Source organism: Myxocyprinus asiaticus, chromosome 28 (assembly GCF_019703515.2).
Source record: "Myxocyprinus asiaticus isolate MX2 ecotype Aquarium Trade chromosome 28, UBuf_Myxa_2, whole genome shotgun sequence".
NCBI classification, from domain to species: domain Eukaryota; kingdom Metazoa; phylum Chordata; class Actinopteri; order Cypriniformes; family Catostomidae; genus Myxocyprinus; species Myxocyprinus asiaticus.
The window spans coordinates 8,095,693-8,167,781 of record NC_059371.1 but is presented as its reverse complement, the minus strand read 5'-3'; the positions used below and the strand labels follow the sequence as shown (position 1 = coordinate 8,167,781).

The window sequence follows — 72,089 nt, the reverse complement described above, 5'->3', positions numbered from 1 at the left end:
GATTGTTGAGGAAGAGGTGCTTGCATTTAAGGCAGTGGACTGTATTAATCTGGATGCTGATCCACGTCAGTAGTTGAATAATCACAAGCAAACATTTCCTCACATCAGCAAGTTTGCTCAGCGTTACCTTGCTGTGCCTGGAACCTCTGTGCCCAGCGAGAGGGTCTTCTCCACTGCTGGTGACATTGTCACAGCAAGCCAGTCTGAGCTCACAGCTGATAATGTTGACAATTTTTTCTCAAGAAAACATAAAAATTGTTAGTTTGTGATCTAACAAATTTTTTAGAAATGTGGTGCTGTGGTTAAATATATTTTATTATAGAGCTCTGCTTTTTGTTGCCAGTGTCAGATACTGTTGTGTCATCTAAGATTTTTCTCAAGACAAAAATGAAAATTATGTGAGTTTAGTTTATGTGAGTTTTTGACATTGCAATGTGTTGAGAAATGCAGTGCTGTGGTTAAAGTTACTTGGAGCTCTGCTTTTTGTTGCCAGTGTCAGACACTGTTTTGTCATTTCAGGTTTAAATTGCATTTATGTTGATATTTTTCAATAAAGCTCAAGTGGAACATTTGTATCTTGTTTGAAATGTGTGTATTGTTACATGCTTAATAGAAGTGTAAATACATTTTGCATTGCTTTTACATACTTCTGCTGATTAAAGATCTTATACACTTTTGGTAATTAAATTTTTTTTTTTGCAATTTTGGAATTTTTATTGTTACACGATTTATAAGATAATGGTTGAGGAATACTAAAGAAGTGTGGGCAAACCTCCAACAAATGGATGTGGTAAGGAGATGGATTGAGGTACTGCCCGGGGCATGCATTTAAGGATTAAATATCTACCTGGCAGAAGAAAATGAGCGGAAAATATTATAGACTTCCGTTGAAAAGTTCCCCAAACATATATATGTATTAGAATATCAGACTTGGGCATGGTCTCTTTTGACTTGGACCAGTAAGCAACTATCTTGCAACTAGTTAGTAATGCCCTAGCAACCACCTAAAACACTCAAGCAACACTCACGTAACCACCCAAACACCATGACAGTAAGGATCCAACAACTGTTTTCTTGTCTGTCTTTGTCTATTCCCTGACCTTGTGTGTTTGTTTTGTTTTGACAGTTGCCACTGTAGGGGGTAACAGCTGGGTCCTCAATATGGATATTGAAGAATAAAACTCAGAGTCAGGTTTTGCAATAATCAAATGAGAGAGAGTTTACTGATTGTTCTCTGCAGGTTCAGTAGGCATCACGCGTCAATGAGATATAACAGTTAGAAAGATAGGAAGTCGAAGTGAAATTTTACAAACTTTCCATAGTAATTATAGTCCTATGCAAATTACATTAAGGGTGTCATCGTACCACAATTTCTATCATTCTGGTAAGTCAATTACTTTAATTATTTTAACATATTACAAATATGGATGGTTTCCATCTTCGTGCAAACAATAATGAATCTAGGTCCCATCTAGGTCCCATCCTTGGTTGAATCAAACTTATGGTCATATATCAAAGTTTAGCTATCAGTTATGGCTACTCCTTATTTCTTTATGTCAAAGGGGCACCAAGGAGAGCAATTAAAATCCTTGGAAGTTGGTTTCAACTATGGCAAAGTCACATTTGAGAGGGCACAATAACCGTAAATAATTCAGAGACATGAGTTATTTAGACATGCAATGTGTAGGTCTTATCTTCTTCTCAGGAAAAGAGACCTTCTCCCCAACCCAGATGGAATGCTGACCTTACCATCTGTGGAACATTAGGACAGAGCACAGAGAGAAACAAAAGGGCACAAAAGAGCACAAGAGAGCACACCATTGCTGATCTCTCTCTCTTACATTACTACTTGTGATTAATCAATCCTCAATATAATCAAATAGTTAAATAGGATATATGACTCATTATATAATAAAAATATGAATATAAATGGAATAAATGCAATACAACATAAAATGCACATTCTCCAGAGGCCGGGCTAAATGAGTAAACACTGTTACTGCACTCCTGACATGGGCCAGACACTCAGTCACCCCTCAAATCTCATACATATTACTTGTACCTTCTAGGAAAAGAGAACAGAACATTGATTAATATAATAAGAATAAGTGGGGATTATGAAATATAAGATAAAACTTTCAAAAGCAGAGGGATTAGAATTTTTCCTCTTCACCACATGGTGGTGGCGCCCTCGATGCTGATTCACTCCGGCTTTATCATTGCGGCTGCTCATTATTAGCTGCTCCTGTCTCTCCTTATCCCTCTTAATTTCTCTCCCTATTTATTTCTCCTGTGTTTGCTGTCTCGTGACAGACTGACTTGTGCCGTTTGCCCTGTGCAGTCAGTCTGTTGATCTCTTTCGGTTTTGTTTGCTGTCAGTCTGTGTTCTTTGGATTCAGAGTTTTTCGATGGTGTGCTTTGGAACTCACCCTTGGGATTGCTCACCTGATCAGACCACATCTCCGGTTATTGGATTACAACTCTTGGACTATTCTGATTGTGCTGGATATCATTCCCTACTGCCAACAATCTGCTCTGCTCTGTAGCAGTTTTGATATTCTGATTTTAATTATTTTTCCCTGTATCCCTGTTTGTTAATGAGACTTTATTATTAACTTACCTCTGCTCTTAAGTCTTCCAAACCTGACACTGACATTGCATTAATAAAGTAGGCTTATTGACAAAGAATTTAGATTATTTTTTCTCTGTTATTAAGTCTTAAATGGTTCAGAAATTGCCAAAATATATCAGGAGCATTAAAGAGTCACAACACCCCCTGTTTTAGCCCAGTCGAGCTCTCACCACATTTTTAAATGATGCACTCAAAGTGGGCATGATCAGCAGCAGATTGAGAAGGGGGAGTGAACCCAACAACTGTCTGAACCAGTCACCCAGCTTTGTTTCACTAATGCAATTAACAGCATCAAAGATTCCCACAGTTTATCGTAACAAAATGCACAAATAAAGTATACACTGTTTTGCAAGCTCACAGTACATTACACAGTATCACACTGGTCATTTTGTATCTGTATTTCAATACGCAAATAAATTCCAAGCCATGTAATCTGTATTGAAAATATGTGAATGTTTTTTACCCTTTAATAACTTTTGAGACTTATTCCAAAACATTTATTTACAAATATACGTAAGTGCTTAGATTGGTTTAAGCACTCACATTAAGGATGGATGGATGGATCGATAGCGTTTGTTTCTGGGACAATCACTGTAAACCACGTCTCAAATGAGCCCCAGTCAGAGACAGTCCTCCTCACCGCATATCTCCTAACACTCATGTTAATAAATGCATTCTGTGTGAACATTTAAAAGGTGTTGCCAAGGTGTCCCTCTGTCAGCAGCATGGGGGGCATTTCAGTACTACAACCGAGGCGCTTGAGAGTTTGAAACACTGGTCATATGCATTTCAATGACACTGACAAACCTGCGGCGCTCACTTGTAAAAGGGTAAAGGCCATGCCTTTTCATGAATAATATAGAGAACACCCGTGATGTTGAGGTGCTGAAATTCAATGGAAAGCTAAACCCTCTACATCACAACGTGTGATGTTGACTCGATGTTCATTTCAAACCCAGAAGATGAAAATAGCCCGAAAAATCCCTAAATTAACCCTTTTCTTCTTGAAATCTGTGGCAGCGGGGGCGTGGTCAAGTGCCCGTCCGGAGAGAGAGAAAGCGGTAAGGGTGCTTACACCTGAGCTAAATTATGTCTAACACCTGTTTCTAATTCCAGTGAGCACGGGGAGAGCGGCATAAAAGCAGCCACACAACCAGCAGACGAGAGAGAGCCTGGGTCCAGAAAGTTATTGTTGTGAAGCTGAAGAGATTACTATTGTGAAACTAAGAATTTATTATTGTGAAGCTGAAGAGATTAATGTGTGAAGCTGTGAGCGCTGAAGTGTGGTCATTAAAATCCTTACCTGTGAGTGGAGCAACCTGCCTCCTTTGTCCTCCTTATCGACCGCCTTCACAAAATCAAAAATAACAAACGATGACATTATCTTTGCTTGTGTGCAAGACAAATATACCTGTTAACATCTAAAAAATGTGTTGTAGTGTTTCATGACCCTTTAAATGTGTGCATTAATCTTCCAACTTCTGTTGTCACTTTCAAACTGATTCACTGATCAAACAAATGTAAATATATTTTTCACCTTTTTGTGCAATACTTCATATTTCAATACTTCATAGTCCAGTTTATGTATTATTTAATGATTCACAATAGGGGCATGTGATTATGATGAATGTTGATTAGACTGATGCAGAATGTAGCCTAACAGTATTTTTAAACGAAATAAAATATTTGACATTTTAAATGTCTATATTTCTTGAGTTGCAGTTGAGATTTTCTACTCTGCAGTAGTAAATAGAATGACTGACTGCGACAACTGTTCTTTGAAAGACAAATTACAGTAGCTCTTCTATTGGATTAGGACGGCTCTTTTTATGAAATATTGGTAGTTGTTAATAGTATTATATTTTGTCTCAGACAGCAAAATAAAATACAAAAATGAAAACTGGCCATGGCATCAGTCTAAATTATCATAAGACCTGGCTTGAAATTGTAAACATGTGTAAACAAAATGGGTGAATTTGGCAGTATATTGGTGTTAATAATTACACAATAAGGTTTAGATGATAAAGCAGTTGATGTATTCACACTGAGATGTAACACTTGCTACAACTGACAGGATATGACAGAAATTGAAATGCCTTGCACAATAATAACTCTGTTGTAACTCCCATCCATTAACAGTAGTAAAGCATGCCAATTAATTTAAATACGATTTTACTTTTAAGCAGCAGAAAGTGAAAACTTTTTTTATTTTTTAATTATTAAATTTTTTAATCACTGACAGGAACCAATATAAATAATAATAATAATAATAATAATAATAAAACAAAAATAAAACAGCCATCAAATTTGTAATTTATAGAAAGCTTTAGACAGTTCACATTAGAATCAGAAGTTGTTGTTTTTTTTTTTTTTTTTTTTGATTGAGCACTGTGACAATATTTAATAACAGCTAATGCTAAACAGCTAAATTATTATAACTATTATACAGTAGTTTTAAAATATTATTATTATTATTATTATTGCAGTTATCTTATTAACATTCATATTTTTTATGTTGATAGACATTTTCAACAAAATAACTTACTCTTTGTTTATAATCATGATTTACAACATAATTTACATCATATATAAATATGAAATAAAATGATAACAAAAATTCACCGAAATAATTATAAATCTAAGTATCTTGGAGGTCCATTTAAGACTGATGATCATAGTGTGTACCACTGTGCAGTTAAGTGCTAGGTTCACCATAGTCTGTGATGTAATATTCCACTGGAGTGTGATTGACAAATTCTTATGCTGTAGGAGGTGGATATCGGGAATCAGCGCCACAATTCAGCATATCGCGGCGCCGTTTTGCGGCTCTCTTCAGCCAGTCGCGGCCCGTTGGGCATAACACGGCAAGCCGTTTCAGCTTATTACCGCCCGATCGGCACCGTTCGGCCCTTTTCGTGGCCGGCCCACCGGGAAAAGTCCCGGTTCTCCCCATGGCCAGTCCGCCCATGTCCATCTCATATTACACAAACCTTCTCGTAACAGACACGGAGCAGAGCACGCGAGATTAAAGGAAAGGAAAACACACTTTGAAATAAAGAACGTTTATGCAGCCGAGTTCGGCTTTCTGTGTCATTATTCAAAACTGTTTGCATCCATATGACCAACGTAAGTTCATTGTTGTTGCTTTCTTCCCCAATTACAATATATATTATGTTAATATTGCTTTTGAATCGCCATAAAATGTGCCATTTCTTCATAAAACAGTTTAACTTCGAATCGAACTTGGCTTAAATAAATGTGACTGGTGGGCAGACATTGGCTATGAATGAAAACACTCTCTAGTAAATTCGCTTTATAGTGAATTCTACATAATTGGGAGCGATTTCAAACTGTTCTGAAGGGAACTAACCAGTTGATTACATTCACCTTTGTTTGGGCAATGACACGTGGCAGCCATGAAAAGATATAACATCTTTATCTTTCGCAACGTGTGCTGCAAACAGTCCTGCATGAGAATACTTGAAAAGTGGAGGCGTCGCTGTTTAGACACCTGGCGCCTCTTTCACTATCCCAGAATGAATAGTGAACTCACGATTCCCTATCTGTCACTCACTCGACGTTGTGTCGATTTAGTGACACTAGGGGTCACTCTTGGGAGCCCCAAGCACCTCTGTTTTTTTTTAAAAAGGCCAATGAGAATTGGCAAGTGGAATTTGCATGCAACTCCCCCCGGACATACTGGTATAAAAGGAGCTGGTATGCAACCACTCATTCAGATTTTCTCTTCTGAGCCAAGCGGTTCTATTCATTGAAGCTGAATTCATCCGCAAAGTTCATTCACCTCATCTGCTGGATTCTACGGCGCATTTCAGCGGCTTCTCCCCCTCTGCACCCGTGGAGTGCAGAGAATGCCCCTGGGCGCTTCGGCAGAACAACTAAAAAAGTATATTCTAAAAGAGTATATTTTCTTTCTAAAAGAGCGGCACACACGGAACATCTTTTTAAAGATGCCTTTCCGTTTGTGTGTTTTTCCTGGTTGCGGCCGTTATCTCTCTGCCTCTGACAGCCACGATCACTGTCTTACATGTCTGGGTGCTGCCCACGCAGAGACATCGTTTGTGGATGGGTCTTGTCCTCATTGCGAGAACATGACCATGGCAATGTTGCGGTCGCGGCTTGCATTCGTAAGAAAGCAAGCCACCCCAGCGGCTCCTCGGTCCTTCTACCTACAGGTATGAGGCCGTGCCGGTTAGCACTGGGGGTGATTTGGATACCTCAATGGGACCACCTTCTGCCGGGTATCCCCCCACGGATCTCCCATTCCCCAGCACGCTCGCTTGCCCCAGTCGGGCTCTCGGACGAGATTGCCGGCTCGTCTCGGGGCGAGTTCGACCTCTTGTTCGGAGCCCGGGAAGAAGACGAGTTATCAAGCGCAGCATCGGAAAGCGGGCTCGTCCAGTCGGACGCAGAGGCTTCGACTGGGCTTCCTCCTTCGGGAATGGTCACCCAGTCCCAGGCCGACGCGGAAATGACGGACATGCTTTCCCAGGCGGCCGCGAGCGTCGGGCTAGAGTAGAACCCTCCACTCTCCCCTGAACCCTCGTGGCTCGACGATTGGTTCCTGGGCTCGGTGCACCGCCCACGGCCACGCCCCGCCCCCGTTCCTTTCTTCCTGGAAGTGCACGAGGAGCTGACAAGATCGTGGGAGGCACCTTTTACTGCCCGGTCCCAGTTTTTCAGCTCCCCTTCTCTCGCTACCCTCGATGGTGGAGCAGCCAGGGGGTATTCGGTGATCCCCCAGGTGGATAAGGCGCTTGTGTCCGCAGTGCGCCACCACCTAGCATGGGCACCCGAAGCTCCTGTCCAGGGCCTGTAGGTTTACGTCGTCCCTGATGGCTGAGGCCTACGGTGCCACTGGACAAGCCGCCTCCGCCCTACATGCCATGGCTCTCCTGCAATTACACCAAGGCACTAAAAGAACTGCACAAGGGTAGTTCTGACCCGAGACTGATGCAGGAACTGCGCTCGGCGACCGACCTCGCTCTCCGGGCGACGAAGGTCACGGCACGGTCTCTCGGGCAGGCGATGTCCACCCTGGTGGTCCAGGAGCGCCACCTTTGGCTCAACTTGGTTGAGATGCGAGAGGCTGACAAGGCACGGTTCCTTGACGCCCCCATCAACCAGGTTGGCCAATTCGGCGACACCATCGAGGACTTTGCCCAGCAGTTTTCGGCGGTGAAGCAGCAGACGGAGGCCATACAACACATCCTGCCCCGGCGTGTCTGCTCGTCACCAAGGGCATCCTCCTGCAACAACAACACCGGCTCCACCTCAGCCCGGCCCCATGGCCCGGCCCCGGCGTGGTGCCCAATGCAGGAAGCAGACGCCACCCGTCTCACAGCCGGCCGCTAAGAACCCAAGGAAGGATTCGTAGCGCCCCTGAGATGGGCAACCCAGGGGCAAGGAGACCCGCTTCCCTGGAGTTGGTGAGCAGACCACTCCATCCCCTGGTGGAGGTCCGGGAGGAGAATCTTTTGTTTTGTTTTCATTTAATTTTGCTGCATGTCCAAGAGGCTTCGGTACCCAAAAATTCAACAAAAGAGTGGTTTTCTTGTTCCCTGGGTCACATGTCCAGTGCGCACAGCCATCATCATGACCACTGTCCACCATCCCATCTTTGCAGGTATGGTGCTCCAGCGGCGGTCCCCCCTCCCCTGTGCGCCCAGCTGTGGCACAAACACACTCACACGGGATTGGGTCCGGTGGACTACGGGGATGAGACTCCTCCTCCCCCCTCCTCAGCCAATCTTATGGTGGGCGGCAGGAGCCAGGTAAGTGCTTCGATGTCCCTGGTCTCAGCATGGCCACGGGGCTCGAATCCCCTCGACGTGGCACCTCAAGGTCCGCCCCGCCGCGAGGCCCCACCCGCCGATATGTCCGACGTGATCATTCCCTTGGTCCTCCTTGCCCGGAGTTTGGGCGCGTGGCTCGCGCTTTCCAACCCATCGCGATGGCTGACTCGGACCATCCAACTCGGCTATGTGATTCAGTTCGCCAGGCACCCGCCCAGGTTCAGCGGTGTCCGCTTCACCTCGGTGAAGGGTGAGAATGCCGCTACCTTGCGTGCAGAGATCACTACCCTTCTGCACAGGGCACGATAGAGCCTGTCCCTCCAGCCGAGATGAAGAAAGGGTTCTACAGCCCTTACTTCATCATACCGAAGAAAGGCGGTGGGTTGCGACCAATCCTGGACCTGCGAGTACTGAACCGGGCTTTGCACAGACTCCCATTCAAGATGCTGATGCAAAAACACATTCTAGCGAGCGTCCGGCATCAAGATTGGTTTGTGGCGGTAGACCTGAAGGACATGTACTTCTATGTCTCAGTCTTACCTCGACACAGACCCTTCCTACAGTTTGCCTTCGAAGGCCAGGCGTACCAGTACAAGGTCCAGCCCTTCGGCCTGTCTTTGTCCCCCCGCATCTTCATGAAGGTCGCAGAGGCAGCCATTGCCCCGCTAAGGGAAGTGGGCATCCGCATCCTCAACTATCTCGATGACTGGATAATCCTAGCTCATTCTCGAGAGTTGCTGTGTGCACACAGGGACCTCGTGCTCCGGCACCTCAGCCGACTGGGGCTTCGGGTCAACTGGGAAAAGAGCAAGTTCTCCCCGGTTCAAAGCATGTCTCGATGACAGCGCGCTTCACGAACGAGCGTGCACAGTTGGCGCTGAACTCTCTGAAGGCATTCAGACAGAGGACAGCGGTTCCACTGAAACTTTTTCAGAGGCTCCTGGGGCATATGGCATCCTCAGCGGCGGCCACACCGCTCGGGTTGATGCATATGAGACCGCTTCAGCACTGGCTTCAGACTCGAGTCCCGAGATGGGCATGGCGCTGATCTGTCGCTGCCTCTTCAGCCCTTGGACCGACCTTGCATTTCTACGGGCAGGGGTTCCCCTAGAGCAGGTCTCCAGGCGTGTCGTGGTTACAACAGAGGCCTCCAAGACGGCTGGGACACCGTATGCAATGGGCACACAGCCAGCGGCTCCTGGACTGCCCCGCAGCTGCGTTGACACATGAACTGCCTAGAGTTGTTGGCAGTACTGCTTTCCCTGCGGAGGTTTCGGCCATTGATCCAGGGCAAACACATGTTGGTCCGGACGGACAACACAGTGACGGTAGCATACATCAACCGTCAAGGTGGTCTATGCTCCCGTTGCATGTCACAACTTGCCCGCCATCTCCTCCTCTGGAGTCAGCAGTATCTCAAGTTGCTACAAGCCACTCACATCCCAGGCGACCTCAACACCGCAGCGGACGCGGTGTCATGTCAGGTTACCCTCAGGGGAGAGTGGAGACTCAACCCTCAGGTGGTCCAGCTGATTTGGAGTCGATTCAGTCAAGCACAGGTAGACCTGTTTGCTTCCTGGGAATCCTCTCACTGCCCGCTTTGGTACGCCCTGACCGAGGCATCCCTCGGTATTGATGCGCTGGCACACAGCTGGCCCCCTGGACTACGCAAATATGCATTTCCCTCAGTGAGCCTACTTGCACAGACCCTGTGCAAGGTCAGGGAGGACGAGGAGCAGATCATCCTAGTAGCACCCTACTGGCCCACCCAGATGTGGTTCTTGGATCTCACGCTCCTCGCAATGCACGACTTGATCATCAGGTTCCTGAGAGGCGCTAGAACGCTGAATCCCTCGTCCCCTTGTGGGACCTCTCTGTAGTCCTTCGGGGTCTACAGGGAGCTCCCTTTGAGCCCTTGGAGTCAGCTGAGCTTAAGGCACTCTCTTTGAAGACTGCCCTCCTGACTGCGCTCACTTCCATCAAAAGGGTGGGGGACCTGCAGGCATTCTCTGTTAGCGAATCGTGCCTGGAGTTCGGTCCAGGTTACTCTCACGTGGTCCTGAGACCCCGACCGGGCTATGTGCCCAAGGTTCCCACGACCATTTTTAGGGATCAGGTGGTGAACCTGCAAGCGCTGCCCCAGGAGGAGGCAAACCCAGCCTCGGGGTTGCTTTGTCCAGTGCGAGCTTTACGCATCTATTTGGATCGCATGCAGAGCCTTAGAAGCTCCGACCAGCTCTTTGTCTGCTTTGGTGGACAGCGGAAAGGAAGTGCTGTCTCCAAACAGAGGATCGCCCACTGGGTCATTGACACTGGGCATATCAGGCTCAGGACTTGCCACCCCCTGCGGGGTTACGAGCCCACTCTACCAGGAGTGTGGCGGCCTCCTGGGCTCTGGCCAGTGGCGCCTCTTTGGCAGACATCTGCAGAGCAGCGGGCTGGGCAACACCCAACACCTTTGCAAGATTCTACAATCTCCGGGTTGAGCCAGTCTCGTCCCGTGTATTGGCAGGCACGAGCAGGTAAGTTCCGGGACAACTGGCTGGGTGTACCGCTTGCGCATAGCGCCTTTCCCCTCCCTTGAGGTGAAGACGTGCGCTCTTGACTCCCAGTCGGGTTCACAGACTGTGTTCCCTGGATGTCTTTCCTCCTTAGCCCTCTGGCAGTTGAATTTTCAGAGAAACTCGCTGACCAGTCCAGTACGTGCACTAATGAGCCCCTGTACTGAAGTAGGTGCTCCACATGTGCTGGTTCCCTGAAGGCGACCCCATGTGATATCTTCCGCAAAATCGTTTCCCTGTCTGCAAACTGCGTCTTCCTTGGGCAGAGGCCCCTCTGCCCCCGGTCGCCATGCTCTGTAGAAACTCCCATGAGACCTATCCACATGACATACTTCCGACAAGACTTGGTAAGACCATGTGACGTATTCCACTCAAAATACCCCCCCCCCCCCCTTTTGGGTGGGGTGTGGTCTCCACGGTGTCTTCCCCTTGGGAGGGACACCCCCCGACACAGACACTCTATGGCTCCCAGTCAGTTAACAAATTCCACTCTTTTTGGGGAGAAAAGAGAGGGAAAGAGGCCTCGGCTGGGCTAGCCTGTCCCTATAGTTGGGCAGTCGACTTGTTCCTGATGGACCATTCGATGCTCATAAGAGCATTGGGGGAGGTTATGTGATGGCCTGGTGTGCTGGCTACGAGGCACACAGCGGTCTGCCCGTCACACACCAGTTCACGTAACACAGTTCAGATAATTGTGGCATTTTGTATAGGGACCCCTAGTGTCACTTCATCGACACAACGTCGAGTGAGTGACAGACAGGGAAAGTCCTGGTTGCTTTCGTAACCTCCGTTCCCTGATGGAGGGAACGAGACGTTGTGTCCCTCTTGCCACAATGCTGAACTACCCACTGAAATGGCCGGGACCTGGTCTCGGCTCCTCAGCACAAACCCTGAATGAGTGGTTGCATACCAGCTCCTTTTATACCAATATGTCCGGGGGAGTGGCATGCAAATTCCACTCGCCAATTCTCATTTGCCTTTTTTCAAAAAAGCAGAGGTGTTTGTTGCTCCCAAGAGTGACCCCTAGTGTCACTATATCGACACAACGTCTTGTTCCATCCATCAGGGAACGGAGGTTACGAAAGTAACCAGGATGTTACCCCATCCCGTGTTACTGCCTTTACATGCTACTAATAGACATTTTTTTTAATTCTATGACCCTGCTGAGCCTGCTCGATTAAAACCTGGATCATATCTGCCTACACATGACATTTTGTCTGTAATTACTGGTTTCAGATTTCAGATATTATGATGTATCACTCTTGTTAGGTAAATAATTGTAATCGAATTGAATCGTTGTCAGAGCGAATCATCACACCCCTATTATTTATTTATTTATTCATTTATTCCAAGATTCATTTCAGTTTATAAATGTTTATTTGTATTAAATAAAAAGATTTAATGCATTTATTATTTATTTCTTTTTCTTTATTATTTATTATTTGTTTTATTTTGAACATTATTTAAAGAGATCACTAAACCATTTGTTTATTTGCCTATGCTCAGTAGTTCTCCATCAAACAAAAAATCTTTTAAATGTTTTGTTTGCTTTGCCTGGGATGGCACATTGCTCTGAAAGAAGCCACTGTTGCGCGAATGGACTGTTGACCATGATGAACCCCCCTTGAGTTCCCCCTGACACTTTATTCAGATGGGCGGGACAGTGACGCTGTAGAAATCATCCGGTGCTAGTAGTACAGATGTTGACAGAGCTCGTCCAGTGCAACACAGCATCTCTGCGTTTTGCACCAGAACCTGGACATTCATCATGGGGAAAGTTGAAGGCGGAATGAAGTGCGTGAAATATCTCCTCTTCGTATTTAACTTTATATTTTGGGTAAGTGAAGTAATAATTTATTTACATACCATCAAGTGTGCTCTTTTACCATACTGTGCTATGTATCATCTTATTTTAAATGCTTAGCTAAAATAAATTCACGTGCACTTTGCAAGCGCCAAGCCAGCATGTGTATCAGCGCAGTTGTTTGTTAATCCACTATAACACTCGCGCATCACTCAAGTTGAGCAAATCATATTTTCGTTATTCTGTCTATCGTGTTTACGCACTTTATGCTGGATTTGGAAAGACTCTGGCGGAGGCAGAGAGTCACTGCTTTTACGACTCAAATCAGATTTTCCACTGGGGAAAAACCGCCCCTTTTTCCTTCATACAGCGTGTTTGTTTTGAGAGGAGCAGCCGGACAATCTGGCGCACTGGAGCAGCTTATGGACGTTTAATTACGCAGCAGAGACTACCGTTTAATGACGGGCGGGCTTCCCCCACTAACACTCTCTCACCATTGAGCTGACGCTTTTATCCAAGCGGATTCAACATAAACTTATTTAAGAGACACATTGCATCTACAACATTTTGGTTACCAGACTAGATCTTTAACACTTAAGATTTACACCACCTCTAACTAGTTATATTACGACCAGGTTCCCATGGTCCTGAAAACCTTTAAATATTAGAGAATTTTAAAATTGTGATTTCCAGGTCTTGAAAAATCATGGAAATTCATCATGAAAATTAAAAAGCCATGAAAAAATTATACTGAATAATAGATTGTTTTTTTTACTTTTGCTCAGCTCAATAATTATTTCCTAAAGCCTTTATGAGCAGTGTTGGGTAAGTTACTCAAAAAGTAACTTTCTACAAATTACAAATTACTTCTCTAAAATTGTATTCAGATTACCTATTACTCCATTGAAAACAAAATCACATAACTTATAACTTTTAAGTTACTTTCTAAAACACTTCCTCTCAACAAATTCAAAACAATGTCTGTATTTCCTCCTTGTTAATTGTCGCACACCCTTCATTGTCACAGAATATTCATATTTTAAATATATTGTTCATAAAAAATATTATTTTAGAAAAATGTGTAGCACAATTAATGTACTTAAAATTACCTTAATTGAAAGTCAGTGTAGTTACAAAGATATATAGTAAAATGTAATGTGTTACACTACTTTTTGTCTAAAGAGTAATTCGATTACAGGAACTAATTACTTTATAATCAGATTACACCCAACACTATTTGGACGTGCAGTCTTTTTGTAAAATCCTTATCCAGTAAACACATACAACCAAGGCCATAACTGGCATAGACATTAAGTGGGACATGCTCCCCCCAATGTTCAGATTAGTGATCGATCCAAATGTTTTTTTGTTTTTTTTACAGACATTCTTAAACGTTTACATTTTACAACCACAATCTTGAATGTTGGATTGCTTCCTTGCGTATGACTGGAAATGTCATGGAAAATTACCTGTTCAAAAGGTGCAGGAACCCTGTCTTTAAAATCATACTTAATTGACTGTCATAAAGTTTGGTGTATTTTGTATTTATTTTTTTGCTTGTTACGCATATAAAATTAATTGTGAATGTGGCAGTGTTTAAGCATCCAAGCACTGTGCAGACTCTCATTAAATCAAGTTTGTGCTTTAGGAATGCTATTTATTTCCACAATAACAAAACTCTTGTAAAGCTTTATTACTTTTGTATTACATTACCATATCCCTTTATTGCATAATTTTCCCACAAAAAACTCTTTCAGTTTTGCATCAGCATATGCCAGTAACATTCTCAAGCAAGTGATGTCTTCACTTTAGCTGCAGTTAATGCACTGTAGACCTTCAGATTGACACACACACACACACTGACTCACACAGACACACACACACACACACACAAAGACACACAGATATACTTCCTTGATTGCCTCTCAGGATTTGCTGTGCTGTCAGGTGGCAGTGAGAGGTGTGTATTTAAAACAGATCATATTTGTTTTTCTTGTAAATAGTAGCAAATCTTTAACTGTAACTTCCACTCACCCCATCCTGTTCTTCAGAAAAATGAGGCAAGAAAACACATCTTAAACCATCATTAATTCTGAATGTACAAATATCTCAAGCAAGCACAGTATGCAGATTTTCTGTATGCATAGAATTAGGGTTTCCAACTGTCCCATATTAGCCAGGATGTCCTGGCCAGGGGCATAACTACAGGGAGGGCAGGGTGGGCAGCCGCCCTAGAGCCCGGGGTGAGAGGGCCCGAGGGGTGATGAAAAACGACCAAGGCCCCCCAAGGAGGGGGTCCAACAGTTTCTTTTCACTGGGGCCTGCAAGATCCAAGTTATGCCACTGGTCCTGGCCTGGGCGAACGGCGAAACACTTTTTTTTTAAGCGATCAAAATGCTCAAGCTTCCCAAATTTGCATGGTGAAAAGTTGTCAACCCTAAATATTATGCTACATTTGCCAAAAGTGCTGTATATAACAGGGCACACTGTGTTGGGTACTGTCTCCCACAATAAAATGCACTCGACTTCCAATGTAACAAATGGTATCAACCGAGATTTTTACCATTATTAAAATGATAATTTTTAACAAAATTTTAACAACATATTTTATATCATTACATCAGAGGGCTAAGGAGGAAAGACATCCACAAAAGACATTTACTGTACAGAAAGAAATGCATTAAAAAATAACTATTAATTTCCAAGATGATAACCGGATGCAACTCAATGAATTGCACATTAATGCGATGAGGTTATGTAAGGTTGCTTAATATATATTGATTCACATACTAATAAACAGCCTGTAAGCAGTATACAAACCATAAGCAGTATGGAAGTATTCCATTCTGAACATAGGTGAGCTCGGAAAACCCTCTAAACATAGTATTCCTCTTCTTTTCATGCTCTCTTTCCTCCACTGCACAAAACACAGGAAGTTTTGTTTTATCTGAGCCCGAGGTTTTCCAAAATATGACATACCTTTCTCAAAGGAAGCACCTCCTTTGCCCAGTTTAATTTTTTTTCCCACTCCAGCACCTGCATTGTGCATCAGCGTTGAGTGCGTTTTGAAAGAGGCCTTGTGAAAGAAAGGGCCGCATCATAACTTCCATCTCCTGTCTCTCCTCTGTGGCTATGGTGGCACTACAAGTCTATTCTAAGCCATCCAGATGAGCACTGTTGGGCTTTGAGTTTAATCTCCATTCATATTACATCCTGTTTACGCTCAAAATAGACCACCGTGTGGCTACTGTAAATAGGAATGAAAGTGGAAATCCAGGTTCCAAGGTTCTCGCTCTCGGTGGGGCACGTGGTGAGTTGTACGTGGATGCTGCGGAGAATAGCGTGAAGCCTCCACACGTGCTATGTCTCCACGGTAACGTGCTCAACAAGCCATGTGATAAGATGTGCGGATTGATGTCTCAGACGCGGAGGCAACTGAGATTTGTCATCCGCCATCTGGATTGAGGCACTATGCCACCACGAGGACCTAGAGCGAATTGGGCATTCCAAATTGGGGAGAAAAAAAAATTACACTTGTCCCAGACAAGCGTTAATGTCGAGCCCTGATATATATATATATATATATTATTTTTTATTTATTAATTTTTTCCTGATTTTTCCGATTGTTTTTTTTTTTTTTTTTTTTGCTGTGGAAAGTCAAATCCAATTCCTAAAAGAAATACTGTTAGTAAAAATGATTTAAAGCCAAAGACAAAGTGAGAGATACAATGTGCACCATCTTGGCTTAAAGCCTCTTATTCGATATATGCAATATCCATAAATGCAACAGAATATTATTTGTGAAATAAAATCATTGACTGTCTTTTGAGAGCAAACCTTATTCCCATGATGTGTGTTCATTAATTATTAATGTTGCTGTCCGATTGTACGTCAGTACTGTCAAGGGAGCCATGGACAGGAAGACATAAAGTGTGTGAGGTCAGAGTTAAAGTGCCCAATAAATCTACCATCCTGTTGTAAAGGCAATGCTGGTCACCAGCATATGTTGTGTTTTGGAAGCTGGTCCCTCTAGCTGGTTTGCTAGTGTCCCCAGCAGTCTTTCTAAACCAGCTTCAACAGCACGACTTCCTTGACCAGAATTTTTGACTGGTGAACAGCATGGCTATGCTGGTCCACCAGCTAGACCACCAAACCACAGCTAATCAGCATAAACCAGCCTAAACTCATAGGAAATTATTCCATGCTGGTTTAGCGACACTAAATTATTATTATTATTATTATTTTTTTTTTTTTTGTGACTTGACTAATGAAGTTAATTATTGAAGGTGTGGGCTTAGTTATGGTCTGTGTTGCTAAATGACCAGTTGTTTTACTGACTGTACTTGATTTGAACAAGAGTGGCATATTAGAAGAGGAAGAAGACACATGATGTATGATAATGCTCCTGTAATGGATGCTAACAGGCGTGGCTTTGCCGTAAACACCATTAGAGGTTTGAATGAGTTCATGTCTACAGGGGTGTTCACGACTGTGCACTTAGTGTGTTTCCAGCTCTTTTCGTTCTTTCTCCTGTTTTTACCTTACACTTATCTAACCCACACCCTGACCCTGAAAGAACATGTTTTACATTTTTAGAATTAGAAAAACAGTATTTGCTTCTTTTATGAAATGATTTTACAAATGAGGATGTCCCCAAATGTTCATTAAGGGAGGCTTTGTCATATTTAGGAACAGTTTTGTGGCAAAACTATAGCCAAGTTTACACACAATTACACAAAATGGAACAGCAGGTGGTAGGACACAGCGTATTGTGAGTGTGTGTGTGTGTGTGTGTCTATGAACACCTCTCCATACTCTTTGTCCACACCCCTCAGCATGAGACAAAAGAGCACTCTTCCTTTAATATAAAGCTCACTCTCTTTATTTATTCTCTGTAAATGTTTATTTTTTGCATCTGTTTAAGCCACTCCAGTGACGTCATGATTAGTCAAATTTGACTCGACTAATCGGCTTGACTATTCAACTATTAAAAATCAGTAGTTGTGCAACCCCTAATATAATGTATAATATATGTTTTTAGTTTTTAAATGCAAGTACATAATAGTTAAAGTAAAGCTCAATCTCTCTGTTTATTCTCTGCATCGGTTTGGGCCATCCCGGTGACGTCATGACTAGTCGAATTCGACTCGACTAATCGGCTCAACAATTCAACTATTAAAAATCAGTAATCATGCAATCCTATTGTACAGTGTATCATACTGCAACCATATTGTACAGTGTTTTTTTTTTTTGTTTGTTTTTTTTTTTTAAAGTACAAATTAAAGTGGGTCAGTTTTTATAAAAAAAAATAGTATTTGCATAGTACTTCAAGAGACTGTACTACAAACAATACCATGGTGTTACCAATGGATATGTTCAAAAAAAATATATATTTTTACCATGGTACAATGTCCAAAAATATGATGACAATACTATGTTACCTTTAGTTCTAAGCACATACTCTCCTAATAATATGCTATTACTATTGCCAGTATAGAAGGTGGTTGAGTGCACCACATAAACGCTTTTGAGAACTTTCCTGAGCTGACTGGATTCTGTTTTCCACTAGAGATCTAATCAGCTTTTTCTGAGTCTGAGTTGACCATTTTTTTCTTTCATTTTTCCTGTTTTTCTAGTTTCAAAATGTTCCTTTTACTGTATTTTTTTCAACATGCAATTGGTGTTTTTGTGTTCACTTAAAGTTCTTAATTAAAGACGATGATGCATGATACATCTCATGAGATGAGATGAGTTCATTGTGTGTTCAACTGGCCATTTGGAACCTGAAAAAATCCAATTAGTGTCTGGTACTTTAATCATCAAATGAAAACAGAATCTGTTGTCAAAATAGAATTACACATAAAAATGTGCTCTGAAATTTTCTTTTTAAGGACACCATAAAACTCCCAATAAACTTGAAAAAGCCAAATCTTTCCATACATGTAAAACAACCCAAAACGTCAAGAGCGACCCAACAGACAATTTTAAGAGTGGAAACTGGGCTCAGCTCTCAAACCTGCCTTTCATTACTTCTCTGGACTAACATACAGTTCAAGTAAATCAGTCTGTCCCAGTTTTTTTTTTTTTTTTTCTTGTGTTATAATGGCATTTATCTTTAAAACAAGCTCATTTGAATACAAAATATTATTTATAATAATAATAACAATAATAATAGTTATTATTATTATTATTATTTCATTAATGTTTTTAAAACTTAGTTATTGTATATAACTAATAAATACTAAATAATAATAAATGATACATTTAAATAAAATTACACTTAAAACTAGTTTAAAAAAATCTGTTAATGCAACAAGATAAATACACTGTATGATTTCTTAAAACAAATCTTTCGCTAAAAACAAGACATTAAAATGCTTCTTGATCTACAGATAAGGATACATTGTAACTGTAAAACAAAACATAATTAAGAAAATGATTTTTGGCAGTGCATTTCCAGGTGTAATATCTCAGTCACAATTTCACAAATTAAGAAGATGCAGGTGTCTTTCTGCATATAACATTATATGTAATCTTGTCTTGTTAATAAATCTTCACATTTAATCTTCACATGCAGTATTTTGTATTCTGGATGGACAATACTGGTAACACTTTACAGTAAGTTTCCATTTGTTAACTACATTAGTTAACATGAGCTAGCAATGAACAATACTTTTACAGCATTTTAATGGTTAATGTTAATTTCAACATATACTAACACATTTTAAAAATCTGTATATATATATATATATATATATGTATATATTTATATATATATTGTTCATTGTTATTTCATGATGCCTGTGTTAACTTATGTTAAAAAATGGAACCTTATTGTAAAGTGTTAACATATATATATATATATATATATATATAGTAATGCAACATTATAATTTGAAACATTTAGAAATCTATCATTATTTCTATAAATGTATAAATGAATACATTTTAGGGGATATTATTGTAGTATAACACTCGCTCATTGTCTTGTACAGCTGATTGTGTCACACACAGACAGTTGGTCTTTTGTTCTAGCGGGGAGATAAACCCTGATGCCCAGAGGAGATCTCTGAGGGGGAGGGGATGGGACGCAGGGTGAGGCAGTGCACTGATGTCAGGCCGGATGATGTTACAGTGCGATGGGGTTACTGAGTGTTTGAGGGGTTACGGCTCCCGTGGGGGGTTGTGTTATGTGACAGCTGTAGGAGACCAGAGAGGGTGGGGAAATTGTCACTTGTCTTGCATCATGTTCATGAATTTATTTTTAACCGATACAGTGGGGTCCAAAAGTGTGAAGTACTGCTATTTTGCATTTTTCTAATTTAATGCAAACATTATCATTACAGATTGAATTGTCAGCATTGCAATTAAGTGTAAAGTTCACCTCTTTAGTATTTCTCAATCTATCTCTTATAAGTAGTGTAACAAAAAAAAAAAAAAAAAAAAAAAAAAGGCCAAAATTGCAACTGTTTAAGTACCAAAAGTGTATAGGGTCATTAGAGACCCGAGGTAGGTAAGAGTGTTGTTTTTGCACTTCCATAAATTATAATTTTTATGATTATTTCATTCGTTTACTATCACAGGATATCTATTTCTTTGTTTATTACAAGAGAAATAAGTACTATATTCATACAAATAAATACTACAGTATATCACGTTGACTTACTGTGCATCAATGAACGATCAACTATGGTGAATTATCTGTATCCCATATTCATGTACACATACATATTATACATGTAATTTCTTACTCGAGGTGGCACTGATGTTTCAGTGATTGGCTTGATTCACATTTGACATTGCTATTTGATGAAGAAACAACATCGATGTAAACTATAGCAAGTGTAACACATGAACAGTATGAAATTAGGTATGACTGTTGTCATTTGATTGTACTACTGAAATAATGTTGTGCATCTACAATATTTAGACTCAATATGTGTTGACAGCCAGTTGCATTTCATGATATTTCAGTGTGAAAATAACGAATCCTGTTCTAGATTTGTCCTGATTTGTTGCATTATCTATTTGATTTATGAAAAATAAAACATAAAAATATATCAAAATCTATTTTATTTTATTATTTTCTAATTGTCTTGAAAGTATTTTGAAAATTGTACACTATCTGGGCATTTTGTACATCCATTTTTGACAGATATAAGTGCCGGGTCTCGAAAGACCAGAATATGTTTGGAAAAATTACCATGCATTTAAGGGTTCAATTCGTTTTCAAATCCCATTCTGTATTGTCTATGTAGCCTTGGATGTTTGGACCACACTGTATGTAATAAAAATTTTTAGGGGGGCTTTAGATGTTTTTTTGCTCTGTGGACCTGAGAGCTGTTGTCTTTACTCACACTATAAGCTGATTTTGACATGGTTTTGTTCCTCACTGACTAGAATGACCTCCAGTAAATGGAAAAATCACCTCCAATGGTGGGATGAGTCTAAGTAGGTTTGGTTAGAATCCATCCATCAGATTTTCCCACAAAATCAGCAGAGAAAATGCTGAAAGAGTCTTTTTATTGATAAGAATTATTCAGTAGTCTTGTAGTATCAACATCTACCTACATTTCTAGCAACCTCACAATAGCTAAATGTTTGCAAACTGGCTTTTACGTGCCCATTTTGTTGCAGTTACAACAACGCTACAACACCTGTGTGTTTAACTTACTTTCACACAAATCACGAGTAAAATGGCTGATTATGACTTTCTAAACTGCTCTATTGCTATGTTATGATATAGAAACACTTTTGCTCTAACGCATCATTTGAAAAGCGATACATTTTAATGCTTGTATTACAGATTCACCTACATTTACACACTTATTCCAATGTGATTATCTTCTGCGGTAGCTCACCTAATAGAGTGTTTGACTTGGGACGTGGAAGACCACGGATCAAGTCCAGCCAACATACAGGATGATACATGACACAAAATGATGGGGATGCTTCAGAAAACATGCTTTTTATTTTGCATTTTATTTTTGGACACTATCTGTTAGGTTTAGGTGTTGGTTTAGGCTAAGGATGTCTGTTTTGTTTACTGGTCTGATTACGACACCATTTCACCCTCTTTTGGCACCCCCCACTGGACATTTCAATAGGAAACTGCAGCGAAACATGTATATAATGCATGCAGTTTCGTTTTGCAAAAATGTTGCCAAGGTCACGTAATGTTCATGAGATCAGGCTGGTTTCTACTGTCCATATCCAATTCTAACGCCAGGAATCCTCCTTGTACCGCTAAACTCAGCAGCTTTGTTTAACTCAAACGAAAGGTCTTTTAAATGAGATTTGACAGATGAAGGTTTGCTTTCTTTGTCAACAGTCATTAGAGTGCATTTAAGAGTGATGAAGGCAGGTTCTAAAGTGCTAAAACCTGAATTTTACAGCCTGCTTCTCCCTTCATGGTTTGGCTTTATGCCGTTATTTCTAACGCTGACAAGCAAAGCTTTAGATTTAAGAGGCGTGCTGAAGGATCCTGCCAGAGTGGAAAAATATCTGTGCCACCTCTCCATAGCTCTATAACAGAGAAAACATAAGAGAGAGAGAGAGTTTATGAGCCTCAGACACATGTTTTATTCTTAGATTTAGTCAAATGATTTTGTCATTATGAAGTTGCCTTTACTTTACAATAGGTGATTATGTCATTTAGCACATATCGTATCATCATACATGATGGTGTGCTGTCCCAGAATATGTTGTTGTTCAGAGTTTGTTTTTCCAAAGCTCAAGAGAATTAATAGTAATTCCAAACCATAAATCGATCATAATCATATTAATTAGATAATCATTACTCACATTTAGAATAGAGTAAGTAAGACAAATGGGTTGAGTTCTGTGTTTTAACAAGCTACCAGCCAAATGCACAGCCTGGTGCACCACATAACTTTAATCATTAATGAATAAAAGTCAATCAATATTTGGTGACACTGAATGTGTTTGTTTTTCTTGACCCTCAGGGTCAGAGTTTGGAGTCAGGGTTTGGCTGGTTAGCTTCCAGTTAGCACCTGCTTGTATAGTACATGCCATAACTACACCAAAATATGGGCCAAAAGCATCTTTCTCCATTGACAGCCATTCAAAAAGTACTTGGCAATTCTGTTAAATATTTCACCTGTTGTTGATGGATGTATTTTTCTGTTTCTCTTTCTGGCAGTTGATGGGATCACTGGTACTTGCTGTGGGTCTGTGGCTGAGACTAGATCCAAATACAGTTTCTCTGCTGGGAGAAGGTGGTCCTGATACCTTCTTTATCGGTAAATGGATGGTGGATATTACTTCATTGACTAGTTCTGCATGTATATAACCTGAATGCATAACTCCTTCTTGCAGTGAAACAACCCAGGGCAGTGTCTCTCTCCAGACCTACACCTTTGAATGTGCACCTTCAAAATATTGATTTAGTCCCATTGCTTGGCTTATAAGAAAAATAATATAGTTCCAAAAAACATACATAAAGGAAAGACAGACAGACAGACAGACAGACAGTGTTTATTGGTGCTGGATGGAAACATCTGAGCCAAATGTTCCACCTCCCACTGCCCACCCCTGGTGAGACAAAGAAGCATTAATTTTATGTTCATTTCAGTGGTTGGTTATTTCTGAAAGCAGAAAGTGATATTTCAAGGCATGCATAAATGAAGGAAACCACAAGCTCCAGACTTTAACCTGGGTGGAAAATAGTTGATGAGAGAAAAATAAATAGAGACATGCAATGCTGTATGTAGATGCCGACGGTGTTTGGGAAGCTACTTTGAAACTGTAACTTGTCAAGTTACAAGATACTCATATTTTATGGTAGTTAATCCGCAGTCAAGCTGCCCTTTTGAAAAAGTAGCTAGCTACACTATAAGCGACTAATAAAAAGTATCTTACTACATTTAGGGCCCTGTTTTAAGAGTGCTAGTGTTATGCGCAGTGCTATGCCATAAATCATAAGCTCAAAGTCAGTGGGCATGGCCATGAAATTTTTTTATTTTCGTGCAAGCATGCGCTAAGTCTAGGCGCAAGAAGGTATGGCGAAATCACACACGCAACGTGCAAATAGGCTTAAGTGCAATTTAATTCTGAGGTTTTCTCATTATTATTCCACCGTCTGCATTCTATTATGTCATCCATTCCCTCAAATAATGGACGATAATAAACAAAGACAGCACATTCATAAGAAATTGGTAGTGTAAATGGACTGTATGCAATTAATGAGAAGAATTGAAAATTTTGTTCTTTTGTGCATTAAAATGTGTCCTTGATGATTGTCGGGCATATTTCTATGACAGTGACACGCTCCTTTTATACGCATGGAAAATGTGATTCTCATCAGGATTTGGATGTATGCTCCGTTAAATTATAGAGAATGTAAATATTAATAATCATTTTAATCTACTGACACACAAATCATGGCTAGCATTAACAGTGATTGTATCGGCACGCACTTCACTTCTACCGGTTGATTTTGATAAATTAATCTAATTAATTGAAATACGATAAAAAGAAACCAAAAATTTGTATCAATTGAAATTACACTTCAAACTAAACTAAAATATAATCAAAATAACGAAGTGGTCAAAAAATAATAGCCTACAATTGCAGTCATTTTATTCTCTCCAACTTTTTCCACTGGCCTGTTTTGCAGTGACTTACAAATCACTCTATGACAAGAGGTGGAAAAATGCCTTTAGACTTACAAATTAGACCATACAATTGTAAATTTAAACATAGTAATAATAATTGAAAAATATACCATGACCAATAGATAGTTTAACACAAATCTAACACTTTTTTTTTTTTTTTCCCCATATAAGACTCATACCTACTCTGATTTTCACATGAACTTTATTATCACCTGCTGGTGGAATCTCCAAACTGCAAATGCAGGAACTGAATTTAAAAAGTTAAGACATGGTTTTCAAACGTCTTAGCGCAACAACCTATTTCTCAGGAAAATAGCAAATTGCGCTTTGCACCACTTCATGAACATACAATATGCCTTACAAGTGTCTGCACAGGGACTTATATTAATCTTTTTTTAAACTGTTCATTTAAATGAACAATTAGAATGAACCAATTTACTAAACCGAATCAGGCTTCCCAATGCTCCATTGAAAGACAGTGGTGGACATTTTTAAGAGAGCTATGTTAGCATTGGAAAGGCACAACCCTCTCTGACATCTGAAAATATTCTTAACCTCAAATAACCCTCTCAAGCTTGGTTTAGTGGGTGTCATCACCCTCATCTGTGGGTTTTTAGTGCTTAAAGGCATAGTTCACCCAAAAATAAAAATTCTGTCATCATTACTTTCCCTCATGGTGTTCGAAAATCCAAATCTGTATGATGTTCTTTCTTATATGTAACACAGAAGGAAAAGTTAGGCAGTATGTTCGACTCAGTCCCCATTCACTTTCATTGCATCTCCATATAATGAAAGTTAATGGTAACTGTGTCTCAGCAATATCTCTCTGACTGAGTCACTAAGTTTTCACTAGTTTTTAGTTAGCTATTATAAAAACGTAGAGTTGTCATCTTCACTTGAGCATTCAGCCTACAGTCAAATAACAATGGGGTAATTTTAGTGCATCACAATTATAACTGCCATATTTGCCATATTTAGATATAATCCACAAACTAACCCACATGACTTCATTCTATGACCTCACTGATTCAGTATTTAGTAAATCTAAGGAAGTATGTCATAAACATATGAAAAACAAATGTGAATGAGATATTGTGTGCTCTCATTGATTAACTCACTGTATATTTTTCGGCAAAAGTCATTTTTCAGATTGTGCGCAAAGTAACGTTGACTCACTTTAGTGACTTGTTTATTGTAAAAGATGTACACTGTAAAAGTGTACCTTAAAAGGCATGTTCAGGGAGTGATGCAAGTGTTAGTTCACCTAAAAATAATTTACTCACCCTCATGTTGTTCCAAACCTGTACGACTTTCTTCCGTGAAACAATAAAATGAGATGCTAGGCAGAATGAAAGGGAGTGGCAGCCATAGTCACCATTCACTTTCAATGTATTGAAAAAAGATGCGATGAAAGTAAATGGTGGCTGAAAGTATCAGTCCCTCAATCGGTAAAAACAACCCTCAGTTTGTGAAAACCATCAAAAGCTGCCTTTACTTTAATGACTTTAGAATGGAAGTCTATGGGACAAGACATTATGCAATGTACAGTAAGTCTAAGGGCAAAATATTGCACATGAATAAATTACATATGCGAGGATACCAGAAAGGAACATGATGTAATGGAGCAAACTCCACCAACAGCAATTATGCAGGTAACGTGTAACCAGAAGTACATCCACCTAGAACTCTTTAGCAATGAATATAAATCCCTTTGGAATGCCTTGCCCCATAGACTTTCATTGTAAGTGCTTTACAGTAATTGTGATTTTTGTTTGACAGAGGTACCATTCAGTGCTCTCTATAGTACTTAACTTGTATTGAACCCAGAACATTCCTCTAATTACTGTTCAGCATAGTGTACAATATATCAGAAAGCCACCACATCACAAAGGGCAATGGTTGTTTATCATTTTACAGAGTAAGTAGAGATAAGTATGCTGACAATGACCAGCATAGGCTTCTTTAGTTACTGTATGTTCTCTGACAACAATCAGAAATTATTTCCTGCATACACAATTATTTTTAAAGATGTTTTTTTTAGATTACAGAGTCAGCAATGACAAAGGATGGCCTTCTATAGCTACTGTGGCGATGGTGTAAATATTATTAGCCTGTGGCTCAACTAGTTCCCTATCTGTCACTCACTCGACGATGTGTCGATGTAGTGACACTAGGGGTCACTCTTGGGAGCCCGAGACACCTCTGGTCTTTGATAAAAGGCCAATGAAAATTGGCGAGAGGTATTTGCATGCCACTCCCCCGGACATACGGGTATAAAAGGAGCTGGTATGCAACCACTCATTCAGATTTTCTCTTCGGAGCCGAACGGTCATGCTCACTGAGCTGAATTCCCATGACTGTTCATTCACCTCTGCTGGATCTGATGGCGCATTTCAGCGGCTTCTCCCTCCTCTGCACTGGTGCACTGCAGAGAATGCCCCTGGGCGCTTCGGCAGAATTAAGAGTATATTTCTCTAAAAGAGTATATTTCTCTAAAAGAGTTGCACACACGGAACGTCTTTTTAAAGATGCGTCTTTTTAAAGATGCCTTTCCTTTGTGTGTTATTCCTGGTTGCGCTCGTTATCTCTCGCCTTCTGACGGTCACAATCACTGTCTTTCGTGTCTGGGCACTGCTCACGCGGAGACAGCATTCGTGGATTGTCATGTACTCATTGCGAGGACATGTCCATGGCAACGATGCAGTCGCGGCTCGCCTTCGTAAGAAAGCAAGCCACCCCAGAGGCTCCCTGCCTCGGTCCTTTTACCCATGGGTATGAGGCCAGCGTGGCTAGCACTGGGGGTGATTTGGGGACCCCAATGGGACCGCCTCCACCAGGCATCCCCCCGCGGACCTCCTATTCCCCAGCATGCTTGTCTGCCCCGATCGGGCTTCCGGATGAGTCCGCCGGCTCGTCTCACAGTGAGTTCGACCTCTTATTCAGAGCCCGTGAAAGTGATGAGCTCTCAAATGCAGCATCGGAGAGCGGGCTCGTCCAGTTGGATGCGGAAGCCTCAGCTGGGCTCCTCCCTTCGGGGACGATTGCCCAGTCACAGGCTGACGCAGAGATGATGACATGCTTTCCTGGGCAGCCACGAGCGTTGGCTAGAGTGGAACCCTCCGCTCTTCCCTGAACCCTCGCGGCTCGATGATTGGTTCCTGGGCTCGTGGTGTCGCTCAAAGCCACACCCGCCCCCTTTCCTTTCTTCCCGGAAGTGCATGAAGAGCTGACAAGGTCGTGGAAGGCACTTTTTTTACTGCCCAGTCCCGATCTTTTCAGCTTCCCCGCCCTCACTACCCTCGATGGTGGGGCGGCCAAGGGCTATTCGGTAATCCCCCGGTGGATAAAGGCTCTCGCGGTGCACCTATGCCCGCAGAGCGCTGCCACCTGGCGCGGGTGCCCAAAGCCCCCGTCCAAGGCCTGTAGGTTTACGTCGTCTCTGACGGCCAAGGCCTACTGTGCCGCTGGACAAGACGCCTCCACCCTGCACGCCATGGCTCTCCTGCAAGTCCACCGAGGCGCTAAAGGAACTGCACAAGAGTTCCACCCCGGGATTGATGCAGGAACTGTGCTCGGCGACCGACCTCGCTCTCCGAGCGACAGAGGTCACGGTGCGGTCTCTTGGGTGGACGATGTCCACATTAGTGGTCCAGGAGCACCACCATTGGCTCAACCTGGTCAAGATGGGTGAGGCCGACAGGACACGGTTCCTTGCTGCCTCCATGTCCCAGGCTGGCCTATTCGGTGACACCGTAAAGGACTTTGCCCAGCAGTTCTCGACAGTGGAGCAGCAGACGGAGGCTATCCGGCATATCCTGCCCCGGCGCGGCTCAAGATCCCGCACCCTGTCTGCTCATCGCCAAGGGCGTCCCCCTGTGGTGACTGCACTGGTTCCGCCGCAGCCCGCCCCTTCGGCCCGGCCCTGGCGTGGAGCCAACCGCAGGAAGCAGACGCCACCCGTCTCACGGCCGCCAAGAACCCGTGAAAGGCTTCAAAGCGCCCTTGAGATGGGCAACCAAGGGACGATGAAACCTGCTGCTCTGGAGCTGATAAGCAGACCTCTCCATCCCCCGGTCGAATGCCGGGAGGAGAATCTTTTTATTACCTTTGTATTTAATTGCGCTGCATGCCCAAGTGGCTGCAGTACTCAGGAGTTCAGCAAGAGTGGTTTCCTTGTTCCCTGGGTCATGTATCCGGTGTGCACAGCCATCATCATGACCACCGTCCACCACTCTATTTGGCAGGTTTGGCGCTCCAGCGGCGGTCTCCCACCCCTGAACGCCCAGCTGTGGCACAAATCCGCCCCCGATGTGACAGTCTCCACGGGTCACGAGGACAGGCCTCTTTCTCCCCCGTCCCAGGCTGTTCTGGGGGTGGTCACATGGAGCCAGGTAAGTGCTTCGATGTCCCTAGACTCAGCATGGCCACACCGCGAGGCCCCACCTGCCGGTACATCCGACAATGTTGTCCCTTTGGTCCCCCGTGCGCGGAACTTGGACACGTGGCTTGCGCCTTCCAATCCGTCGCGATGGCTGGTCCGGACTGTCCGACTCGGCTACACGATTCAGGCGTCTACCCAGGTTCAGCGGTATCCACTTCACCTTGGTGAAGGACGAAAACGCTGCTACCTTGCGCGCGGAGATGTGAGACCACTTCAATACTAGCTTCAGACTCGAGTCCCAAGATGGGCATGGCACCATGGGACACATCGTGTGGTCATCACGCTGGTCTGTCACCGTCTTTTCAGCCCTTTGACCGACCTCTCATTTCTACGGGCAGGTGTTCCCCTAGAACTGGTCTCCAGGCGCGTCGTGGTCACGACAGATGCCTCCAAAACGAGCTGGGGCGCTGTTTGCAACGGGCATGCAGCCGCCGGCTTGTGGACGGGCCCGCTACTGCATTGGCACATCAACTGCCTCGAGTTGTTGGCAATTCTGCTCGCCCTGCGAAGGTTTCGGTCATTGATCCAGGGCAAGCACATGTTAGTTCAGACAGACAACACAGCAACGGTAGCATATGTCAACCGCCAAGGCGGTCAGCGCTCTCGTTGTATGTCACAACTCGCCCGCCGTCTCCTCCTCTGGAGTCAGCAGCACTTCAAGTTGCTGCGAACCACTCACATCCCGGGCAACCTCAACACTACAGCAGATGCACTGTCACGGCAGGTTACCCTCAGGGGAGAGTGGAAACTCCACCCTCAGGCGGTCCAGCTGATTTGGAGTCAAACCTGCGGTGGTAGACACAATCACTCAGGCTAGGGCCCCCTCAACGAGGCACCTGTATGCCTTTAAGTGCCGTCTGTTCGCTAAGTGGTGTTCTTCCCGATGGGAAGACCCCCAGAGATGCGCAGTCGGATCAGTGCTCTCCTTCCTGCAGGAGAAGGTTGGAAGGGAGGCTGTCCCCTTCCACCTTGAAGCAGCACACCACAACGCAGTCAACGGTAAGTCCTTAGGGAAGCACGACCTGATCGTCAGGTTCCTAAGAGGTGCCAGGAGGCTGAATCCCTCCAGACCGCACCTCGTTCCCTCATGGGACCTCTCTGTAGTTCTTCAGGGTCTACAGAGAGCCCCCTTTGAGCCTTTGTAGTCAGCTGAGCTTAAGGCACTCTCCTTGAAGACTGCCTTCTTGACTGCGCTCACTTCCATCAAGAGGGTAGGAGACCTGCAAGCGTTCTGTCAGCGAAGCGTGCCTTGAGTTCGGTCCAGGCTACTCTCACATGATCCTGAGACCCCGACCGGGCTATGTGCCCAAGGTTCCCACGACCCCTTTTAGGAACCAGGTGGTGAACCTGCAAGCGCTGCCCCAGGAGGAGGCAGACCCAGCCCTGTCGTTGCTGTGTCCGGTGTGTGCTTTACACATCTATTTGGATCGCACGCGGAGCTTTAGGATCTCTGAGCAGCTCTTTGTCTGCTTTGGTGCACAGCGGAAAGGAAGCACTGTCTCCAAGCAGAGGATTGCCCACTGGCTCATTGACGCCATAACTATGACATATCACGCCCAGGACATGCCGCCCCTGGTAGGGCTACGAGCCCATTCTACCAGGGGTGTAGAGGCCTCCTGGGCACTGGCCAGGGGTGCCTCTCTAACAGACATTTGAGACCAGCAGGCTGGGCAACACCCAACACCTTTGCGTGTTTTCGTCCCAGGTAGTGGCACGCAATACAAGCGGATAAGCCCGGGATAGCCGGCCGGGTGTATCACTTGCACATAGCGCCTTCCACCTCCTTTTGAGCTGAAGACGTGCGCCATTAATTCCCAGTAGTGTTCACAAACTTTGTTCCCTGGTTGACTTCCTCCAAGCCCTGTGGCAGTCGAGTTTTCGGAGAGACTCTCTGCCGGCCCAGTACACGTGCTAACTAAGAGTCCTGTTCCGGGGAAGGTGCTCTGTATGTGGCAGTTCTCTATAAGGCTAACCCCATGCGATATATATCTTCCGCTAATCCCTTGGGAGGGACACCCCCTGACTAGACCTGGCGGCCCAGTCGGATAATCCCCCTTCTTTTTTAGGGAGTGGAAAAAGAGAAGGGGAAAAGAGGCCACGACTGGGTTAGCCTGTCTCTATCTTTTGGGTAGTCGACTTGTCCCCAAAGGGCCGTTCAACACTCATAACTATGTTGGGGAGGTTACGTGTCGACCTGGTGTGCTGGCTACGAGGCACACAGTTGTCTGCCCGCCACACACCGCCAGTTCACGTAACACAGTTCAGCCAGTTGTGGCGTTTCGTATAGGGACCCCTAGTGTCACTACATCGACACAACTTCGGGTGAGTGACAGATAAGGAACGTCATGGTTACTTGCGTAACCTCCGTTCCCTGATGGAGGGAACGAGACGTTGTGTCCCTCCTGCCTCAAAGCTGAACTACCCGCTAAAATGACCGGACCTTGTCTCGGCTCCTCAGCATAAAACCTGAATGAGTAGTTGCATACCAGCTCCTTTTATACCCGTATGTCCGGGGGAGTGGCATGCAAATACCACTTGGCAATTTTCATAGGCCTTTTATCAAAGGACAGAGGTGTCTCGGGCTCACAAGAGTGACCCCTAGTGTCACTACATCGACACGTCTCGTTCCCTCCATCAGGGAACGGAGGTTACGCAAGTAACCATGACGTTTTGTAAAGACATGGTGAAAGGATTTTCAGATCTAGGAGTACAAAAGGGTGTTTTGTTTGTATGCTTCTATATTTAGTGGTGTTTGCTAAGGCAAGCATCACTGTTAATATTGTCCATACTGTTAAGGATTTGGACAAAGCCTAAAGATCAAACTTTGACATGTAACCAATCCTGCACCTCTTGTGCTTTGGATATGAATGCTATCTCAAATGTAGCTTGTTGAGAGGTGTGCTAAGTGTTCTTAGGGCAAATACCACTAATTCAGAAAATGTAAATATCTAGTTTGCCCAATACACTTGCACTGTATATAACGTTGGTATTCCGTGTCATCTCATCAAACACACCTGAACCAGTTAATCAAGGTCTGCAGGTTCTCTTGTAAATAACAGACAATTGTGTTGCATCCAGCTTGGAAATGGAATTCCCTGATCAATTTCAGTGAATCTGAATTGGTGGAACAGTGAAAAAAACTGTGAAAATATCCTCCAGAGGTTATGCTTCCAGTTGAAAGCTATGCTTTTTAATGCAAATTCGCCAAAACCTTGGTAGAAGCTTCTTTAGACAAACTAGGTAGATGCCAACATGGACAGGTTGTGTGACATGCTCTCATCCTTAAAATGTACCATTGAAACTACACAAAGTCAAAGAAAATATGAACCAGACTAAATTAAATACAGGTTAACTTAAGGATGATGAACTTGTGCCGACCGCAGTGTGTTTTGAGTAGTAATTGGCTGCAAAGTGTAGGAAAACCATTGAAAATCAAGAGGCAATTGAAGCATATGTTGTGTTAATAATTTTGCATATGGTTGGGCCTATGTAGTTTATGCTAATATTAATAAAAACTCATGTAATAAAAAAATAATAAATTGCATTTACATGATATTTGAAATCATTGGATTATTCTTTGCTTCTGACATCAGAACATACACTAAACATGCATGCGCACGTTGGATAAGCCGGTAAGAACGTCGGTAAACGTGTTTGCATGCAGAGCGAAATTGGGTACTGGGCAAAAATCTAAAATGTCAATTGTTATTTGTGGCAAGTTTGCAGCAAGTTTGTGGCAACTCTAGATTTCTGAAAGGGAATTAGAACTACAAATGGGACCCCTTGCAAGAATCGAGAGTTCATGGCAAATTTGCCACAAACTTGCCGCAAATTCGCCACCGCTCTTGCAAAAATTCGGGAGTTCATTGCAAATTTGCCGCAAATTCGCCAATGATCATTTTCACATGCAAATGAGCTTTGCGACAAACTCTTCATTGTCACCAGAGGTCTGCTGCACCATTATCGGTGAAGATCTGTGTAGGGCTTTACTGCTTGTTTAGATCAGTGTTACTATCAGAAATAATTGATAATTATTTCTTTAGTTATTAATTAATATTTAAATTAATTAATTTAATCTAACTCATTAAAACCTCATATGGGGCTCCAGTAAATGTAGTGCGCTACGTTTAGGAGCGGGTTTGGTTATTAGCAATAATTAATAATTATCAAAGATAATTATTAATTATTAAAATCAATAGAACATTGATGAGAATCAATGTTAGCTTTTTTTAATAACAATTGTCAAAGAAAATCACCAATCATTAACATCGATGAAACGTTAATTTAAATTAACACTAGCTTATTGATCATTCAAATTCAACAATCATCAAAAATAATTATCAATTATCAAAAATCAATAGAATATTAATAAGGATTAATATTGATGGGGCACCACCCTGGAATCAGGGACTAATAACCAGATAGTATAACAGTCTCAATATTAGATTGTTTTCTTAGGAAAATCGACATCCGAAGAATATCGATTTTCAGAGAAAAAAAAAACAATGAATGAAGGCTTGAATCCGAGCACTGACATCCCGTCAGCATGACACAGGTGTATGCAAAACAAACCAAAACACTTCTCTATGTAATATAACAAAGTTTATTTATGCAGTAATATCAATTAATAATTAATACAATGCAGTCTATAAACTTCCGACTTACAACTACAAACTAAACAGTGATATGATTAGATATGGAAACCAAAATAATCCTATAACACATGAGGGTGTGTGTGTGTGTGAGAGTGTGTGTGTGTGTGTGTGTGTGTGTGTGTGTGTGTGTGTGTATATAAGGAGGGACGCACACAAAATGGCGGACGTGACTCTCGTGGAGAGTATGTCACGTGAGACTTCTGGCCAGAGAATATGGCCGCAAATGTGGGCGGAGAGAAACCAGTCAATGGTGTCTACCAGTTTACCGCATGTATCTGCTTGTACGATAGCTTAGGGACAAAGCTGAGCTTTACCACGAAGTTAACTACTAGCCAAAAATGTGTGCGAGAATGTTTTTGAGGGGTCGCGTGTGTGTGTGTGTGTGTGTGTGTGTGTGTGTGTGTGTGGTTAGTACGAGAGAGAGAGAGAATAAAGTGACGGCCCCAAAGCTGGTTTCGCGATCGTGGGAGAGAAAGCAGCTGTTAGTTTATCACTCAGAGACGCAGTGGACGGCTCATAAACCGTCCCGCGGTCTTTGATTCTTTAATGGATAAACTCAGTTTGCCGGTCTCACCCGCGATGGCGGAAATGCACAGAAGTCCAATGTGGTTGGACTGCAATACAGCAAATCTCATTCGTGATAATTAATATCCTGAGTATTAATAATGAGTGGACACGGCGGTCCGTAAACTGTACAAGCAATAACCTTGATACACAAGAATAACACACTGTAATATTCTGTCTCTACCCAGACATAAACCTCTTACTTGAATCGCATGAGGACACAGGTAGAATGTGTGTTCATTCGTCCTTTAACTCTGACTCGGTTCCTCGAGGCTCGGGTCATGACGGGAGACCATTTCCTCGCTCTGTCGGTGGGCGGTATGGCTGCTGATTCTCGGCGGGCTGGCGGAGAAATCAGCGACGTCGACTTGATTGAAGATGGAAGAGAAATCTTTTATCTCTTCACTTCTGCAGGCAAACGGATGAAGATGCGGATTGCTCGGCGGTCTCCTTCGGATCCGTTAAGTAATCTCAACTCGTCCAGCGAGATGGAGATTGTATGGCCACAGTTTCAAGTCAGATGTTACTTCCTTGTGCCACGAGGTTACACCTGAGAGCAGCGATGAGCTGCACCTACACACGGCAAGCAAAGTTGCTGGAAGCAAATCCTGGAAGCATTTCAGAGGTATTTCTACTCCTGATGAGTCATGGTTGAGGTGCGTTCTGTCGTGTGCCTCATCCAATAGGAGTTGAGAGTTCGATCCTTTAGTGAGCAAGGCTTCATGGGATTTGTAGTCTGTTTTGGACTCCCTTTGTTCGATTTTGGCGCGGTTTGTATCAGTAAGATTTATGACTTGTTATGTGGGAGCCTGAGTTAGGTTTTACAACTGTGTTAGGCCTGCCTTTGTCTTCTATCTGAATACATGAGGCCCAACATCTGCAAACTTCTGTCAAACATTTGCGGTGAATCACAAACTCCTCTGTATGTGAAAACAATGAGTGGCAAATTTGTGACAAGTTTGAGGCTAGTTTGTCAGAAATCTAGATTTTTGTAATGGTGATCATTTTCACATTTTAAATGAGCTTTGTGGCAACCTTGTGGCAAATTGTCCATTATCATTTTATGACTGAAATGGCAAACGCCCAAAAATAGCTAAATACAGAAATCTTGCATGAGATTGCAAGTTTAATTACTCAATGTCTTTTCATCCTGCGTAAAGATGTTGAAAGATACAGGGATGCAATACAGTCTGTCTTCCTTAGTCTTTCTCTCTCTCTGTCTCTCTTTCTCTCAAGAGACTTTAGATCTCTATTCCAGACGTCCCACCTGTCGCAGGTCTCCTGTGGCATCATTACACCTGCTCAAAAAACCTCCCCATGCCAAACTGAAATGCTCATCTCTCTTTCTCTGACCTGAGCTCAGTGTTACCATCTGTAGTATAGATCGAGGATAGATGTTAATTGACAACTCTGATCCTAGATCAGTGTGTAGCCCCCTTACTATAACAGGTAACTGGCTCCCCATGCAATCATGTATCTACAAGGAATTAGACCAGTGACCTTGCTCAGTTGCTGTGACAGATAGGAGTTCATGCTCTGTCTCTCTCTGTCTCACACACACACACACACACACACACACTCTCTCTCTCTCTCTCTCTCTCTCTCGCTCTAATGAGGAGGATAATGAGGTGAGAGAAGGGCTGAAGTGAAAGCTAATGACATCATCTTTAAGGGTTGTGTGCAGTCTGATTGTTCACTAACACATGCTCTCATCTCCTTGAGTGACACATAACACTCATGCTGCACTCTGCTGGTAATTATGTCAAATTACATCTTTCTGAAACTATATCAACTTTCATGGCAGACCTGACTGCAGTCACCTGGATCATCACTGAAGTATTTCAGACATCTCCTTAACTAGTTTTTCTAGAAGCCAGCACACTCCTGCATGGAATGTGCTTAAAATGTCATGTGTAGAATATCCACGGATATTCTAAAATGTTTACACTTGGACCCTTTTCACATTTCCAGGTTTAAAGCGCAGCAGTAAACTACCTGGTAAACTTCTATAGTGGTGAATGGGTGATGACAGCAAACATTCTTTTTGCATATTAATTTGCTCCAACACCAAAATAAAAAAGTCCACTGTTACGTTGCCAACATGATCACATGGGAACGTGACATGTTGGTACCGAAAGTTCCAGTGCCCTGCATCGACCCCATTCACAAAACAAAAATTGCAAAATAACGTTGTTTTCAAACAGCTTTTTCGAACACTCCCCTCGTCTTTCATCGATCAAAAAAACAGATAGTCCCGCCCCAAACTCACACCATTGGTCAAGCCAATGTTGCTGTGCTGGAGGGATGCTCAAACAGAGCATTTCTTTAAAGTGCCATAGAAACACCGTTTTTTTACAGTTTTCAAGGAAATCAACCTACAAATGGCTAACTTATAGTTGTCGCTGCATTGTAAGTTGAGATAGGAGGTGTCAACTTTGAAAAAGTTTAGTTTTAATATCAGGGTAATATAACAAAAGTATAGTGATATAATTGTACATGAAATCATTCCAAATTTGAAAACACAAATGTTAGATATCATTTAGCTAGATTTACCCTGTGTCGCCCCTGTTTGTTTGTTGAATATTTTAAGATATAAAATGAATAAATAATGCTTTCGATAGCAGTACTCTCATACTCTCAGCTCCATATAGCATGTTTTTCCATTTTCTAAATCCATTACGCAATAGATCACAGATTTTCCATTGCTATCTGAAAATGTGGGCCTGGCCATTACATGAACCTCAACTGTGATGTGATACCGTAGGTTGACTGATGGTTGCCCGATGTGTTTTTAACAGGTGTCTATATTCTCATCGCGGCCGGTGGTTTAATGATGCTAGTGGGCTTCTTCGGATGCTGTGGTGCCGTGAGAGAGTCCCAGTGCCTTCTTGGATTGGTGAGTGAGATAGTGCCTTCAAAACAAGTTATAAAATGCAATACAAGACAATATAAGATTTAACGTCTTATTGTAGAACATTGTGAAATATAGAAGTATTGGTCACACTTTATATTAGGTGGCCTTAACTACTATGTACTAACATCAAACACATACAAGACTATGTATTTACTGTGTAACTACATGTTGTTCTGCAAAATGGCCACATTTGCTGCTACTGAGGTTGAGGTACAGGTAGGTTTAGGAGTAAGGGTTGGGTTAGGATTAGGGGTTAGAGTTAGGTTTTGGGGTAAGGGTTGGGTTAGGGGTTAGAGTTAGGTTTTGGGGTAAGGGATGGGTTAGGATTAGGGATTAGATTTAGGTTTTGGGGTAAGGGATGGGTTAGGATTAGGGGTTAGAGTTAGGTTTTGGGGTAAGGGTTGTGTTAGGGGTTGGGTTAGGGGTTAGAGTTAGGTTTTGGGGTAAGGGTTGGGTTAGGATTAGGGATTAGATTTAGGTTTTGGGGTAAGGGATGGGTTAGGATTAGGGGTTAGATTTAGGTTTTGGGGAAAGGGTTGGGTTAGGATTAGGGGTTAGAGTTAGGTTTTGGAGTAAGGGTTGAGTTAGGATTAGGGGTTAGATTTATGTTTTGGGGTAAGGGTTGGGTTAGGATTAGGGGTTAGATTTATGTTTTGGGGTAAGGGTTGGGTTAGGATTAGGGGTTAGATTTATGTTTTGGGGTAAGGGTTTGGTTAGGATTAGGGGTTAGAGTTACATTTTGGGGTAAGAATTAGGTTAGGATTAGGGGTTAGATTTAGGTTTTGGGGTAAGGGTTGGGTTAGGGGTTAGATTTAGGTTTTGGGGTAAGGGTTGGGTTAGGATTAGGGGTTAGAGTTAGGTTTTGGGGTAAGGGTTGGGTTAGGATTAGGGGTTAAATTTATGTTTTGGGGTAAGGATTGGGTTAGGATTAGGGGTTAGATTTATGTTTTGGGGTAAGTGTTGGGTTAGGATTAGGGGTTAGAGTTAGGTTTTGGGGTAAGGGTTGGGTTAGGATTAGGGGTTAAATTTATGTTTTGGGGTAAGGATTAGGTTAGGATTAGGGGTTAGATTTAGGTTTTGGGGTAAGGGTTGGGTTAGGGGTTAGAGTTAGGTTTTGGGGTAAGGGTTGGGTTAGGGGTTAGAGTTAGGTTTTGGGGTAAGGGTTGGGTTAGGATTAGGGGTTAGAGTTAGGTTTTGGGGTAAGGGTTGGATTAGGGGTTAGATTTAGGTTTTGGGGTAAGGGTTGGGTTAGGGGTTAGAGTTAGGTTTTGGGGTAAGGGTTGGGTTAGGGGTTAGAGTTAGGTTTTGGGGTAAGGGTTGGGTTAGGATTAGGGGTTAGAGTTAGGTTTTGGGGTAAGGGTTGGATTAGGGGTTAGAGTTAGGTTTTGGGGTAAGGGTTGGGTTAGTATTAGGGGTTAGAGTTAGGTTTTGGGGTAAGGGTTGGGTTAGGATTAGGGGTTAGATTTATGTTTTGGGGTAAGGATTAGGTTAGGATTAGGGGTTAGATTTAGGTTTTGGGGTAAGGGTTGGGTTAGGGGTTAGAGTTAGGTTTTGGGGTAAGGGTTGGGTTAGGATTAGGGGTTAGAGTTACATTTTGGGGTAAGGATTAGGTTAGGATTAGGGGTTAGATTTAGGTTTTGGGGTAAGGGTTGGGTTAGGGGTTAGAGTTAGGTTTTGGGGTAAGGGTTGGGTTAGGGGTTAGAGTTAGGTTTTGGGGTAAGGGTTGGGTTAGGATTAGGGGTTAGAGTTAGGTTTTGAGGTAAGAGTTGGGTTAGAATTAGGGGTTAGATTTAGGTTTTGGGGTAAGGGTTGGGTTAGGGGTTAGAGTTAGGTTTTGGGGTAAGGGTTGGGTTAGGGGTTAGAGTTAGGATTTGGGGTAAGGGTTGGGTTAGGATTAGGGGTAAAGTTAATAGTGTAACTACAAATGTAATTAAATGCAAGTACTTTAAATGTAATTACAATGCAATAACATGCATATACATATTAAGTACATTGTATCAAATAGTTAAGTATATATTAGTTAAGGCCACCTAATATAAAATGGGTCCGAAGTATCTGATCATTGCTTTACATATATGAGGCACTGAATGTAAAATAAAGTGTGCCTAATTATGTCCGATTTAGCAACAAACACTGAGTGCCCAGTTTTAGCAGATTTACCTAAATAAGCATTTTAAAAATAATACAGTTTTCAAATGTTCTATTTTTATTCATTTTGGTTTAATAAACATTTAAATGAAGTTCCAAACGTAAGTTCGGGAGGAGCTTGTTCATTGAGACCTGCCAATCATATCCCAAGGATGTATAAGCGGCTGCTTCCCTCACACCGGCGACGATTCTTAAGGCATCCCTCCCCATCTCCTCCTTTATATTTCATAATGCCTATACGAATTATTTCCAAATTGTCTTTCTATTTATTTATTTTTTATTTTTTTGGGTGGTGTTAGGGGGAGTGGCTCAAGTTCTGTGCTTTACCCCCTCCGTTATGGACAGCATGCCAAATACGTTTACCTGAATGTGCTCTACGACTATATGAACCAGTCAACTTGTGAAATAACTATAATATACAGCCAATGTACATCTTAAATATAAATGCTAAAGCTAAACAATAATAATATTTGTAAACTGTACATCTAAATTGAATGTTAAATGCTAATCTCTCCATATCACCAAATAAAGTGGACCCAAATATGCCACTGATACAGACATACATCTACGGACAAAATGTGGAAAAAAGTTTTGAATTGTTTTATTTTATTGTTTTGTTTAAAAAATATATCGTCAATTTAAAAATTGAGCTAAACATTTACACGTTCAGGCTGTTTTGTGAGATGCATTTTATTTTACATGTCTTGACTTTAGGATATTTAATGTGGTAAATACTTAGGAAACATAAAATATTTATTAAACTGGTGTTCAGTGGCAAATTTTCATCCAACAAAAAGCAATATGATGTTTCACTGACACTTGTTGAAAGTTTCCTCTCTTTCATGACAGTTTTTCACCTGTCTTCTGATCATATTTGGATCAGAAGTTGCAGCAGGAGTGTTTGGTTTCTTCAACAAAGACAAGGTATTGTTAGAACTGTATAACAAGAAATTAATTAATCTGTGTAATTTTGATTTACATGTACACTTAATTTGAAATTATTTCAGTCTGAGTGTGTGTATCCTTGCCTATCTGCTAAACTTAAAATATACACTATTGTAGAGACAGTTTTCCAGTTACTAGAAATAAATAATGCAAGACTATTTTGATATTATAATGAGATTTATTTATTTATTTATTTATTTTATTTTATTTTATTTCTATTTATTTATTTATTTATTTATTTATTTATTTATTTATTTATTTATTTTTTGTCATTTTAGATAATTGAAGAGATAAAAACTTTCTATAATGAAGAAGCAGGAAAAAACTACAACAATACAACAGTCCAATCCTACCACAGCATTGTGAGTTTTACCCTTTTTATCCATATCTGATGGAATCAGAAAGATAAAAATGCACAAAGTGTAAAATGCCAAGGAAATCATGATGCAACATCAATTTGATCTCGTAAATGCATGAAAAAGCTGAGAGAAAAAAATTGACATGTGAATTAAGTTCACATCCAGAGAAATGATAAGCTGATTCAGCCCATTTTGAGTGGACAGTGCATTTTGGTTATATATTTGATAAACCTGATGTATTATTTAATTAGAATTTATTCAAATCCATCTTGTCTGTAGCTGAACTGCTGTGGCTCACCTTCAATAATCCCCACTGTGTGCCAAGACGTCGTATCAAACCAGGTGAGATTCTCTGGTCACACAGATAATGACCATTATTTATGCAATTGGATGCATTTTATTGTAGTGACCATTGGACATGCATTGGTACAGACATGTGTATAAGGTCTTTGTGGTGCTGACATGCATATAATGAATATTTTTCACTGTCTGCAGACATGTGATGTGGCCATTGAGGAGTTTTTTAACAGTAAGCTCTTCATCGTGGGATACGTGGGAATTGGAATCGCAGGAGTCATGGTAAATATCATTAAAAGCCCTAATTTAGTTAAAGCTGCAGTGTGTAAATTTCTGCGCCACTAGGGGCACAAACAAGAAAAGTGAGAGGGCAAAGCAACCATCAGTGTTCCTAAACTGTTATCGGGCCCTTGAATAACATAGGCCAATGATGTGCGAGTATGGGCAGCCAGTGGAGTTTCAGGTGCCCCGCCTAGGGTAAGATGTTGCCGCCCTTGGGAGTTGTTGCCCTATGCAGACTGCATAATATGCGTACAGGGAGTGGCGGTACTGCTGCTTATCATTCAACGTCGGATGTGGGATATTCCAACTTGGTATCTCAGATCTCCGACAATAAAGGCATTCCAATGTCAGATGCTTGGAGGATAACATATCGGCAAACAAAACTGCAATGTTAGCTTAGCATGTGTTCAGTGGTCAGCAGAAACGTCTCCAAACAACCAAACTGATAAATGGTGCTGTAATGCTAGCATTTGTTATACAGGTGTATGATTGTAAAAGAGAGTGTAATTTACAGTGTTTTACACACCTGTCACTGCATATGTTTGCTAAACGGGTTTTATTATCGTATAATGTAGAGACTTTGTCTCATTGATGGATATTATTCAATAAAATTGAATGTTTATCATAAACTCTTGTGGTGGAGTGAGCAAGAGACAGACACAGTCGGTGTGGCGTCAGGCCTCGGAGAGACATTTATTTGAAATAATAAACAGCATAAAAAGTCTAATAGTAGAAAAATAAAGTGTCCAAAGTGCCCAAAACAAAGGGGTAAATCAGGCATTCTTGCAGTGAAAAGGAGCTTAGTGAAGGTCAAGGACTACCGATGGACTGGTCCAAGACGTGGGCGGGGTCTGGGGGTCAGAAGCAATTTGGCAGCCTGATCTTCCTGGCCCCATCAGCCGTGACGCGTGCTCTCTTCCCTGAATGAGAACATGTTACTCGCACCAGGGTTCCAGTGAGCATCTAATTCGGCCGGTACCCTCCCCGCTCTGCTCCTGGACCTGCGAGGATGCCAGCGTACATGCATGGGAGATACCGGTCCCTTGAGGATAGGCGTGCTCTGTGTTTTAAAGGCAGTGGTGATGAGGTTCTATTCACATCAGGTGCACCTCATCATCCGCTGCCAAATGAGGCTTATTAAATTGTGCCTCTCCTTCCTTCTGCCCACTCCTGTTGTGAGCCTGGCTAAAGGATGGCCTTTAGAAGAGGCGGTGCGAAGATGACATGAGGGAGGGTCGGGTTATTCTGCCACAGTCTATAAATATCTGTGGGTGCCGACATCTTTACATGATGTCAAGCACCTGGATCTCGTGAAATCAGAGTTGAAGATTTCCAAGTTTGAAGTCTGACTATCAAAAGGCATTTCATTGCACTTTCCTAGTAGTAAGTTGGAATTCCTGACTTTTGAGTTGAATGGAATGCAGCATTAGGATCCTTGAAAAAAGATAGCCGCATACAGGTCCAGGGCTGGATGTGACATCCAAACAACTGCCATTGAAATGAATGGAAATGCTCTCTATATATTTATTCTATATTAGAAGTCCTTGATTTGAACAATGGTATACGGGAGAGTGTTTGAATTTTGTTTGAAAACTGTCATTATTTATGCAATTCTGTTGGGTGCCGCTAATGGTGAAGACATTTTATACTGTAGCTTTGATTTCATTACACTGCATTAGTAACTATACTGATGATAATGGTACCAATACTCTTTTTTTATTTTCTAAGTTTAATTAGATTAATTCAGTTTGCTAAGTTTTTTAGGAAATGGGGTCAACTTAAAGAAACTTACTCATTATGCACACAATAAAATGAAAATGCTGTCATAAAAAATGGTCACCCCTGCTTAAAAGACAGGCATAATGCATGTTGTCTAGCTGGTGGTGCTATTACCCAGAAAAACTTAGGTGGTGAAGCTGATCATCCAGTATGGTTTTTTGGGTAATGCTGGTTAACCAAATAAGTCTTGCTAATTAAGTTAGTCTAAAAGCCTTGTTGGAACACCAACATCTCATGTTGTGGACCAGCATTTTTATTTTTTCAGTAGGGATCATCTACTTTCCATAATTTTGCGCAATGCGCACACACACACACTATATATATATATATATATATATATATATATATATATATATATATATATATATATATATATATATACATTTAAACAAATTATTTAGCACCTAGCAGAGTGCTAGCATGTCCAACTACCTTTTTTCCAAACAAGAAACTATTAAATTAGTCCATACAATCTATCACTTTAAAAACAGCATGAAAAAGTATTTGCAATAATTTTGATCTATTAACTTCCATTCATACTCATCAGAACACCGGAAATGCAACCTCATGTGAAGAAATGTTGTCTTCGAAAGATTAAGTTTGGTGAACTCTGACCTGTGAATTCTAATAGCCAAAAGACATTTGGCCAAAAGTGGTTCTAAATTTCACATTTGACTTTTGGCTATATGGATGGTTTGCAGTGTTGCAGGATTCGGCGTTATTTTACATGCATAATAGAGTAGTTCACCCAAAACTGAAAATTATCTCATCACTTACTCACCCTCATGCCATCTCATTTCTTCTGTGGAACACAAAAATATTTTTTTGAAGGATGAATGATGTGTTTTTGTCCATACAATGTGGTTCAAAACTTTGAAGCTCCAAAAAGGATATATAATAAAGGCAGCATAAAAGTAATCCATACTAGGACTGTCCAATTAAAATTGGAATTTCGAATATCTGTCAGCTTTAAAATAAAAATGCACATTCGAATGCAAAAACCTGATGATGATTTATAGGTGACATAGTTACATTACAATTTTTTGGTTAGCCCATCCAGTTCAACCCTTTAGAGATGGCACGGTTTTGTTGTTCTTTCGAAACATGGCAGAAAAATAGCAGAACAGTCCCGAGAAGATCATGATAACACCAAATCATCATCATGGCTTTTCTTTGCTTACTGGAGTGTGTGAGTCTAAATTGTTGTAATAAGTTGTGCCATAAACAGCTTTTATATCACTTCACAACATCCAACTTAAAGGGATAGTTCACCCAAAAATTTAAATTCTCTCATCATTCTCAATCTCATGCCATCCCTGATGTGTATGACTTTCTTTCTTCTGCTGAACACAAACAAAGATTTTTTAGAAGAATATCTCAGCTCTGTTGGTCCTCACAATGCAAGTGAACGGGTGCCAAACTTTTGAAGCTCCAAAAAGCATATAAACACAGCATAAAAGCAATCCATAAGACTCCAGTGGTTAAATCCATGACTTCATAAGTGATTTGATAGGTGTGGGTGAGAAACAGATCAATATTTAAGTCAGTTTTTACCATAAATTCTCCTCCCTGCCCAGTTGTTGGCGATATGCACGAAGAATGTGAATCACCCAAAAGAAGAATAATGTTAAAGTGGAGATTTATAATAAAAAAGGACTTAAATATTGATCTGTTTCTCACCCATACCTATCATGTCACTCTGAAGATATGGCTTTAACCACTGGAGTCTTATGGATTACTTATATGCTGTGTTTTTTGGCTTTTTGATGCTTCAAATGGCACCAATTCACTTGCATTGTATGGACCTACAGAGCTGAAATATTCTTCACAAATCTTCATTTGTGTTCTGTTGAAGAAAGAAAGTCATATACATCTGGGATGACATGAGGGTGAGCAGATGAAGAGATAATTTTCATTATTAGAGTAAACATGCAGTTTTCTCATCCCAACGGGGCCAGCATTAAAACAGTCCCGGGTAACATTTTACAACACAACTACAGCACAGCTGCTACCTGGAGCAAAACAGGAAGAAATCACCCAAAACGTAAATTACCTGCATACAAGTGCCCGATAAGTATCGTGGATGGAGAGGGCATTCATAACTTGTTTATGTACTCAACCCACAATATCATATCCCTAGCTGGGTTATTGTGAGCAAATGCATTGCTGTGCTTATTGATATCACAGCCAAGAGCGTGAAAGCATGCTTGAACAACAGAATTGTGTTCTTGACAATTGATGGCAGGACTTGTCAAGGTACTGATGCATAATATCATTCACAGTCACTGCATATTTGATCACAGATGATGGGGAAATGAAAAACTACATTGTGCATTTACTGAGGGGATTTGATGTCTAATTGGTGTCGGTGATATCGGCAGTTGAGAGCCACATGAGACAAGTGAACATTCCATGTTTGGCGCAAACACCTAATCTGGCTTTAGTCAGGGGCTTTGTGTTCGGGCCATTGAAATGGCGATCAGCAAACTAAATCAGACTGTTGAAGGACAGTTTTTTATTTATTTATTTATTTTATTTACATATCACTCTTTGTCGAAGCATTTATTTTTTTTAGTTTATCATTATACTTTAGATTTGATATACTGTGTAAGATGTCATATAATTAATTCAATTCAGTTCATAAATATTTTGTGCAGTTCATGAAATTATATTTGTTTTATGCAATTATGTGCAATATAGTTTCAAACTTAATGCACATTTGTAAACTGCCAGTTGGTTTACACAGTTTGATGCAGTGCTTGGTTTGGTTTATATTTGCATGTTGTGCCCTGTTGTGGGCTTAGGAGACAAGCCTGTATCTTTTTCCCCTAACTGAAATATTGTCTTTAAAGGTGCCCTTAGTAAGTTCTTCCACATTGGAAAAGTTTTACTCCTGAAGAAATCATTTTTAATGTTGAAATATATGAATACAATCAAGAGCACTTACATGAGATGAGGACTCATATTAGTAACCTTAGAAAAGTTTTTTATTCTACATGGAGAGGGTGGCCATATTAGGATCACTGTTAATGGCCATCTGAATATTACTCACTTAATCTCAGTAACCACCCTGTTATTGGACACTTTCACTCTTGGATTAAATTAATAATGGTTGCCTGAGAATAGTGAATTTTAACAGAGGCATCTGTAACTGAAAACTATTGATTTTGAATGATGCTTCATCCAAGTGTCACTGTAAGTCCAAAATGAAAACCAAAAAGTTAATGAGTGCAGCTTTAAAATTCCAATATAATTCGAATTTTGGTAATATTTAAGTCAAAAATTTTAACTTAGTTTTTCAGCGCAGTCAACAGCCCGCATCATACGACTCGAGTGGTTTAATCCATGTTTTCTAAAGTGATATAATAGCTTTGGGTAAAAAGAAATTAAGTCCTTATTCACCATCTTCACTTCTCCACTTCCGCCCAGCTCTCCTATGCAGGTTCATGAGAGAAGCTTGCATAAGAACTGACGTGTGCACAATACAACCAGACGTTTTCGCAAGAACATGCAAACGTGCATTCGTCAAGCGCGAGGACACGTGAACAAGCTTCTGTCTGTATGAACCTGCATGAAGAAACTGAATTTTTGCTTTGTTTGGCATGGCATTACTGTGACATAATTTCATTTTTGAATGAAATATTCCTTTATAGACTACTATGGCATAGGACCAGGAACATTTATCAAGCAAATGGGATCGATTCTAAGTTCTTTAAAAAATGTTCATCTTCTCTTTTAACAGATTATTGGCATGATCTTCAGTATGGTTCTGTGCTGTGCAATCCGGAACAGCAGGGAGGTCATCTAAAACACTCCTACTCACCTTTGACACTTAACCTCTGCTGGACTTTCATATACAACTATAACATTTCAACCATTTACAAAGTGCTCTGTTCCCACCCTGCAAACTCAGAAAACTTACTCCACTTCTCTATAACTCCCAATAGTTGGTCCAGCTCACATTTCTTTTACTTAATCACATTGCTGGATTTGTCTTTATTTAATGCCTGCTGGTTAGGTGCATAGCTGGATCTTTCAAATGCAACAAATATAAGGCACCTTTAGATATTCCTGAAATGATTAATATCATTTTGATTTAAATTTCATACACCCTGTTCACCTCTCTCTCCAAACCAAGAGCTTTGTGGTGCTATTTTTAGCTGTTGCTGCATGGCTTCACATGCTAGATAAAAATATTATGTAATGTGAAGCCAGGGTTTCTGTGGCATACCCATGGCCAGTAAGATGGTTAATAAGTAGACAGCTCTGACTCAGAGACGCCTTTCAATTAGTTTACGAAGGACTTACGAACTTACACATTAGAAGAAACTTTGTATCATTGTTATGTGAAGACCATATCATCTAGTAAGATCACCCAGAAAATGTAATTGATGACAGAATTTTCCTTTTTGGGTTAATTATCCCTTGAAGTACTGTTTCGTCTCTGAATTTATCCATAATCCGAATAAATTGAAGGAAACCGATCGCTCTAACACACATTTCCAGCTCGGCTTTGTTTTGCATTGGAATGCTAATACCTCACCGGCAAGATGATCATGTTTCTGTTATGCAACAGCTGAGCTCATCTGCAGCCAACACTGATAGTGGTGCACCAAGGGCTTGATGGAGTCAAACCTCCTCATTCACATGGTGGATCTTTGGGTGTAGAGTTGCCTGGTAATTTCACATAAAAATCTCAGTAAAGACTCAACACACGTTTCCCCGTCACCCCCCTCACAACCACCAAAACAAAAACTACGCCTCTCTTTAAAACTACACCTGCATTAAACAGCCAATTATAGTCTTTTCAGCTAAATGTAAAGAGTAAAACAATTATTGGGTGTGAAACGATTCATGACACTACAAAAATGGAAAAGGTAACATAAAAAAATCTAAACCTTTTAAACAACAAACATTGTACTGAATAAATTATATAATTTTAGGACCTTTGAAACACATGTGACAACCTGCACTGATAAAAAAAACATCATGCCCCAACCTTTAAATGTAAAATTTTCAGTAATCTGTTTTCATTATATAGTTTTAATAGGTTATGATATAGATTATGTTCACTTGTTCGCTCAAGATCTATAACAAAAACAGGATGATAGTGAAACTTTACTTTGGTGGGTAGAATTCACCAAAAATATTTGAATTTAAGAGGGTTTTGAACTACTGAAAGTGTTTGAAACCAACATACAAAACCTCTGCACAAAACACAAATTTGTGCAATTGGACCTTTGACTCCAAATCCTATTGTTACTGAGATACAGTATAACTTACCCATGTGACAACTATCCCTGGTCAGTCCTATACAGTTCCTCTAAAGTCTAAATGAAATTGTAAGAAACTGTAGTCAGTTTCAATAGTATTCCCCAAAATAATGCATAAGGACAACTACTCAAGTACTTTCCACCCCTGGTTGACATGAAATTTCAAGCTGTATCAGTAATGTCTTGCGTTTTTTTGTTTGTTAAATTATTGTGGAAAATGCATGCAGTTTTTATGATCTCCTGATTGAGATACTGCATGGAGTATTTGTGCTTTTAAAGAGTCATTTGTCACACCACAGGACTTTTTAAGTGAACTGCAAAAAAGGATGATGAAGAATGGTGAAAAACCTAAAAGAAATGGCAACCAGTTACATCACCTACTTCCTTTGAATCGTAACCAAAAGTACTGATGTTGAATTAAAGGTAATGAAAATTTCTCTCATCATTTACTCACCCTTATACCATCTCAGATGTGTATGACTTTCTTTTTTCTGCTGAACACAACCGAAGATTTTTAGAATAATTTATCAGCTCTTTGGTCCATACAATGCAAGTGAATTGGTGCCAAAATTTGCGATATGATAGGTGTGGGTGAGAAACAGATAACTTTTACATTCTACTTCTCATGTTTTTGGTGGTTCACATTCTTCATGCATATTGCCCCCCACTAGGCAGGGAGAAGAATTTCAAGTAAAATATTGATCTGTTTCTCACCCACACCTATCATATCACTTCTGATAATATCGTATGGTATGAATTACTTTTATGCTGTGTTTATGTGCTTTTTGGAGCGTCAAAATTTTGGCACCCATTCACTTGCATTGTATGGACCTACAGAGCTGAAATATTCTTCTAAAAATCATAATTTGTGTTTTTCAGAAGAAAGAAAGTCAGACACATCTGGGATGGCATGAGGGTGAGTAAATGATGAGAGAATTTTCATTTTTGGGTGAACTATCCCTTTAACTACAGATTTTAAGGGAATCAATATTGCCATGTAACTTTACTGAACTGATTTGAACTTAGCTCAGTTCTGAAGTACTTCTTTAGAAAGACTTAAAAGGTCAGTCTTTTCACAGAACACACTCTGTAAATATCTGTTAGAGTTTTTGGTTGTCATTGTAGGTTTTGTGTTCATGAAGATCTGTATTGTGCAGCATGTGGCCAGTGTAAAGTAAATGCTGTTAAATGATATTTAGCAGGGATTCTGACACTAAGGTGCCTTTTTATTATTATTTAAGATAGCGTAGAGGTATAATCCACCCACAAAAATCAAAACAAAAAAACATCTATCATCAATTACTCAACATCATGTCATCCTAAACACATTCTGACTTTTTTCAATGGAACACAAAAGGAGATGTTGGGCAGAATGACAGCCTGAGTCACATTTCACTTTTATTGCATGTAAAAAATATGCAATGACAGTGAATAGTAACTGAGTGGACATCCTGCCTACTGTAACGTCTCCCTTTGTGTCCCACTTAAAAAAGAAAGTAATGTGTGTTTGGAACGATGTGATTGGGAGTAAACAATCACAGAATGTTTTTGGGATGAAATATCACTTTAATATTTTATTTAATGATCTATTTCAAAAGGTTTTAACGAGGGACAAAATCTGATTTTTTTTTATTTTATTTTTTTTATTGTACTGCTGTCGGTTGGTTGTTCAGAAATATTTCTGCTGGTGCATCACTGCTGAAGGTCCTCGAGTTGAAGTGGCATTAGAGTAGCGATTTGAATAAACCATAGTCACTGCTAAAGAAGCGTAACACATGAAAATGTTACAACTTTCTTTAAAGTGTTTAGTTCACTTTCAATGTTGATGTAGATCTGTATTGTTTTTTTACCTAAAAGCAACCCAATTGTGGTTGATCAGATTGTAAAATAATAAGTGTGGAACGTGTAGTGTGGCTTTGGAGTAGGGGCTCTGTTGTAAAAAATGTTGTGTATTATTCCTACAGTTTGTGTAGACGATGTAGAGATGTTTTTGTACTGTAAACATAAATAACACTGCAGCTTTTTTGATGTTGTTCATAAATTGTGTTTAATTTATTTTTTGGAGTCGAGTCAAAACAGCATTCTCAGGAATATTGCTGCATGAGAACAAATAAACTTTTTTGAAGTTGCTGATTGTTGTGTTTTTCAGATATTCATTTTTATAGCAGTAAAATATGTATAAGTATGTTTTTGCACACATTCTTTTAAGTTTGCATAGACAGTGAAACGTACCGTATTGATGCACTGACAGCACAACTTCAGAGTCATACAAATGCTTACGAATCCATATGTTGAATTCATTAAGTTTACTGGTTGATTTTAATGTATTTATAGTCAATGAGATTGATTAAATGTTCAACGCCTTCATATTTATTTAACGCAATTGATGCATTTACCTAATTTATTACGGTCTTATTCTGTTCCGTGTGATTTATCATGCAGAAATGGGTATTTTTCTTTGAAAATTATCATAAAATGATCATAAAGTAATCAATTTTATTTGTACTCTATAATCCAAGTCTTCAGAAGCCAGATGATAGCTCTATGTGAGGAACAGACCCAAATTTAAGTCTTTATCCAATGATCTTCTTCTCCATCCGCCGTGGCAAACACTCAAATGTTACTCTAAATTGCCATACAATGACATGGAATGGTGACTTGGGAGTGAGGACTATCCCTTTAACTATTGCAGTTATGTTGCAATCTTTTAACTGATTGCAATGGCTAGACCCTCGCTGACAGGGCTGAAGCCCCGGATCTTTTAGGTTTAATGTTAATTACTTCAGGGTACAAAAGCAACAAGGCAGGCTTCAATTCTGGCTTCAAATATAAATAAATTCTGATCAGTGAGCCCAACTTGCATTAATTGATAGTTTGCACTTTGACTTTTACCTGCAGTTCGTGTTCAAGTTCATCAGACGAATCTTTAAGAACGCATCGTGTGGGAGCTTTCTATTTTCTCTCACAGGGGTGCAGAGGCACTGAAGTTTTATTATGCTAGCCTTATTTCTAAATATCTAATCTATAAGCCTCATTTCTAATCTTCATTTTTTTTTAACAATCCACACACCAAGTAGTTTAATGCATGCGCCAGTCATCTTGTTCGGTTATTCGGGTTTAGTTGGGAGTCGGTACGCGGGAGTAAAGAATGTTTATTGAAATGGAATTTCCTCAAATGCAACCCAAAATAGCAGCACAATGAGCAATAAGAATAAATAAATAGCACAATACATAGGTTTTAAAATGATAAATCTCACAAAAGTCGAACAAAAATGATCAAATTGATCACTGCCTGTATATGCTCTCTGCCCGTGTTGGTTCACATTTCCATGTCATGTGCGTGGAGTTAAACTGCTGCGTTTAATTTAAATGGTTTAAAATCAAATGTTACTGAACTTGTCAAATTGTTGTACTTAAGTCTGCACACCAGTTTGTCAAGCGTTGAAACTTTGTTTTGTTAAAAACAACCTGGAATCATGTTTAATAACAGTCATGAAACCCAGCGCAGGTGTTTCGAGATGCCTTTATAAAAATGTACGTTATTTTTAACTTTACTTAGTGATTGGCACATCCACACTGGACTCCCTCTCTCACTTCACACTCCGCTCTCTGTTCCTGAAGCACTAGTCACTCACACCTGAGCCCAATCCAGCGCTCAGTCACATCACCTCTATAAATCCTCACCCCGCCACTCCATCCTCATCTAGTCTCCGCAAGGAACACTCAGATTTACCTGCTCTTCCTACGTACATGAAGCTCTAGTTGTTTACCCTATAATCCTTGTCTCCGTGATCCCAAGGACTCATCTTCTTCCTCTGACTTCCTGGATTGGCTCTCCTTCAGCAAACTCCCTGCAAACACTACCTCTGTCATTAAAGTTAAGTTACCGATCTCTCTTTTAACATTTACCTAAGATCTTCTTCATCAATAAAGCTCCCACTATTGGGTTTATCCTTTCTTCTGTGTCTGTGTTGTGTCATGACAGTGATCCCACGATGGCATTTTATTGCCACGTTAAATTAAAAAAAAATGTAAAATTAAGATTTGATAATTAAGTCGTAATATTTTGCGAATAAAGTAAAAATTATGAGAATAAAGTTGTAGCATTATGATATTAAATTTTGTATGAGAAAGTCAAAATTGTTGCAATAAAGTCGTAGCATTTTGAGATTATAAGTAGTATATTGTGTGAATAAAGTCTCAATGTTAGGCTAAACAGAGCGTCATTATCACAACGATAGAACGGACGCTGAGCCAGCAGCTTCATTAATGCAAGAAATGGATGTGGAGGATTTTGCAATAAAGAAATCCGTGGTTTTTTGGCGGATCAGCAGAGTTATTAGTATCCGGACACTGCAGCGGTTATGTAGAAATGTAATTTATTGAGGAGAAAATTAGACAGATTCGAGCAGTCCTGTTCGGTATTGTTATTGGGTTTTCCTCTCTAAACAATATTGTAACTGAGGGGATGTTACCACATACAATATCTTGATATGGACTTACTTAATTCACAGCAGTTCCAATTATTTTTCGCTTCACTTGGGTGCGAGCCTATATCTCGTGCCTCCCTTGACAGGCGCCCACATGTTGAAAACTCCTGTGCCAATGCGCACCTCATTCATGAACAGAGAGCTCGCAAAATCTTCCCATAAATTCAGCTCGGTTTGATAGACAAGTTATCTCCCTGGTTAGTGATGTTGTATGTAAAGACACAGACTCTCCACTTTGCTGTTGTCCACCTCATCACTTTGATGTTACTTTCCTTTCGATTTATTCTCAAAATATTATGACTTTAATCTCATAATGCTTCGACTTCTCGTTATTTTTACTTTATTCTCAAAATATTATGATAAATGACAAATGCAAATTTAAATTGTTAAATGACTTTGATTTTGTTGTTAGCGTTAATTTCTGCACAATGAACAATGAGCCGACAAGTTGTAATTCTCGCTTTGATCCTCCGCAGTTTAAATTAAAATGTGTTTGATTTGTTTATTGTGTGCCTGACGTTTGCTTATATAAAGTTCTGAAACGGTGTCAGTCTTGCGCTTAATATAATTATTATTTGACAGGTAGGGTGGTCATTTTTTAAGTCATGTTCTTATTTTTATATTATAATATGGCCTGTGGGCTAAGCTCCGGATTACACTGATGTCTAGCGATGCCCCTGGCTGGAAGTGAAATGTTAGCAGCACAAATTGAATCCAGGTTGTGTCGCGTGACATGCGCTAATGTCTTGTATCAGGTGCATGTGTGAATCCACTCATAGTGTGAGCTTGGCAGTTTGGCAGTCTAAAGTGGCAAAGTAATGCTTCCACTATCCCAAACATTACAAATAGAGATCATTTATTAGTTTTGTCACATTATTTGGGCCAACCAGAAGTTTTCAGAAGCCTGAATGAAACTATTAACCTTTTCAAGAGTAGGGTCTGAATTCCTCTGCAGTGCACCCTGGAGTGAGTTATTTTTGCACGTGACACTGCACAGCCATTAAAGGGGGGCAGAGTGTAGATGAGAATTTTCTTTTTTCTTTTAATTTTTTATTTCTTGTCATTAAAAAATAAAAATACTCTATGTAATAAAGGAAACATGTGAACAAATGGGTTATGTCTGCTGTACTGTATTTGTTTTATTTATTTCATTTATAAATAGCTATAAAAAAAAAACAAATGAACAGATAATATCAGCAGTTCGGTTTGCCTATGCACTGTTTGACATCTCAGACGTGTGTGTGTGTGTGTGCGTGTGTGAGTGTGAGACAAGCGCTAATGTAAACAGACGTGACAGCATGCATCCGATAATCATGCTCAGCATGTGTGTGAGTATACAAGTTTTAAACTGTTATCATGGTGCTTTTGTGATATTTTGTCTGTCTGTTTTAGTAAACAAACGTTTTATATACAGTTGTGCTCAAAAGTTTGCATACCCTGGCAGAAACTGTGAAATTATGGCATTGATTTTGAAAATATGACTGATCATGCAAAAAAAAAAACCTGGAATCAGGTCTTTTATTTAAGGATAGTGATCATATGAAGCCATTTATTATCACAGAGTTGTTTGGCTCCTTTTTAAATCATAATGATTACAGAAATCACCCAAATGGCCCTGATCAAAAGTTTACATACCCTTGAATGTTTGGCCTTGATACAGACACACAAGGTGACACACACAGGTTTAAATGGCAATTAAAAGTTAATTTCCCACACCTGTGGCATTTTAAATTGCAATTAGTGTCTGTGTATAAATAGTCAATGAGTTTGTTAGCTCTCACGTGGATGCACTGAGCAGGCTAGATACTGAGCCATGGGGAGCAGAAAAGAACTGTCAAAAGACCTGCGTAACAAGGTAATGGAACTTTATAAAGATGGAAAAGGATATAAAAAGATATCCAAAGCCTTGAAAATGCTAGTCAGTACAGTTCAATCACTTATTAAGAAGTGTAAAATTCGGGGATCTCTTGATACCAAGCCAAGGTCAGGTAGACCAAGAAAGATTTCAGCCACAACTGCCAGAAGAATTGTTCGGGATACAAAGAAAAATCCACAGGTAACCTCAGGAGAAATACAGGCTGCTCTGGAAAAAGACGGTGTGGTTGTTTCAAGGAGCACAATACGACGATACTTGAACAAAAATGAGCTGCATGGTCGAGTTGCCAGAAAGAAGCCAATGCCACAAAAAAGCCTGGTTACAATATGCCCTACAACACCTTGACACGCCTCACAGCTTCTGGCACACTATAATTTGGAGTGACGAGACCAAAGTAGAGCTTTATGGTCACAACCATAAGCGCTATGTTTGGTGAGGGGTCAACAAGTATTGTGCTCCTTGAAACAACCAGCTGTAATCTTTTTATCATGGTACTTTGATGACGAGTTGGATATATGTATATAAAATGAACTTAGTTTGTGGTTTAAAAGACTGTATGAGTAACTGTTTGAGCGAATATAAATTACAGGCGCTTGACCAGCGCAGCCTGTGTCGGCGCGAAAGCCGATTTGAATCTGGCAGCTTGCAACATAACTGGCTGTTGCAGAAACACATATGTGTGACGGTATGTATTAAAGGGTTGATATAATACATTACAACTAAAATTATTTTAGCTTGAATCTAAGCTGTGTATATGCATGTGAATTCAATAGAAATAATACTTTTTTTTTCATTCAAAATGTTTCTAATTTTTAGAAAGTAGTCAGTGTTTGTTTTAATATTTCAGAAAGAAATAATATAATTTTTTTTACCACATAAGCTCCAGTAAAATCCCATGATATTATTAGCATTTTCCTAATAACCATGATGTCTTTAAAAACAGACTTTCTAATATATCCATTAAACATCACGGTCATGTTGGGCACAGGGTTGGCACTTTACATCAGGACTTTTCTCTGTATCTCTTGCAGGAAATGTGCGTGTCAGCTACAAGTTGATGCTATGCAGGAAGCACCAGTGCAAAACCACACTGGCGAAAGTTTCAGCCAAACTGCATAGTGTGCAGTTTTCACAGACACAGATGTCTTCTTAGTTCACACTCACACATGTACAAAGAATTAAAGTGTGTGTAAATATATTTTTTGTTACTTGTCAATGTGATTTGAATCATTAAATCATATTTTTGTACAGAAGTACACGTACATAACTTTTTGTTTTATTCGAGACTCTTCCAATTGTTTTCATGCTAAAATGCAAATGATCTTTTATTTAAAAACTGAACTCTTAGTTTATGTGTCTAAATAAAATAAAAAAGGGAAAAAAAAAACAGTATTGCTAAATGTCAGATTTATTGGGACTTTTTATCGAGAAATCTCAAGAGCCTTTTGTCGAAAATTACACATCACTTGAATGTACTTTAAGTGGAATCAGTTTTTCAATTATATGATCATTTAAATCAATACTTTATACGTATATAGGCCTATATACTGGGGGGGGGGGTTGGGTGGTTTACGAGGACATTTTTTTAAGTTACAAACTGGTAATTACAAGGGTATTATGCTATAAAATGCTATAAAATATATGTGCAATAAAAATCTGTGTGTGTGTGTGTGTATGACCAATTTAATACCTTTTTGATGTTATTTTAGTCTAGCATAATTTATTAAAATTGTTTCTCTTAGTCATACAGTAGTTGGAACTTTTCAGCAGTGTTAGTGGAGAATGGACTAACAGAACTAATTCTTTAATTTTGTGGTATCCCATACAAAATAAATAAATAAATGTTTATGAAACTTTCAAAACCTATGAAATATACATATTCACACACTAAGTGCAAAAGTGGAATTAATTAGAACAAAACACACATTGATCTTAAATTGATTAATTTATTTTAGTTTTTCATGGTCATTGTGCCTTTTTGTACACTTACACTTACTATGAAGTGTGTGCCACACTTGATCCACAACTTCTGAGCTGCTTGGAATGGTATAAGATGTGTACACACCTGTTTCAAGCTCTGAGTATGAGAATTCTACAAGTTTAGGCAGGACAGAATTTATTCTGAACGTAATAAATTAACACACACACTGACCAGCTAGCCAATCTCCTCTTCAACGGGAATCAAACATCCTGTCTCTATTTGTGTCTCTTCAGAGTCATGTTTCTTTTATAACAATGTCCCCATAGAAGTGTGTTCATGCTAATTTCCTAGTCTTAACTAAAACCAGCCTAAGCTGGTCTTAGCTGGTCTCTCAGCCTGGCCAGTATGGTCTGCTGGATGGTTTTAAGGGGTTTTAGCCACTTTTCAGCAGGTTAGGCTAGGAGACCATCTGGCCACCAAGCTAAACTAGCCAAACACCAGCTTGGCCAAGCAGGGAAACCAGCTAGACCAGTTGGGGCATGCTGGGAGACCAGCTTGCACAGCTAAACCAGCTAAGACCAGCAAACCATTGTAGGCTGATTTAAAGCTATTTTTTGCAGGGCTGTCCTCCCACACTTACAAAATGTCAAAAGAATGGTTGCACAAACTGTTAATGGAGGACATGAGTATGAAAATATCCAACAATGTTGAAGATTTTCTGGCCCTCTTAGCACATGAATCAAGACTGTACATTTACAAATAAACCCTCACTGAGGATAAACCTGATAGTCCCTGGACATTCATTTTCAACAGAATAAGAAACGTACCCATTTGCAATGCTGTTATATCTTCCTAATAAGCCAGTAAACATGTTTGCATGTAAGGACATAAGCTTAAATGGTTACATTTTACAATAAGGTCCTATTTGTTAACATTAATAAATGAATTAGATGCCATAAACTAAAAAATAACAATATTATCATGTATCAATTTTGGTTAATGTTAATTAAATTTTTTCTGTTGTAATTCAAGTTAGCTGATCATGTATCAGCTGATGTTAACATACTGTATATACATTTTAATTTAAAAAATGTATGAGTATATGAGGGAATTAACATTAATAAAGATTAATAAGTTATGAAAAAATGTTATTCATTGTTAACTAACATAATTAACTAATGTTATAATACAACCTTATTGTAAAGTGTTAACACTTAAACTCAAAGCTAATCACAGTCTTCTTAAAAAAATACTTGTTTTCAGATATTTAGTCACATTATAGCTGCCTTGGTCTTTTAAATTTAATTCAGGTGTGTGGCAGGGTGGAGGGCGGGGCCTAGTCGTGATTCCACACACCCGGCCCCTAATTAGGCTGATGAAGCCCGAGAGGGATAAGGTCGACCAGAGACGGCAGTGCGACAGAGAGAGAGTTACAGACAGCTGTCCGAAAACTGTGTGTGTGTGTGTGTGTGTGTGTGTGTGTGTGTGTGTGTGTGTGTGTCTTTTGGTTTAAGTTTCTCATTAAAATATTATTTATATTGTAAAGACGGTTATCGTCTCCTCCTTTCCATTTACCTGTTACACTGGTGCCGAAACCCGGGAAGGAGGAGGGATGCACTGTAGTAGAGTCCTCGCCATTACCATCCACCCAAACGGAGCAGCCGCGGCCATCCGCTGGGGGACGGAGGAGCCCGGCCACCTGAGATCGGAGGAAGGTCTGCCGACCGCGAGGGGAGGAGGGGCTCCTAACCAACCGCCTGGAGCAGTCAGGGCCGCTGCCAGGGGCAGAGGAGACTCCTACCAGCCGCTGAAAATGCGGCGGGGTGTTCCGTCCACCAGGGGCCGGAGGAGTGGCCGAGGACCAGACTACAGCGTATCGGAGAACCGGCGAGTAAATCATTATTATTTTTTCTCTCTCTCTCTCTCTCCTCTCTCTCTCCCACAGCCACTCCACGTTGGCCTTTCCCTCTCTTTTTAAGTATTATTTTTATTATATTTTAAGTTGGTATCATCATGTATGTGTATGTACTGTGTTTTTTGTTGTTGTTGTTTTTCCTCCCCTTGTCCCCTCCCAGTTCTGGGTAGGCGGGGATGACCTGCCGGCAAGGGGGGGGGGGTAGGTTATGCCGGGGACTCCCAGGCCTGAGAGAACGAGGGAGGAACGTGGCATGGCGAAGGGCAGGGCCGAGTCGTGATTCCACACACCCGGCCCCTAATTAGGCTGATGAAGCCTGAGAGGGATAAGGCCAACTGGAGATGGCAGTGCGACAGAGAGACAGCTCTCTGACACCTGTGTGTGTGTCTTTTGGTTTAAGTTTCTCATTAAAATATTATTTATATTGTAAAGCCGGTTCTCGCCTCCTCCTTTCCATTTACCTGTTACAAGGTGGTTTTATACTGTGAAGATGTTTAGACAGAGTAAAGGTTGAATGGGGTCTGTCCCAAGAGGAACTCTCCAACACCAATAAAATAAACAACTTGAGCAATTCCAAAGAGCGGAGCAATGACCAGTGCCCTGCAGCTGGCACCTTTCAGGAAAGCAGTCGGCCCTTCTTTCCGCATGATCTTTCTGTATGAAGAAAGAGCAACATCATTTATATTATATAAGGGGAACCAACAATGGATTTATGATTGATATTTAATACCTTATGGTTACTGTACCTGATGCAGTCTGTCACACCATTGTAGGTGTCTTCGTTTGCACTTTTATTGAGCGACTGCAACCTGGTCTTCACCACTGGATAGTGATGGGTTCAACCTTTAGTCTAAGTCTTTGCACATACACTAACAACATCTGCTCAAAAATATATATTTAAAAAAAAACTTGAAACCCACACTCACCATCGCAAGGGCTGACTGCCACAGCTGCTGTACATCCAGCTACACAGCCTGAAATAAAGGACCAATAAAATGGCGCATTCTCATCCTCAGATGACTTGCCCAGTTGGTTGAGGTGGGCAAAGAGAGGAAAGTAAACCACAGAGAATGGGATGTCCCTGTAAGAAAAAAGATGCAGGAACTGAGTTACTACCAATAATGTTGCACAAGATTTACCCAAGTAGGACATCTATACTATAACCCTAACAACTGTCAAAATTAAAAGATACTCAAAGCACCATTTGGGGTTCCTTAGCTGAAAAACCAGAGGAACCGTGTAGAGATCCTCTAGACATCCTTTTTCATTCTCTGAGAAACCTACTCTTAGTTCCTGCAAGAACTCTAAAGAACTCAAAGTACTGTCAATGGTCTCTTCAGTAACCCCATCATAAGGGAAAGACATTGAGGCACTTGAAATATATATTGAAGCTCCTTGACTAAGTAAATAAGATGTTTGAGACTCCTTGAAACAATGTCTGGAGGGTTATGCCAGTGTGGCATGTGAGGAACCCCAAATGGTGCCTCAAAGATTGTTTAATTTTTACAGTGTAGAATCAAGGAGGCATAACACATCAACAATGTTCCAATTATACAGCCTAACCTTATCCATAACCCTACACTCTGAGAAAAAAGTACTTACAGTAACTATGCATTTTAAGGTACAGTATAAGGGCTGTCACTGGAGTGGTACCCCTTAAAGGGTTCTTTTTTGTACCTTGTTTGGGGTTACTCAATTGTACCCATTTGGGGGGAAAAGTATTGTGTAGAAACAGTTTTGTTCCCAGAGGATCAAAATGAATTAAAGTACCTTTAAAGGTACATAACAGGTCCTTGGAGTACAAATATGCACCCAAAATGGGTTAAAAAAATAACTAGAAGTACAAAAAAGTTTCCCTTGAGGGTACAACCCCACTAACTGCCCTTGTACCTTAAAATGTACAGTTGTTTCTAAGAGTGTAACCCACCTCTAAAATCATAGGGGTGTAAAGGTTTTACCTACAGTATGAGAGAATCATAGGTAAATAAGAAGCCCCTAACCCTATCCCCAATCCTAACCATAACCAACCCTTATAAAAAGTGATGGGTTAACAATGCTCCAATCGGACAGTTATAGTCCTAACCCTGACCATAATGCAATCCTTGCCCTAACACTAACTTTAACCTACCCTTATAATCTGAGAGAAATTATAGCTTCATCTGAATGTTGTTCACACCCCAACCCTAAACCTATCCCTATAATCTGATTATTTAATTGCAGTGTTCTTTCAGGACCAACAAGGTCACTGATGTCCCTAGGAGCATGTCTTACTTGGGTAACCCAAGTTAAGACAATATAGTATGTCATCTCTAGCATTGCTATATTCCAGAGCCATTTCTTTATGCTTATTATAATGCTTGTAGTGTTTTGGCTGTTTTGAATGTGTTATTTAGAGTTTGTTTGCCTCAAGCCACAACTGCAGTTTGGAATATGGAAACTGGATTGGGTTGTAATGGAAGATCTTTGCATTAGAGCCATACAGGGGTTAAATTGGGATTTCTGAGGAGGGGAAACCCAACCACCGCACTGCACCCCTTTAAAACAGTGCTGCTCTAGGTGAATATGAATGAATGAATGTTAAATTTATATAGTGCTTTTCTGACACTACACTCAAAGCGCTTCACATAGTAAACAGGGGACTCTCCTCAACTACCACCAGTGTGCAGCATCCACACGGATGATGCGACGGCAGACATAAAGCACCAGAACGCTCACCACACACCAGCTGTTGGTGGAGAGGAGAGAGCAGAGAGATACAGCCAGTTAATGGAGGGGGATTATTAGGAGGCCATGATTGATAAAGGCCCATGGGGGGAATTTGGCCAGGACACCGAGGTTACACCCCTACTCTTTATGAGAAGTGCACTGGGATTTTTAATGATTACAGAGAGTCAGGACCTTGGTTCAATGTCTCATCCAAAAGACAGTGCCTTTTTACAGTACAGCGTCCCCGTCATTGTATTGGGGTGTTAGGGCCCACACAGACCGCAGGGTGAGCACCCCCTCTGGCCTCACTAATACCTCTTCCAGCAGCAAGCTTAGTTTTCCACCCAGGAGGTCTCCCATCAAGATACTGACCAGGCTCAACCCTACTTGGCTTTAGTGGGTAACTGGGTGAAAGCAGCAGGGTGATATGACTGCCAGCACAATATAGCAGACCAGGTTCCGACACAGACTAGATGGAAGCATATGATTATGTAATTAACTTTAAAGAACATTAAAGGTGTCTTCGAGCGAGCACACTTGCTAAATGGAGATGGAATGCATAAAGAAAATGAACTGTCACCTGCCTGCAGGAAAAACAAAAAAGTGACAAACAAACCGCCAATATTTTCTTATTTTTTTAATCAAAGGAGCCAGAACTCCTTTCCGGACCGTTCCATCCCATTAACCCCTGGATCCATAGTGTTCACATTAGTGTTCCAGGGTGAAGTTTTACCTCATGAGAGTTGCTCCTAGTCCTTTGTACAGTCCTTGGATGCCCTTTGTACGAAGTAGTTCCTGGGTAATCTGAATGGCTGACACTTTTCTTATTGAAGACACAGGACCTACACTGTACGAGTAGTTCAGGACTGGACTGGCCCCTCCAAGTTTCATAGTGTGGAGCATGGTTAGCTTCCTCTGCTGGGCCACTGTGAAAAAATGATGCAGCCTTTGAAATAACTTGTTTAACAACAAAATACTTACGATTTTACTTAATCTTAGAAAGCTTGTTGGGGACACCTGGAAGTTTCAATACGTTTTTGGTACATGACAGAAAGGAGGGAATCTGCTAATTTGATGACTGAATATAAAATAGCCTAAATATTTTATGAGAATATTAAAATTCTTGATTCATCATGCTTGAAGGACATCGGTTGAATCAGTTATGTGTTCCTCACCAAGTCTACCCGCATCCTGAAGCTGGATCTTGAGCATTTCCATAGGGGTTGTTATTATAACCTGACACATCCCTGCCCCACAGCCAGCCAGCATCTCCTGAAACACGCTCAGCTTGAGCCTGCAATAAGATGTATTATTCACCCTCTATCAACAGGTTGTTTTTTTCATTAAAGTAGTACAGTGCTGTGGAAAAGCATTTGCCCCCATCCTGATTTCTTCTGTTTTTGTGTATATCTCACACTAAATAGTTTCAAAAATTCAAACAAAATCTAACATAAAACAAAGGCAATCTGAGTAAACACAAAATACAGTTTTAAAGTTATCCAATACCAACTGGGCCTGAGTGAAAAAGTATTTTCCCTTAGTTACTAAATCCCCAAATCTATGAAACTGCATTCATAATGGGGTTAAACTAAACACACCCAGGCCTGATTACTGCCAGCCCTGCTCAATCAAATCAACACCTAAATAGAACATTTTCAGCAGCATGAACTTGGCCAAAAGGTCTCAACCAGTAGCATACTTGAACAAGGTCAAAAGTGTGTGTGTCTGTGTGTGCGGTCTGCATGTCGTTACATGGACTTTGTTTATGTTGTAGTGTTTGACAGTTGTCACATGCCGGCACGCATGTGTTGCCCTTCTGGGTAATCAGCGGTTCATGTGTGTGATTGTTCTCACCTGTGTGTCATTCAGTGGCATGTATATCTTTCCTCTCTGTGCGGCTTTTTGTTGCTGGTTTATCTCAAGACTGCATAGTCTGTTCAAGTCCCCTGTTAGTAGTAAGAAGAAGTATAGTTTGATTATTTTCTCGAGTGATTGTCTGCTCTCTGTCTTTTCTGTTTGTGTTCTCTTAGCGATCGTCCGCTTCCTACCTTAGTTTCAACATTGTTCTTCCTGTCTGCTGTCAGCCCAGTGTCTGTCTTCTCTATCTCCTCTCAGACCCTGTGGACCTGGCGGTATCTATCTCTCTCTGGGCCAGCTGGTCATTGGAGGAGCTTGCCTACCTGGTTCGGCTCATCGTTTATCTTCGCGAGCCATCGGCAGAATCAGGTCTAAGCCTCTGTGGGCGGTTCCAGTTAATCATCTCCTTCCATGCTGGATTCTGTCATTTTAAATAATAAATTAACTTGCCTGCACTTTGGGTTTGCGAGTGTTTCATGACAACTATTAGAAAGACACTGGTCCAAAATGCCATCCATGGAAGAGTGGCAACGCGAAAATTACTGCTAACCCAGAAGAACATTAAGGCTTGTCTGAATTTTGCCAAAACACACCTTGATGATCCTCAAACCTTTTGTGAGAATGTTCTGTGGACTGATGAGTTGAAAGTGGAACTGTTTGGAACACAAGGGTCCCGTTACATCTGGCGTTAATCAAACACAGAATTCCACAAAAAGAACATTTTACCTGTGGTCAAGCATGGTGGTGGTAGTGTGATGGTGTGGGGATGCTTTGTTGCTTCAGAGCCAGGGCGAATTGCAATAATTGAGGGAAACATGAATACTGCTTTCTTCCAGAAAATCCTGAAGGAGAACATCCGGTCATCAGTCCGTGAGTTGAAGCTCAAGCGCAACTGGATTATGCAGCAAGACAATGATCCAAAGCATAGGAGTAAGTCCACCTCTGAATGGCTCAAAAGAATCAAATTTAAAGTTTTGGAGTGGCCTAGTCAAAGACTTCAACCCGATTGAGATGCTGTGGCAGGACCTTTAATGGGCAGTTCATGCTCGAAAACCCTCCAATGTGACTGAACTAAAGCAGTTCTGAAAAGAAGAATGGGCCAAAGTTCCACCATATTGTTGTGAAAGACTGATCTCCAGTTATCGGAAGCATTTGGTTACAGTTGTTGCTGCTAAAGGTGGCACAACTAGCTATTAAGTTTAAGGGGGCAGTTAGTTTTTCACATGAGTGATATAGGTGTTGGATAACTTTTTTGCTTCAATAAAAAATATCTAAAACAATTTAGTATGAAAAATACACAAAAACAGAAGAAATCAGGATGGGGCAAATACTTTTCCACAGCAATGTATAGTGTAAATATCTTAATAGAAGCTGAGGGAACTTACTCTCCTCTGCTGAGCCGCTGACGGAAGAGATCATTGGCGGCCAGTTTGATGGCCTTCTCAGGGGTCACCAGTGTCAGGTTGACTGCTGCACCTATAGGAAGCAAAGGAACTGAGTAGTCAATTAATGATATATTTTGTTTACTGCTACAAAGGTGTTTTGTATGAAATGTTAGAGGAGAATTCTTTCTTTGGACCCCTCATTACTTCTGACAGTGAATCAATATGATAATCACATATCATAAGAATCAGTTTTTGCCAACTGTTTCAAATAACAAGTCAAGGCATATAGTCAAGGAAACACCCATGTCAGTCAATTTGCTTTAAATAAAATAAATGACTTCCCCAAGCTAATGTAATTTATATAAAGTGTTGAAAAGAAAATGATGTCACTTTGTGAAGTGAGATGCCCTCAGGCGTTTGAATTTTAGGTTAAGTTAAACGTGAATGATTGATTATGAGATTAAGGTATTTTTCTTTTCTTTTTTTTTTTCTTTTTTAAAAAACAAAAAACAAAAAAACATATCAACTTAAACACCTTACCTCTGTACATCCCAAAGTAGCCCTCAGAATGAACAGTCTTTATCAGACAATCCATCCTAATTAAAGAAACAAGAATATATTATTTGTCTCTGCTGTGCTGAATCTAGGAACACACACATATACAGTCACACACACCAAGAATGGGCACTAAAATAAAATTAAGAGACTGAATAAGACCTGCCCCTTTCACTCATCCATAGTTTTCTGAGAAAGACAAACTAGTTTTAAATTTTTCCATGACAGGTAATCATCTTACTTACCTTCCAGGAACTATCTCTCTAAGAGTCTACATTGTGGTTTGCTTTTTCTTTCCTTGCAGTAAAGGGTTTAGTGTAAGTTTTAGAGTCCTTTTTTTTTTTTTTTGATTGGTGCATTTTTGTGAATGCTTAAATAAAATCATCCTAATGTCTAGTAAAACTATCTATGCATCCATAAAATTATATACATTTTCTTGAGAGGCAAAATTGCATTTAGTAGTAAAACCTGATTTCAGAAAATAAACTAGTTTGTTTTTTTCTTGTCTGAAGCATAAACCTTACTAAAATTTGGTATACCTATTTATGCTTTGTAGGAATAATTTACGTATAAATAAATATGTAAATAAATAAATAAAATTCTAATGGGGTAAGAAAAATACACTTATATCAAGATATATTCTCTGGAAACAATTATTATTATAAAACATATCTTGTTTTATGGATGTTCAGATATTTTTACTAGAAAACAATACTGAAATACTGATTGAGGAAAATTATTTTTACAGTAACATTAAATTAAAATAGTGGCTACAAATGTGGAGTCTAAACGTACATATTTTTGTAGACCTGTTGGTTGCCTCTTTGGTTCTGGAGCCTTGTCTTGGCTAGATCTATGGGGAACACACAGGTAACACCAACTAATCCAGCAACTCCACCATTGATGAGCTTTGCAGGAAGGCTAGAAGGAAACAGAAAAAAAAAAAAGTAAGTTCAAACCCATTCAGTGAGTCCTAATCCATTCATCCATTTTACAATCATGACTGTACAAAATTAAGTCACTGCTTTAAAATATCTTTTGTTTCATAGAAGGTAAAGAATGAAATGACAAAAGAAGCAAACATCATTGCACTAGTGATGTGCTTAAGATCTTGTCATTGGTGTAAACATGATGAGTCAGGTTGACACGTTCATTTAATTGGCAAACCGCTCAGTTAACATGTCACATTCACAGCATGTAAAATACTTGAATTAAACATTTGATTTTAGTTTAGACTAATAAAATAGAGCCAAAGTATTGAAAGGTTTTGTGGTGAATACATTCCAAAACAGAGTGCTGGTTCCATACCTGATTGGTTGTTGAGTCATGCTGAGAAGTTGGTAGTTTGGTCTGAAGGACTGAGGTAGACAGAGGAGCAGTCACTGTGCTAAGGAGTGTAGAGGGCTTATATACTCTTACCCCTCCCTGGAGCTCCAGGCAAAACAGTCGCTGTCACTGCCTCACTGTATGTCTTCGTAATGACTGACAGAACGGCCAATCAGAAGAGGAGGATCCTCTTACAGCAAACATGCAAAGAGACACATACACTCTCACACATATACACATACCTAAGAGCAAGTCAAGTATCTGAGAATATGCAAAACTTCCAGAGTAAAGGTCTGAAATACAGTTTTAATTCAAGTTCTTTAAGCATGATGGATTTTCTCCAAAGTGTTGTCTTACATTTTCTGTCAAACTTGGATTGATTCTAAATTATCTTGCATTTGGGGGGGATTTTCTAATTGTTATTTTCAAGCATTTTCTTCACTCTAAGCAAAACAGGATACATTAGGGTACATATCCTGTATTTCAATACAGTGTCCCTTTCTATTAGTAATATCTTTGAAAGTGTATTTTATATAACTTGCAAAGTACCGTACCATTCTATAACTTTGAGGGTACAAATTCTAGATAAGTGCATTATTGTTTGAGTACACATTATGAATGGATTTACATACAGTTTCTGGGCTCAACCCAAGGTGCAATGGTTGGGCACTTTTAAAAACGAATGAACACAGATAGCAAAACCTCTCCAGATGCTGCAATAAAAGTAAAAAAAAATACATAAATATAAATAAATGAAATAACTGCACTTTACCTTGACCTAATTACTTCAGCTTTTATTTTGCGGCAATGTTGAAATGTTAATATGCATTAATGGATTTCTTTTAAGGCTTTTACTTGTTCTTTTTGTTGCAAATTTGACAATTTACATTTTTAATAGTTAAAATGACCGTGATTGTGAATCTGTACTATAATTGTTTCCGTATAATAACAATAATAATAATAATAATAATAATAATACAAATAAATTGCCAAAATACAATATATACTTCATTGTTCTTATTGAAAAACAAACGAGAAGCAATCAAAAAGGAACATTTTAAATAAGTTTGTCACTCTGGTACCTTAAAGGAAACATTTTTATGCCTTCAGTAAATGTACAACATTTGTACCAACAAGCTTAAAACAACAGGGAGATTTTTATAATAAAATAGTATACTTACTGTATCTTAACTAGTCACCCCAAGGTTCTACATTCAAACCCTGCAAAGGGCCATCCACAAACCATTATTATTGTGCTCTTGATCAAGACACTTAACCTCTGAAGAACTTTCTGTTGCTCAAGGGGGGCAGTTCCTGTGATTTGTTTTCTTTAAGTTATTGAGCATTACATTAAATAGTAAGTAAGCACACATTTTTGCTGTCTATTTCCTTTAATATACAAATTGCAGAGGTACCTATTTGTTTCCTTATCTAAAGGAACAATTCTACCCCCTGCAAGGGTACCACCACAGTGAAAAGTTTATGAACAATTTTAAGTATATTGAGGAATTTCTTACTGCGAATTGTAAAACATGGCTGTCTGTTTTTGTGGTTTTAAATCAAGTTGTGTTAAATCAATTTTAAGCATCTCAATACCCATTCAAGATGTCTTTGTTTACAGGATAACCATTTCAGAATACACAAGACAATGTTAATAAATTTATGTAAACAATGAGCAAGTTCAAGTCAAGTCATTTTTATTTTTATAGGCTAGTGCTTTTCAAAATACACATATTTTTTTTTTTTTTTTTTTTGCGGTTCTCTTTAATGGTTATCAGTTGTTTTGTTTACTTGGCATTCCGCTGAGGATTCTTAATACACCAAAGAACCTCTCATGTAGAACCGCATATGCTGTTAATTAGAGATGGCCTAATTCTATATGGCATAAAATTATATTCTGATTGTATGTGTTCCACGTCCCAAACTGCAGAACTAACGAAACACTGAAATTAGTGTTTGCTCATTTCTTTTCTCTGTTAAAGGTCAACTTGGTATGTGTGATACTACACAGTTTTATAATACATTTATTATAATAGATTTAGTTTGATCTCTTTTTTTGTCTATTCTGCTTCTTTGCTTTTTTTTTTTTTTTTTTTTTTTGTACATTATTCTGTAGGTTGATTGGTGAAATTAACTTGTTGAATATTTAAACTGATTTCAAAATAAAATGTCCACAATTTGTATTCAGTTTGCATAATATAGAAATATAGTGAATTATACAATTGATTTTTATTTTCTAGTTTCCACAGCAGTTTTTATATATTCCTTCTGACTGAAAAATAAAATGTGTAAGTCATTGTATCAGTAAACAATCTTTAAATACATTCCTGACAAAGTGTTTTTTTTTTGTTTTTTTTTCAAACATTTGAATTCAAATTTTGTGTTCAAAAAGGTTCTTTGAGGCTAGATTTTAGACCATAAAATCACATGCACACTTAGTTGCAAAACTGCAATTAATTTGGTAATATATTCATAAAGGCCTTCTCAGAGATTAAATTAAACAAGCAATTTTTTCAGATGGTGTCAAGGGTTACGGAAGTATAAGCATGCTGTGAAAAAAAGGTTTTATTGATATTAAGAGGAATATTTTTTATTTATTGTTTTTTTATTTTTTTTACTCGTTATTTTTCTGTTTTTTGCATGTTTTAAATAACATGAAAAAAAAAATACTCCATTAGCTTGTAAGGTCTTCTCTTTCATTTTCTCAGTTAAAACCCTACAGTAATAGAAGACTAAAAATAAGTCATCAGAAAAAAATATAGATATATTTGTGTGAGGGGGGGAAACCTCCATGGTTTCATTTCAGACATGCAGCAGGTGCTCAGAGCATTTGCTGGCGGTGTGTTTCGGCTTGCAGACACTCTCATTCTTGGCAGTGTTGCATTTTGTGCAGCGGCAATGGTGTGCCACCGGATAAAAGAAGAAGGGGTCAATGTGAACGAGACAGCCGGGCATCTTCGCAGAATGATAGACCAGAGAGTGATGCATACATCCTCTCTGAATCAGGAAACACTTGCCCACAAATCCTCTAACGTTTGTATCCTGTCACACACAGAAAGCACCATTTTAAGTGGTCCGAGAGGAAATGTAATATAACATGTTGTTTTTTTTCAACATGGAGAATATGTAGAAAAATAGCAATTTATAACTTGAAGTTTCTGTTTACAGGTTCTGAATGTGTCTCATTATTGGTAAACTAAAAACAAATAATTTAATAATAATCATTTCTCGTTTCTTCATATCTTCTATCTCTTTGTCTTGCACTCTCTAGCCCTGTTCACACATGCAGCGACTTTATCGCTTGAAGTCGCTAGTCTCTGTACTGTGAAGTCGCTAGTGGGCATTCCCAATGCTGATGCTCTAACGTTATTGGTGGACTTTTTTGAAAATATGAACACAGATGAGACAGATTGCTGGTAAAACTAAGATATCATTATTATTTGAAAGGGAATCAGTTTTCTTGCTGCTAAAACTGCACGTTCTGCAGGGGAGAGTGTTTTTATATTAACTACAGCAGTGCTTAATGCATCATAACATTAATAAGAGGAACAAACTATCAATGTATGAATCAGACTCTCTCAGACTGCCGACAATTTATTTTTCACACATAATTTTTTTTATTATTATTATTATTATATCCATGTATGCATTTACAGACAAATCATATAGAATATTAAAATCGCTCACAGAAATTTTAACTTCTCTGTCTTGTCTGCACTCGACAGTGTTGTCTCAAAGGAGACGGATGATGTGAGCTCCACTGACACCGTCTTCACTCCTATTGGTAGTAACTGCCGAAAGTCGCTCCTCATTTGCATAAAGTTCAACTTTTCTCAACTTTTTTGAATTTGCTGGACACGCCCACATCTAGTCGCCAACGGTCGCTGGTGTCGCCGGAAGTCACCAGCTCTTATTGAAAATTAATAAGATCATGTTGCTTTGTCGCTACATGTGTGAATGGGCATTCTCTCTCACAAACACACACTCTATACAGTACATAAAACAAGTTCATACTACATATTAAGCAAACAAGTATTCACATGTAAAATTATATTTTAAAAATATATTGGTTGATACTTAATGGTTCAAAGTATTTTAATGATTTATATTTATATATAGAGACCAAATGCACTCAAGAGTTGTACCCAGCCGACATAAGGAGACCTTCTTATAGAAATCACAATTTGTTTGCCAAAAAATGCCTCATACAAAATCAAACATAGAACATGTTCTTTAAAAACAACATGCCAGCAAATCAAAACTTATTTTATTGTTGCCATTCAAATCTTTTGGTTGTATATCAAATCTATATTCCAGTTTAAATTTGTCAGAAAACACCCTCAACAAATTTTGTGGGCATTGCACAAACCCCCACCCCACCCACAAGTGCAATCCAAAGAATGCATTTAAATGCGCTTACTCTTGCCCGTATAATTCCCAAGTATAATTTGATTATTAAAAAACAAATAATAATAATTACTGTTATACTTTTTTTTTTTTTTTTTTTTTTGCCAGTGAAGAAGAAATTTGGTAGCACTTTATTTTACAGAACTGTTCTACATTTCCATACTACATTATTACAGTAACTACAGTAATTATTAGTTACTAAATCTAACCCTAACCTTAACCCATATTAAGTACATGAAGTTACCTAATAACACTCAGTAATTTCTTGGGTAAGTACACTGAAAGTACACGTACTGTAAAATAAAGTGCAACCAGAAAGTCTTTATTAAAATAAACCGTTGCATGTGAAGCTTTTGAAGAACAATAGGTAAAAACATTTCCACCTTAAAGATTATAAAAACAGTACACACAAAAAATACCAAGATGTCTTGATATTGCTGTTTGAAGTACCTTGAAGTACTATGAAAATATATCATATGAATATGCTGATAATTCAGTTCCAAAGTATTTATCAAAGTACCATGATCTGATACCATCACTGTGCCATACTAATACCGCAGTAGTCTACTTTTTTAAAGGGGATTTTCATACTTGTAAATAATATTAAGTAGCTTAAATGAAGCATGCTATTTTAGTCATGTAGTGTAATTAGCTTTCTCTAAAGTGTAGATTATCAGTTTTAGTTGAACTATTTCTTTCTGTCGAGTAGTTGGTGTACCATGTTATTGATCTCAAACTACAAAAGCTGGCAGTTCACTTTAGATGTTGGATCTCCAATTGGCAATAGTAAGTTAGTTTGACAGGACAGTTTTACTTTGCATTCTAATTGTCAACAGTATATATGGTTTAATATTTAAAGTTTTAAAAAGTTTTTACCAGTTAATACGTTTTTTCAGTTGTTACTATAACAAATTATTTCTACCTGACCTGATGCTTTAAAAAAAAAAACATTTGTTGGTGTAATCTAATGTAATCAGGTTGATTCAATAATTAATTAAGGACAGTTAATATAATCATTTATCATGAAACACAGTTTAGGTTACCTGACAAAACATTTTTTTACAATCTAGCGTAATTTAACACACTTATGGCAAATTGTGAACATCACACATAGAGATCTTGATTTGTTAGGCTCTTACCTGTGTGAAGCATGTTCCACTACACACGGTGGTGTTGATGGCCATGCAATGACCACACTCGTGTCTTTCCACATACAGGGTGTAGTTCTTCAGGGAGCAGGCCAGGAGCACATCTCCTCCCAACAGAAAAAGGAGACCGCAAAAGATCATCCCCACTTTCAGCCAGTACCTAGCCAAACTACTGTACAAAATCAGCCCAAAATGTTACTCTAGAAGTGCTGCTAAAATTAAAATTGCATCAGTGCACATCTGTCCTGTTCTGATCTGTGCTATTTGGAATCCTACATGTAAGTGTACAAAAAAATAATCTTTTTGACTAAAATTTGGACTGTGTCAAAGGTACTCCATTTGCTTTTAGACCCACATTAATCCCAAAAGATCCATGTGCCTCTTATCTTGCTCGGAAAGG

At 40.0% G+C, this 72,089-nt stretch overlaps 3 protein-coding genes across 4 annotated transcripts; 1 reads left to right on the top strand and 2 right to left on the bottom strand.

Moving 5' to 3' along the window:
* Window positions 1-12,709: 12,709 nt before the first annotated feature.
* Window positions 12,710-55,899, top strand: tspan2b (tetraspanin 2b). Of its 2 annotated transcripts, none has more exons than XM_051659894.1 (8): window positions 12,710-12,843; window positions 22,973-23,072; window positions 36,905-37,002; window positions 40,018-40,092; window positions 40,392-40,475; window positions 40,752-40,814; window positions 40,968-41,051; window positions 55,501-55,899. In XM_051659894.1, the coding sequence occupies exons 1-8, from the start codon at window positions 12,775-12,777 to the stop codon at window positions 55,525-55,527; spliced, it is 600 nt and encodes a 199-aa protein (XP_051515854.1). In that variant the 5' UTR covers window positions 12,710-12,774; the 3' UTR covers window positions 55,528-55,899. The 2 variants fall into 2 exon arrangements, with proteins under 2 accessions (XP_051515854.1, XP_051515853.1); XM_051659893.1 differs by lacking the exon at window positions 55,501-55,899 and adding an exon at window positions 46,573-48,975.
* Window positions 55,900-56,395: 496 nt separating this feature from the next.
* Window positions 56,396-66,234, bottom strand: slc25a55b (solute carrier family 25 member 55b). The gene is made up of 9 exons (XM_051659878.1): window positions 66,117-66,234; window positions 65,604-65,729; window positions 64,794-64,849; window positions 64,254-64,344; window positions 62,187-62,305; window positions 61,745-61,937; window positions 59,232-59,386; window positions 59,052-59,127; window positions 56,396-58,959 (listed from the first exon to the last, which is right to left on the bottom strand). The coding sequence occupies exons 1-9, from the start codon at window positions 66,134-66,136 to the stop codon at window positions 58,800-58,802; spliced, it is 996 nt and encodes a 331-aa protein (XP_051515838.1). The 5' UTR covers window positions 66,137-66,234; the 3' UTR covers window positions 56,396-58,799.
* Window positions 66,235-68,936: 2,702 nt separating this feature from the next.
* On the bottom strand, window positions 68,937-71,882 carry LOC127418956 (thyrotropin subunit beta). Its single transcript, XM_051659905.1, has 2 exons — window positions 71,681-71,882; window positions 68,937-69,176 (listed from the first exon to the last, which is right to left on the bottom strand). Exons 1-2 carry the CDS (start codon window positions 71,828-71,830, stop codon window positions 68,937-68,939), a joined length of 390 nt encoding a protein of 129 aa, XP_051515865.1. The 5' UTR covers window positions 71,831-71,882.
* Between the last annotated feature and the right edge of the window lie 207 nt (window positions 71,883-72,089).

Coding starts and splice junctions, on each gene's coding strand:
- LOC127418956 (XM_051659905.1), bottom strand. CDS start 71,830: ATGATCTTTTGCGGTCTCCTTTTTCTGTTGGGAGGAGATGTGCTCCTG. Junction 69,177..71,680: donor GTGGAACATGCTTCACACAG/GTAAGAGCCTAA, acceptor TGTGTGTGACAG/GATACAAACGTTAGAGGATT.
- tspan2b (XM_051659893.1), top strand. CDS start 12,775: ATGGGGAAAGTTGAAGGCGGAATGAAGTGCGTGAAATATCTCCTCTTC. Junction 40,476..40,751: donor TCCAATCCTACCACAGCATT/GTGAGTTTTACC, acceptor TCTTGTCTGTAG/CTGAACTGCTGTGGCTCACC. Junction 40,815..40,967: donor AAGACGTCGTATCAAACCAG/GTGAGATTCTCT, acceptor CACTGTCTGCAG/ACATGTGATGTGGCCATTGA.
- slc25a55b (XM_051659878.1), bottom strand. CDS start 66,136: ATGACTCAACAACCAATCAG. Junction 59,128..59,231: donor GGCAGTCAGCCCTTGCGATG/GTGAGTGTGGGT, acceptor ATCACTATCCAG/TGGTGAAGACCAGGTTGCAG. Junction 58,960..59,051: donor GGTGTGACAGACTGCATCAG/GTACAGTAACCA, acceptor TTCTTCATACAG/AAAGATCATGCGGAAAGAAG.